The 72,089-nt window shown below is 32.8% G+C and overlaps 3 protein-coding genes across 3 annotated transcripts in view; all 3 read left to right on the plus strand.

Moving 5' to 3' along the window:
- The first annotated feature begins 8,883 nt into the window (after positions 1–8,883).
- LOC127721086 (organic cation transporter protein-like) lies at positions 8,884–29,561 on the plus strand. Its single transcript, XM_052227769.1, has 7 exons — positions 8,884–9,026; positions 15,855–16,101; positions 17,107–17,210; positions 23,022–23,234; positions 25,828–26,054; positions 27,937–28,225; positions 29,343–29,561. Exons 1-7 carry the CDS (start codon positions 8,884–8,886, stop codon positions 29,410–29,412), a joined length of 1,293 nt encoding a protein of 430 aa, XP_052083729.1. The 3' UTR covers positions 29,413–29,561.
- Positions 29,562–31,988: 2,427 nt separating this feature from the next.
- LOC127722446 (organic cation transporter protein-like) lies at positions 31,989–46,067 on the plus strand. The gene is made up of 10 exons (XM_052229307.1): positions 31,989–32,131; positions 34,642–34,888; positions 36,460–36,563; positions 37,621–37,775; positions 38,939–39,107; positions 39,802–40,014; positions 41,372–41,598; positions 42,504–42,685; positions 43,088–43,239; positions 45,951–46,067. Exons 1-10 carry the CDS (start codon positions 31,989–31,991, stop codon positions 46,012–46,014), a joined length of 1,656 nt encoding a protein of 551 aa, XP_052085267.1. The 3' UTR covers positions 46,015–46,067.
- A 15,490-nt stretch (positions 46,068–61,557) lies between these two features.
- Positions 61,558–72,089, plus strand: part of LOC127721865 (L-amino-acid oxidase-like) — a 20,583-nt gene continuing 10,051 nt past the window's right edge. The window contains exons 1-5 of the mRNA XM_052228673.1: positions 61,558–61,762; positions 64,717–64,914; positions 65,443–65,635; positions 67,600–67,704; positions 69,464–69,679. Coding sequence (XP_052084633.1) covers positions 61,636–61,762; positions 64,717–64,914; positions 65,443–65,635; positions 67,600–67,704; positions 69,464–69,679 — 839 coding nt within the window. The 5' untranslated portion in view covers positions 61,558–61,635. The remainder of the gene's footprint in view (positions 61,763–64,716; positions 64,915–65,442; positions 65,636–67,599; positions 67,705–69,463; positions 69,680–72,089) is intronic.

A 72,089-nucleotide genomic window follows, 5' to 3' on the forward strand; every position in this document is an offset into this window, starting at 1 on the left:
CAATACCTATCTCGAATGAACAATTTGTTCGCATATAGGTGAATTGTACATGTTTTTAGGCTTCTGTCCGTGTACAAATGGACATTGTCTACTCTGAAATATCCGCCAAAGGAAGTTTTTAAAGATACATTAGTTTTAGATACGTGACGGAAAAGGACGTGATTATCCGCAAATCTAAAATAAATTATATTTTCAATCTTCAGCTACGGGAGGTAATTTGATCAAAAGGGACAAAGTCACGTGGTGCAAATCATTTGAATAAAGTACCTTTGATTTTGCCATATGGGGCGCAGCCCGAAGTGAAATAACTTTTAAGGGTTGACAATTTTGGATATTCATCGCTTCTAAGGGCCACAATTGTTTTATTATACCGAACTAACAGTGGAAGGGCATTTTGAATCCTTGTAAAAGCACTTACCCTTACTTAAGTCAGTAACAAACACAAGTTGACGTTAAAAAATACATGTAATTTGTGTCTTAGAATTCTCGTATGTACAACAAAGCTAGATTCTTTTTGTAAAATATTGATGGCCCTGAAAAGGACCGTTATTAGAGATATCATCGGCACAAGATGCACGTCAAACGCCTTATTTCCTCTTCTCTCGATCAATCGGCTTCCTGTAACTTGAACGTTGCCATTTTGTTTATTTACGTCTGTGACGTCATTTTCATGAGTACAAATCAACAAACTAAAAAGGTTATTCGCCGGTGAATAATAGGGTTATTCAACGCTGGTGTAAATTTTTAGGGTTATTCGTTCTTCCTTGCGATTGAATGAAAATTAACTGAATTATTCCATGTCACGTGATAACGTTTTACTCAATAGAATTGTTTGAAATATATGTAAGGTATAATAATAGACATTATTTCCATGAAGGTCTAAATGGGTTTTACGGAATAGAGAAAAGGCTAAACAATCAGGTATAAAAGGGTGAAAAAGAAAAACAGTATATCAATGAAGATCTGGATGGGTTTTACGGAATAGAGAAAAACAGACCAAACAATAAAAAATAATAGGGTGTGAGAAAAAACATTATATATATGAAAGTTTGGATTTTACGGAATTGAGAACAATAGGCCAACCAATAAAGAATAAAAGGGTGTGAGAGAAAAAATATTACATCCATGAAGGTCTGGATGGGTTTCACGGAATAGAGAAAAATAGGGTGTGAGAGAAAAACATTATATATAAGTGAAGGTCTGGAGGAATTTTATGGAATAGAGACCAATAGGCCAACCAATAGATAATAAAAGGGTGTAAGAGAAAAACATTATATCCATGAAGTTCTGGATGGGTTTTACGGAATAGAGAAAAATAGACCAAATAATAAAAAATAATAGGGTGCGAGAAAAAATATTATATCCTTGAAGGTCTGAATGGGTTTTACGGAATAGAGAAAAATAAGTCACACAATAAAAGTACTAGGACTCGAGAGAAAAAACATTATATCTATAAAGTTCTGGATGGGTTTTACGGAATAGAGAAAAATAAACCAAATAATAAAAAATAATAGGGTGCGAGAGAAAAAACATTATATCTATAAAGGTCTGGATGGGTTTTACGGAATAGAGAAAAATAGACCAAATAATAAAAAATAATAGGGTGCGAGAAAAAATATTATATCCTTGAAGGTCTGGATGGGTTTTACGGAATAGAGAAAAATAAGTCACACAATAAAAGTACTAGGACTCGAGAGAAAAAACATTATATCTATAAATTTCTGGATGGGTTTTACGGAATAGAGAAAAATAAACCAAATAATAAAAAATAATAGGGTGCGAGAGAAAAAACATTATATCTATAAAGGTCTGGATGGGTTTTACGGAATAGAGAAAAATAAGCCACACAATAAAAGTACTAGGACTCGAGAGAAAAAACATTATATCCATAAAGGTCTGGATGGGTTTTACGGAATAGAGAAAAATAGGACAAACACTAAAGAATAATAGGTTGCGAGAGAAAAACATTATATCTATGAAGGTCTGGATTGGTTTTACGGAATAGAGAAAAATAGGACAAACACTAAAGAATAAAGTATAATAGGGTGCTAAAATATAATGAAAGAAAGTTTAACAAAAATACCGAACTCGAAGGCAAATTCTACAACGGGAAGTACATACAAAATGACAAAAGCTAACGTCATCAATCAACGAAACAAGTGAAAACAACTGCCACATTCCTGAGTTGGTACAGGTATTTTCCTTGAAAAAAATGGTGGGTTAAATGTAATTAGAGAACAATTATACAAGAAAGTGTACCAACATTACTTTTGATTATACACTGGTATATAGCTAAATGATTAAATATTTTCCTCTTCCATAAGCAAACTTCAACCGTACGAATTTCATGCACGGTAGTATTCAGCTTTATTGTACATCTTCATCGAAGTTTCTAACAAATTTGGCAAAAAAAATAGAAATTAACAAAACCTTTGTGAACATTGTATCGTATAACAGCTCTAATAGATTATAACATTCTCATTTTCGATTCAACATTATTATTGTGGTCTTATTAATATTATGAGTTTCCACATTTTTATTGAAGCTTTAGTGGTTTATTTTCAATTTACATCGATTTTGATTTCTTTTAAGTTAAATTTTAACGTTACACCTACAGTATGTATAGTGTGAGCATGGAAAGAAATATTGTTATATTTATTAAAGTCAATCTAAGCAGATTGTTAACGTGACGCATACAAGTATGCCTTGAGTAGATATGGATAGAAGTTTATCTTACCTCCTATACATTTCTAGGAATATGATTGGTTAAAAGCGTCCGCGTGGAGACCGTGTATATTCCATATTAGGTTATTAGGGAGGCGGGGCTTATTTCATACACGGTTAGTAGTGGTGTTACGTCCCTTTATAAAAAACAAAACGGTACTGAGAAAAAATCTTAAAGGTTTCAACAAACGAAGAAATTGATGATGAAGATTGAAATAAATTCATAAAACACATTTAAACCTAACAAGTTGTTATTGCTGGCATCTGTTTTTGTAGGATCAATGGAAGTAGTTTCTTAATGCTAATGGTATTGAAGACTTGCTCATTTTGATAGGTCACTACTCTAAATTTCACACGTTAAGATAGTCGGTAAGATAAATTCGTTACATAGTGTGCTAGTGACGTATTTATTACGGTATATATGGGGTCAGTAAATTCCATATGGGGATTCGAGCTTCGCTCTCACCCCATATGGAATTTACTGACCCCATATATACCGTATTAGGTCACTAGCACACTATGTAACTAATAATATACTACATTAACAGCTCGTTAACATGATGCCTATACTATTTGTTGTGTGGGCAAGAATACAAATATTGTAGTGTATTTATTTGCAATTGACATGAGAAGACCGCTAGAGCTCATGATGCATGGACTTGTAAAACAGTCATATATCGTGATGTTACACTATTACTATATTGTTTGCACATGTCCCAAGTCAGGAATCTGATGTTCAGTAGTTGTCGTTTGTTGATGTGGTTCATAAGTGTTTCTCGTTTCTTGCTTTTTATATAGATTAGACCGTTGGTTTTCCCGTTTGAATGGTTTTACACTAGTAATTTTTGGGGCCCTTTATAGCTTGCTGTTCTGTGTGAGCCAAGGCTCCGTGTTGAAGACCGTACTTTTACTATAATGGTTTACTTTTATAAATTGTGACTTGGATGGAGAGTTGTCTCATTGGCACTCATACCATATCTTCTTATATCTTTATATCACCGACTCTCTCTCTCTCTCTCTCTCTCTCTCTCTCTCTCTCTCTCTCTCTCTCACTCAGTCTTTAGTTCTCCCACTTACTCTGTCACTCTATCGTCCCCCCTCTCATTCACTGTATCTCTTTCACACCCGCACTATCTCGTTCATTTACTCTTGTACCCTTACTCGCATTCTTATAGGTCTCCCAGTGAATGCTCTGATTATACAAGAGTTCTACTCCTTCAGTGCTTTGGATTCCAGTCAATCAGGGAGGGCACCCGTGTCTACTATTGTCTGGGAAGATAGGTAATTATACCTTCAGTTACCTTCATTAGGTATGAGTAAAACATATATGTTGACGTTTTATTAAAATATAAAGTAGATATTTTGTGGTATTTTAATATTTCATATATGGCAATTTTATTTGAAAAAATTCAAAGACTCCGTTTTATTTTGTTTCCAAGTATGCACTTCGCTTGTTCAATATCCTATTACTTTTCTAATCATCGTCGTCATCGTCATCATCATCATCATTATCATCAGCAGCAGCAGCAGCATCATAAGTATATGATATACTGTTGTTCAAGCAATCTGATACACATCTATTTTAAAAGATGAAAATAAACTACATTTGTAAAGAAGTATATAAAAATATACATTTGTTAAGATGCATATAAACTGACTGAGCATCTAGATAGATATAAGAAGATGTGGTATGAGTGCCAATGAGACAACTCTCTGTTTAGATGTATATAATAAGTACATCTTTAAAGATGCATATGAACGACATTTGTAAACTTAAAACTTTAAGATATATATATTAAATGTGTACATACATTTTCATAGATGTACTGTAAAAATGGATCTCAACGCATGTTTATTTTATATACAGCATTACAGATGTACGATTTATATGCATCCTAAACGGTATACAGTTTATATGCACCTAAAACTGTATACGATTGAAATGCACCTTATTAAATTTGAATCATTATTTTTTTTTTTTTTTTATTTTATTTTAATTTTATTTATTACGACTTACAAATTGTAAGAAATACAATAACAAACATCTCTTTTTGATAGGCGATTGGTGTAAAAAGCGATGTATTGGAAGATAAAATCTATGAACATCAAAGGAAAAATGGATGTAACTTGGTTCTTTTAAACTAAAAGGATGTTGCAATTATTTTTCAAGATAGGGTGAATTATAAATGTAGAATATATATAAAATATCTAACTTTTGTTTGTAAATAACATTCTAATTTAATTACTATTGTTTACATTAGATGTACAAGGTGTACATTATGTTTATACTTGTGTAAATAAATGTTTTAGTTACCAAGATGCAATGGCGTTTTTGTACATGGAGAATTCCCTTTGACGCGTGTGTAAACAAAATAATAACATCAGCTATCTTATTAATGCGCTGTGTGTCGTAATTTTAAATTAGGTACATGTCATCTTGAAAAGTATGAATATAATTCAACCTACAAATTAATAATAAGATTAATAAAAATAACAAAAATAATTGATATTTATCAGGGTAATAATAATATTAAGATTAGTATTTACGCATTGAACATTCTTTGAAATAAATCTCCTTAAATGTAACAGCCGAGGTTGTTTTGTAGTGGCACGTTTGCTTCGAGTATGTAAGGTCCGACCGGGACATACTAAAAAACTTGAAAATTTTATATTTTTTGCTGTTTTTATTTTTAATTAAACACGCGGTATTTAGGGGTATGAAAGAAAACTGATCGGCTCATAAGAGAGTCAAGTAGCAATCAATGTATTAATCGATTGTACATAATCAATAACACGTAAAAGAAGACAATACAAAAGGGGGAGGGGAGTTAACATTCGCAGAATGGTTGAAAACGCATAGGACAAAAACGTAAATGAAAAGACAAAGGAGTAGACCCAGTAAGACCCCTTTTTGGCCCCAAAATATAGCATTTTTACAAATTGCTAAAAATGTAAACTTTTAACTATTTATAATATTAAATGAGAAGACCTCATTTTGTGTGACGCTTCTCTTCCTTCCACAATTAATTAACGATCATGCCTCTGTGTACTATGGTACCATCGCTTATGATTATTCAGTTTAGGTTATTTTGGGAGGAAAACGAAAATAAAGGCGTACGGATATTGTTTCCGTTATCGGACGGACTTTTAAGTCAAAGACAAGACTTCCGTTTAAAACTGTTTTAAAATTACAAATAATTTTCATAAGTACTTGGGGACAGGACAATTATTTTCGCGTTTGTTCCGTATACTATGATCATACATATACTATAAATAAAGTGTATTTGCTATTTACTATCAATTCCAAGTTTACTATCCACGGCGGTCACTGATATAGAGAGTCTCTATATAACATATCAGTGACCGCCGGGGATAGTAAACTTGGTTTAGCAAATACACTTTATTTATAGTATACAGAAAAGACGCGAAAATAATTGAAATTAACGGAAAACAAGAAATAACGGACTTCGGAAAAAGGGGGGAGGGCTAAAAAAAATTGGCCTGTCCCCAAGTACCTATGACTTTAAACACCTTTCCTGAAATTCTCCAGTCATAAAATCTTTTACAAAAATTCATCCTACAACAGTTTACATACTTTCAACCACGCTCTAAATGCCCGCGATTTCGCGGGTGTGTTCTAGTTTATTATAAAGTAGAATACTTCTGTTACATAAATATGGGCTGTTATTGACAATACAATGCACATTCATCAGAAACTAGCATCATTAATTCATGCAATATTACTGATATTTTCATAATTTTAGAATTTGTACTTATATTTAGACGGTTTTTGTCTAAAATGGAAGTGGCCGCACTTGTGTTCAGTTGTATGTATGTTGTATTTGATGATAATACATGACGTATATAAAGGTTGAGACTGAACACGAATGCGGTCACGTACATTTTAGACAAAAACATTTGAAAAGTGACGTTTAATGGAATATATGATAGATTTTTCATATTCAAGCTTGAATTTGAGCGACTTTAATGACCAAAATCTTTTACATAAACTAATTGAATCGACTTAAGAAATCTTTCATCAGATTTTCTTCAAATTTTAGGCCAAAATTAGCCTTTACCGGACGTTCTCCTTTATAACAATTTACACGACTATAAACAGTAGACCAAAGAGAAGAATACGAATCTCAGCATGAAAAATAGTGAAATAATCTACTAATTTCTATATTATATAACTAGTGTATAATATATCTTTCTGAACTTGTTCGGCCTTGCAGAAAATTGGAGCTTTACTTATTGTAATGACATATGTCTGTTGAAGATGGCTGTAAATATAAAATGACGTAGATGTTAGCATTTATAGGTATATGTACGGCCTTTAACAATGAGCAAATCTTATACAGGAAGTTGACTACAAAACACCTTTAACTGTATTTTCCGTCCGTCCATGCGTCAACAATTAAAAATTTCCCGATAATATTAACTTGAGTATGATCCCTAGCTTAATTGGAATGAAACGTAAACATATTGAAGAAATAGACAAGGCGAAAAAGCATAATGAATATTGGATCAACAGGTCAAAGGTCAAGTTTACTGTAACTAAAAAAGAAAATTTTGAAAAAAAGGTTATTTGATGGTATCTAGAGTTTCTCCCGATTGATTAGAATGAACTTTTGCAGATGGAAGATACATGTATAAGGAAGGGGAAGACGCTGTCAAAGGTAAATGTCGCTGTTACAAAAATATGTTTTGGTTGGTTTTTAATCATATTTTGGTTTATAATGAAACTTGTACAGATGGAAGATCAGGGAAAGAAAAAGTGTTGGTAACAGTTGTTGTTTCTGTATAGTTATCTACCTTTTTATACTCCCTGGTACATAAAGTCCTAGCTTAGTCATTTATTTTCATGACTCGAGTGCACCATATGAATTGAAACACATCAATACAGGTGAAACATTAGCAAAAATGTAGTACACATTTTACGTGTCCCTCCAATTATATTTACAGTAGTACTAGGAACCCTTGAAATAATAATAGTTTCCCTCAATTAGCGTGCAGTTCTGGGAGCATCAGTTGGCAGTTCCAGCTTTCCGTTGTTTCTTTGTGTATTTGGACTTACAAATATTGAACTGAAAAGAGTAGGAAGAGAATAGCTGAATGTGAACTTGATACCTGGTGTACCGGTATGGTAAAGATATCCTGGTTTGCATGGATCATCTCTCGTAAGGTTCTATTCTTTTAAATTACAGTAGTTGTGAAGACAACTAGCATTAACGACGCGGTAATTAATTCCGATGAACTAAAAAAATATATGTTATGTTTCTCGTGGACATGCACGTGTTCCTGCCGCGGATTGATAGTCCAACAGCAATAGTGTTCCTTCTCGTTGCTAGCCTGGAATCCCGGCCCGATCTAGCTGCGCGTCGCAAGGTTAGCCAGGACCCCAGGCTATCTCGTTGCTGGGTAGTTCATAAAGGTATAATTATTTCAATACCCTCGTACCCAAACATTTATATATGTTAGGATCTTGGACTCGTTAATATATGAAAACTCAGTGATAACGATCGCGAACAACAGGTGGTGACGTAAAACTATTTGTTCTGTACGTCATTATTTCACGCTACTCTTTTTATTTCGAAATGCGTACACCAATTTCTTAAAATAAGGTGAACATCCTTGGTATACCGAATCAGCTGAGACACATTACATCAATAGGTTTAATTTGGAAAAAGATTTGTAATATAAATTATCCTTCAATTTTAACAGTTTTCATTTCGGTTTTATTATTTGACATCAGCGATTGTATCCACTGTGACATCAAATCTCATAAATTTGGAAAAACGTTACACAAATAAAAGGAAATGATAAATGTCCTTTAAAATTATAGTCTTATCCTTAATTTATTATTCAAAAAACTTTTTTGTTCTTTGTATTCGTTTTTCCTAAGTAGACATGTGTTTCCGTTTTCGGTTATAAAACTTATAACTTACGTTATATAAGTATAAATGTTCTATATCTTTCATGTTTATATCTGATTCTGTATATTTGATGACCACTTAAAGTTGGTGTTTATACTTACAATGCATTTGTCAATCATCAAGATACTATATCCTCTTAACGGAAAGGTCGTATCAGTGTATGAGATTTGATTTGATAGCTCTTCGTTATTTTAAATACCGAGGAACAAATAAGTTAATTAATATGAAGTTTGATGCTATTTTAACACAAATTGGTTCGTTTGGACCTTATCAAAAGAGAAATTATGTTTTGTTAATGATTGGCTGGATTTTCACAGGACCATTTATGGGACTTTCAGTGTTTATCAATGGAATTCCTGATCACAGGTAATACAAAGTTAGACATGGAATTTATGTTTTTATTCTGCTTGCACCCTTACTGACCTCTAAATAATAATTTCAATTGAAAGGAAAAAAAATGTTTTGATTGATAGATTGTTGTTTGCATAACGTTCCGTGGCAAACATTTCAATCTTATTCGAGATATAAAAAAAGAAAAAAAAACTGCTTGAATAAACACCAACAAGACAACAACAAAGTTTAAAAAAAAAGGTCAATCCTCGATTTAAGTTAGGTTTTAAATAATGTGAACCGATAGAGACTGCAAAAGCACAAAAAAAAAGAATTTAATTTGATTCAAACTACCATATAATCTTTTCAAATTTTGATGATATTTATTCATTTAAAAATGTCTAAATCTTATGTTCCTACGGGTTAAACTGTAATTTACAAAGTTCACTTCAAAGTCTCACATTTAGGCCTGATTAAATTAAAAAGACATATCTAGAACACAGTTTTTAATAGATATAGAATAGCATTTACCGTTGTCCTTTGGTCTTTATGCCATAATGAATAGTTGTCTGGTTGAAAATCGTCATGAACATACATGAATTATTTGCCACTAGACGTTAAGCAAACAACATACCGCAACTCTTTTTTTTTATATATATACCACAAGAGCACATGTTGTGCGTATCATGAATGAACAACAAACTAATACTTAACTAAGTTGTCATGTAGCGGTAACGAGTACCTGTTATTTCTTGGTAATATCTGTCTTCTTTTTTACATATGGCTTGTTGTTGTCCCCTTTTTTTCTTCTCGTCCCCTCCCACCCCTCCTCCACGGATTCAATCCATAAGATTGAGAAATTAGATTATTATTTTTGGGCCCTTTATAGCTTGCTGTTCGGTGTGATGGATGGAGAATTGTCTCATTGGCACTCATACCACACCTTCTTATATCTATATGCATGTCGTTTTGTCATCATTTTGTCTCATGAAACTACAGTAACATCTTGGTTTTGACCTAGTCTATAATGTTACTTCGTTTTTTAGGCTTTCATGCAACGAAACTTGTAGTTCATCTGATACGTATGACTGTTTATTTTCCGTATTTGTTCCATTTGGATCATTTGTTAAGGCAAGAGATACATATTCTTTGAGGTGTATATCATATACAGATTCAAAAGGTATGAAATTAATCAACGATTAAACTCTAAAAACGAATGAAAAATTTGTATTAGATAAAAAATGTAATGAAATGCTAGGATTGGGAGTCAACCAAAATGAAAAAAATTGCAACTCTTTTATTAATCGCTTTTCTCTTGAGAGTTTTTAGAATATAAACATTACTCAAATATTTTTAATAACTCTCCATAAATCCAGTACTTAGCCAATCTTGGGACAATTGTTTTTGTTTACAATATTGTAAATGATAGGACCTTACTAAGATTTACTTGATAAATAATCCGTCTCATTGTCAAATTTGACCGTTATTGGAAGAATTTCCGTGATAAAACCAACAAAATCACGTATTTGTTGAAGACAGCCTCCTTCAAGCAAAATGTATTCAGTAATTTAAATATATCATGTAGTTATTTTATCACATGTATAATTAAAAAAAGTTTTTTATGCAGGATTAGACATTTGCGGAAACTGGTATACACCTGCGATTAGGATTACAATTACACTTACAGGTAGCATTTAAATCTTGGGTCGTTTCAAAGTGTAAATATAAACCGTCGGTTTAAAACAAAGACTAACTCCTATGATGTTTTTATATAGTTGAACAACGGGATTTCAACAAAATATCGGTAAAAATGGCTTCTTGGCAGCTTGAGGTGGAATCTCGGGCCAATTAAAAGACAACCCGGACCAATTTTGAAGACAGTTCGGACCAGTTTGAAACACTTGTCAGACAAGTGGCTCTTCTTGGTTTTTATGTTTGATAGGATTTTTGTTTGTTTTTGTCTTCTCAGTTTCCCCTAACTGACCATCTTAGCTTGTTGTGACAACTTGTCAGTTCGATGAATTTCAATAAGTTCTGTTACTATAAATTGTTTTATGACGGCCTAGCGAGATCAATTAAAAATATAAAACAACAAATATCTTTCAATGCAATAAAAATATAAAGCATATATATATATTCGTCTTTACACATACGGGCCCGTGTTGTAATAAGTGATCCTAGAAATCTTTCAAGATGGTTGAAATGCCTTTTACCGTCATGCGCCAAATAGTAATTTTCTACTACCGTCAACTTGATTCAATTTATATTGTGGTTTGTCAAATTATCCCTATCGGTCGTCCCTCTTTCTGTATCACTCTGCTCAGCTCTTAATAAAATTGCATATCACGGCTTTGTGACGTCAAATACGTTGACCCGGCCTTAATAACTTTGACCCGGACATATCACCGACGTCATAATATATGAACCGACGTTGATAAGTTTGACCCGAACTTATCACGTCATCTTCCGATTTGCTGGTGAAACAAAGAAAACACTCGTTTCTATCATGCAAAATACACAAATACAACCCGATAAATCGATTATCTGGTTGTCTGCATATTTATATTGTAAAATATGAGCTGCACGAAACAATATGAAGCCTTTTTGATCTCTTTCGCTGCGCTCACTCGACAAAAAACTTCATACTGTGACTCGCAGCTGATATTTTACGATATCAATATGCAGAAAACCTGATAATTGGTACTTATTTGTCAGAGTTGTCAATTATCTAACCGTTACTGTTATAATTGGAAAACATATATTTTTTTTGTGGAGTTTTTGTGGACTTTTATTTGTATTTTCGTCGTTTTAATTTTGACCATGGTGGAGTCTTTTTTCTTCGACTTATAGGTTCTAAATGCACCTTTTCGTCGTTTTCTCTTTAAAAAGAATAAAGTAACTAAATTTGCATTAAACATATACATGCATTACATTTTAAATTAAATCAAGCATTTCAAAGTATAGATCCCCAAGAATTTCGTTTAAATATTCTTGAAGCACACGGATGGCTGTGAACCCAATTTTAGATGTATTGATAGTCAAAGCGCTTACTAAGTTGTCTTTTTAAGTACACGGATGTCTGTGGACCCAATTTAAGTCAAACAATTTTGTCAAACGATGATTTTTTTTATATTTCTTTAGAAATAAATTATATTACTTCATTCTTGACTTAAATGCTATCTTCTTGTATAGATGTGTGAATGCACACGAATATTAAGTAGATCCGAATTTTAATCAAACACATGACACATCATTTATAACGAGATATTTTCATATTTCATATATAAATCTTTAAGATCTAGATATAAATGATAAGCTGATATTTAAAAAAAATCGCAAACGCGATATTTACTACATGTATCGTTAACGTCAAAAACAGTAGAAAAATACCGTTTATATTATTTGGCAAGATTTAAACGTTATTATTAAAAAAAACATACACTATTTTAGTCGTTTAGGGAGAAGTTGTTTTGTGGATACAAAAGTGTAATCGTGTAAAAGATGAAGGACTCCCTTTTACAATATACCGCCCGCTTTTGTAAAGCGAGTGGAACTATTGATAAGAATTCTTCGAATGTTTTATTAATTGTTTATATAGTCATTTCGGGGCCTTTTATAGCTGACTATGCGGTATGGGCTTTGCTCATTGTTGAAGGCCGTACGGTGACCTATAATAGTTGTTAATTTCTGTGTCATTTGCTCTTGTGAAGAGTTGTATCATTGGCAATCATACCACATCTTCTTTTTATATTAATTTTATTTTCATCGTTCTGAAGAACACAGATTAACCATGGCAACATTACCTGCCTTGATGCAGACTCTACCTGATGTTATGGTACACACAGATTAACCATGACAGCATTACCTGCCTTGATGCAGACTCTAACTGATGTTATGGTACACACAGATTAACCATGACAGCATTACCTGCCTTGATGCAGACTCTACCTGATGTTATGGTACACACAGATTAACCATGGCAACATTACCTGCCTTGATGCAGACTCTAACTGATGTTATGGTACACACAGATTAACCATGACAGCATTACCTGCCTTGATGCAGACTCTAACTGATGTTATGGTACATATTTCGTCGTCTGATTCTAACCCTGGTAGTCCTAGCTTGACCACCGACAAACCATTATTTTTCAATCAGGGAAATATTATAGGCAATGATGTACACTTTTGGAATGGGAGCGATGTGTTCACTTGTTTTGCAAGCATCCGATATTCCTTTTACAATTGAAACTCCTAGTCGTTATTTCAAATTGTAGCCGATGTTAATGGTCTCTTCAGACAGAGAACCGGTCGGGATCATACGCTTTCCCCGGAAAACATAATTTTTTTTTTATGTTATGGTTACAATCGAAACAGTCTTCTAAAATAGTTGAAGTTAGTGTTTCGACTACCAAAGATGAAACAAATAGATGTATACCTATTTCAAGAAACATATAACCGTCTTTTTTATTGACCATTTTTGGATGATTGGCAGAACTTACAAGGTGGGTGGCCAAAACTTGCGTTTGCATTAGGGCTATCGACGGAAAATTTGTGGTCGATAACGGAACCACAGGAACAGTATTTCTCAGGACACAGACATTGTCACTGCATTCACACTCAAGTTGTAATATTGAACGAAGACAGGATATGGTATATTGAGTGCGGATTTCTTTGGCATCAGCAATGTATGTTGATGAGAAATACAAGAATGACCTTTCCCGATTGATCTGTTTTTTCTAGGCGACACAATATATCCGTACAGATATCCAATATTGACACCTTACGTAAGACAAACCCAAGAAGATGCAGAGGAAATGTAGAAAATTAAATAGACATATTAGAGTAGAGGTTGACAACGCCATCGGAGAATTAAAAAAAACACACAAAGTTATGGGGACTTCGTGGAGATTCACATCTGTGGTAACCATAAGTTTCTGCATTTGTGTGTCGTCGAAAAGACTTATTTACATGATAAAAAAAAATCATTTTACTATGTATCTCTATTTGGGTTTATTTTTTTTTTTTTATTTTGAGAGGACCCCTTGTTTTTCGTCAACTGTTATCGTAAGTCTAAGTGTAATCCTAGGTATAGACCTAGTTTCCGCAAATGTCTATTAAGAACATTGTGATGAATATAGTTACATGTAGTTCTAGTTTTATCAGATAGTATAGCATTATTGCTATTATATTGATGGATCATTGTCGACAGCAGTATTTCATGTTGCTCAATATTCATGATATTCCACAATTAAAGAGCAATAACCCTTTTTATTATATGACTATAATTTTTCTATTTTCTCATTGGCGAAAATCATTCGAAAATCTCTTTGATAAAACATTATATTCACCGCGGCAAAAATCACTAGAGGTTAATATAAGATTTGGAACAGCGTCCGTGTATCTAAATATAGATATTCCAAGGCAACGTCAATGACGTACATGTACTGATGTAGATTTATGACGTTTGTAAATTCCCGTTTTTTCTTTTTCTTCTTGTTTTCGGTGTATTTTTTTTTTGTAAACTTTATGGAATATTTAAACTTATGATGAAAATTAGCAACTGTAAAAGCAGATGATATATTTAGTATAAAAAAGGAGCAGTTTTAGAAGTATCTTGAGCTAATACTAGAAAATCGGAGAAGGATGAAAAGTGATGTTATAAAACAATTGTTGACTATTGATTTCAGTTGATACAATGACTTATAAACCCCAGAGATATGACATTCACCCTTGGCCGTTGTCCTCGGTGAATATAATATCTCTGGGCTTGATAAATCAATGTATCAACCTAATCAAAAGTCAATAATTGTATATTTGTATAGTTACAAATATTTCAACATTGATGATACTTTGTCCAATTCCTGCAGTTTTGATGCTTGCTGTAAATTGGAAATGTCCATTTCCAACATCTTGCTTATCTCTGACTTGCCTGCTTAAGTATTTATGTCGTTTTACTCGGAACGTCTCTAGTGTATACCAAACTTTAGGGACTAAGTATAAATGCTTTACCGGTTCAGATGCAATAGTATCACTCATCGGAATTGGTCTACTGTTTGGGTGTTATTATATTTCTAAAGAAAGACCAGTAAAAATATCGGAAAATGTGGCATTTTATTTCTCAAGGAAGAGTGTACGCGAAATATTTTATACAAATATAAAATTATAATACAGAAAATAGTACAGGCTGTATAGTATTTCTCCATGTTTTAGGTATTTCATAGGATAACTGATGAATGTTGTCAAGAGAAAATAGTGCATTGCAGGGTATATTTTTAAAAACTTGTATTCCACAATAGAGTTATAAGAACCGAGTTAGAACTGGACAATCTACAGTCAAGAAAAATAAGTCAATCGCTGGTATTTATGTACAAAGTGGTTGAGGGTTTGGTCCCAGCTATTAATCCTAACGATTTTCTTGTTAAAAGTAAAAACAAAAGAGAAAAATTAAACCGAAAAGAATTGATAACTTTGAAAGTGCCAATATAGTGTCAAATTTAGTGAAGAACAATACGAAGGCACTAGACACTATTCTCCAACACCGTCAATAGATGTCTCTCTCCCGTTGAATAAAAGCCGAAATTGGTATCTTTGACGTATATATACAGATACATAATAAAACATTATACTGTCTCCAGCTAAAAGTCTGGAAAAAGCCATTGTATAAATGATTTTTCACAAATATATTTTGGTATTACTTGGCCCTTTTGTGATATTTTAATGCTTTTTAAAAGAATTAGAAAACATAATGATCAACTGCTAAAAGTCGATATTTTGAATCAGCATTTTAGTAGAACATTTCTTTAGAATAATGATAATACATGGATTATTACCATGCTTTACAATGTATTTCTTTATTTCTCAGATGTCAAATTCCTGGCCTGGAAAACGACACTTATGAAATTCAAGGATTTGAACATCAACGACTAATTGACACATACATTCCATTGTCAACACATGACAACAAAGTTTATGAACAGTGTAACGTATACCAGATTGACCAATCACACACAGTATTTGATAATGACAGCCACCCAATCAATACTACCAAATCCAAATGCAGTTCATGGGTTTACAGTAAAAAGCTGTTTGATAACACATTTGTTATGAAAGTAAGATTGAACTTTGTACTCGATTTTTTATTTTTATACCAAACAATGTTTCATTAATACCAAAAGACATTTTTTTTCGTTGAGGAGATTTATTGCTTTGTTTGATCCGTTGTTTTTTTTTTTGTAAATATTTTTATTGGTGGGGGAGGGGGTATGTTTCTGTCCGTAATACCGATGTTATTAAATTAAGTGCTCGTGTTTTGTTAGGCTTCTACATGCATTTACGGAGATGAGTATAAAAAAAAATAAGTAATCGATTATGTGTAGATCGGATCTTGCGTATCATGTTTGCTGTTTTAAGATTCTAGTTATATATTACAATTTTATTGAACACAATAGTAAAAACTGCAAAAAATGGTACAAATCATCATTCAAGGACACTTACAAATATACTACTAAAAGTAGTTGATCGACAATTTCGGTTTTGTTGACTTATTTCTTTATCTCATCTTCTATTATGTTTCATGGTAATTGCAAAAAAATGCAAAAACAGTATTTGGATTATCAAGGAAATGATTTGGAAAAGATTGTTTTACAGATGTTCTTACTTTCATCCAATTCGGATTTGGGTCAATATATCCGTTTCCAATGGTAGCACGTACCCTGATAGTTAAGATATAACCAAATCAAAACAATATATTTAAACGACAACGCACTGCAACGAAACTTAATGATTATTCAGGAACTTAAAACAGCAACTTAACACAAAATTATAAATTTAACATTAAATTGGTCATAGACCAAAAATTGAACAACCAAAGGAATAACGTAATTGAAAATGACGCCAATATTCAATATGTTCTTTCAACATTAAAACTACTATATTTACTCTTTCTCAATTGACACGTGCATTTTTAAATTAAACATGATTATCCCATTTACATGCTCAACGCTTTTAGTATTGACTGATATTTGTTGTTGTGTTTATATTATGTTCCTATATAGTTTTGTGTAGTTCTGTCATAAGAAGCTATTTTCAACAGATTGCACTTCTATGTATTTTAGGAAAACTTGGTATGTGATAGTAAGTACAAAGTTTCCTTGTCAAAGACAATATTCTTCGGAGGTGTTCTGTTGGGATCTTTTATGTTCGGAGTTATTTCTGATTCGTAAGTATTCTGTGTAAATATTTACTGACCCGCTTGTATTAAATGTTTCTATAGAAATGGATTTAAAAAAAATTATAGGTCAAAGTACGGCCTTTAACACGGAGCCTTGGCTCACATCGAACAGCAAGCTATATTTTACTTGCATATTTTATCTTATTTTTATTTTTATTTTTCTCAAAGAATTATATCTTTTATGTATTACTATTTAAAATTTTTCGTAAAAAATCCTTACATAATGTGATTTTTTTTACATTATTTTGCATGCTATGTAGAAAAAAAATACGATGTAAACTAAATTTTGAAAAAGTATTAAAAAAATCAGTATAATTGTTTTCATCCTCCCATACTTCCTTAAAAAATAGAGATGGTAATTTACATTTAGGAAATGTACATACATGTATTTGTCACAAATTACTTAGTGGATAAAAAATTAAACTTTTTTTGTCTTTAATATTTTCTGTCAGTATAGGGAGAAAAAAAACTTTACTGGTGGCAGGGATATTCTTGTTTGCATCCGGGATGTCTCTAGCCTTTTCGGTTAACTACACGATGTTTGTTGTTCTCCGGTTTTGTACCGGGGTTTGTGTAGTGGGAGTGTTTATGACAGTGTATGTAATTGGTAAGTACTTATATGAAAACATATTTTAGTTTAATTCTTTTACATTTGAAGAGAGGCGAAAATTACCTAAAAATTAATCAAACTCATAAGTAATAACGAACTGACAATGTCATGCCAAAAAAACGAAAAACGACCAAAAAGACTAACAACACTATATAGATCACAACATAGAAAACCAAAGACTAAGCAACACGAACACCACCAAAAACCGGGAGTGTTAGTAGGAGCTCTGGAAGGGTAAGCAGATCCTACTCCGCATGTTGCACCCGTCGTGATGCATATATAAGTACAACTCCGGTGATAAGTGTAATTCGGCTTATCATCCGTGAAACTCGTTATACTCTAACAGAACGCCTCTGCACAACGCTTAGTTTTTTTTTCAGAAAATGAATGTTTATCAATAAAATCAATGTATCAGTGATGTTTCGTAAGGGTGGGCATGTATACTATAAGATTTTAAAACAAATAAGTATGCTTAGTATATCCAAACACATTACTGTACTGTCGTTTTTTGAAAAATCTGCATATTTTGATTGTACGAGTAGGCCAAAAAAAGAAAATAAAGCTGGACATACATGTACCTCTTTAATTTAAACAATATTTTATTTTATTCAAAATTGTACAAACGACATACCTCTTTGTAAAAGGAGTATATTTTGATTACTTTTATACCAGGAATGGAATGGGTTGGACCGTCGAGAAGAACATTTGTGGGGCTCGTGATAGCATTAATTGGTCCAGTAGGAAGTTTATATTACATTTTGGTATCGTTCTATGTTAGACAATGGAGCTGGATTATTGTTGCTCTAACTATTCCTATTGGTTTTTTCCTTGCTCTTGGGTGGTATGTTTGGTTTTTTTTATTATATACACACTAGGACAAACCCGTCACATCTAGAGTCCGTGACTGTATTGAATTTTAGCAATTAATTTTATATCTATAATTCTGATGACGTCACGCAGTGCATTAGATGTATATATTTCATTTTTTTTTTGCAATGAATACCTTTTGTCTAAAAATGTCCTTGATTTCTTACTTGGTTTATTATACTCACAACGGGTATCCGAATCCGTAATCCGCGAAGGGATCTGAATCCCAATGAGCAATTAATGAACAAGATGTAACGCCAGGTAAGTAAAATCTGGATCCGTTTCCCACGCAGCATAATTCCTCCGTGGGAATCAGATCCGGATTTTACTTTCCCAGCGTTAGACATTGTTCATAATTAATTCCTCTGTGGGAATCGGATCCAGATGTTACTTTCCCAGCGTTAGACATTGTTCATTAATTCCTCCGTGGGAATCCGATCCAGATTTTACTTTCCCAGCGTTAGACATTGTTCATTAGTTGCTCTGCGGGAATCGGATCCAGATTTTACTTTCCCAGCGTTAGACATTGTTCATTAGTTGCTCTGCGGGATCGGATCCGGATTTTACTTTCCCAGCGTTGAACATTGTTCATTAATTACTCCGTGGGAATCGGATCCAGATTTTACTTTCCCAGCGTTATACATTGATCATTAGTTGCTCTGCGGGATCGGATCCGGATTTTACTTTCCCAGCGTTAAACATTGTTCATTAATTACTCCGTGGGAATCGGATCCAGATGTTACTTTCCCAGCGTTAGACATTGTTCATTAATTGCTCCGTGGGAATCGAATCCAGATTTTACTTTCCCAGCGTTAAACATTGTTCATTAATTGCTCCGTGGGAATCGAATCCAGATTTTACTTTCCCAGCGTTAGACATGTTCATTAATTGCTCCGTGGGAATCGGATCTGGATTTTACTTTCCCAGCGTTAGACATGTTCATTAATTGCTCCGTGGGAATCGAATCCAGATTTTACTTTCCCAGCGTTAGACATTGTTCATTAATTGCTCCGTGGGAATCGGATCCAGATTTTACTTTCCCAGCGTTAGACATGTTCATTAATTCCTCCGTGGGAATCGTATCCAAATTTTACTTTCTCAGCGTTAGACATTGTTCATTGATTGCTCCGTGGGAATCGGATCCAGATTTTACTTTCCCAGCGTTAGACATTATTCATTAATTCTTCCGTGGGAGTAGGATCCAGATTTTACTTTCCCAGCGTTAGACATTGTTCATTAATTGCTCTGTGGGAATCGGATCCAGATTTTACTTACTTTAGCGTTAGACATTGTTCATTAATTGCTCCTTGGGAATCGGATCTGGATTTTACTTTCCCAGCGTTAGACATTGTTCATTAATTGCTCTGTGGGAATCGGATCCAGATTTTACTTTCCTAGCGTTAGACATTGTTCATTATTCCTCTGTGAGAATCGGATCCAGATTTTACTTTCCCAGCGTTAGACATTGTTCATTAATTGTTCCGTGGGATCGGATCCAGATTTTACTTTCCCAGCGTTAGACATTGTTCATTAATTGCTCCGTGGGAATCTGATCCAGATTTTACTTTCCTAGCGTTAGACATTGTTCATTAATTCCTCCGTGAGAATCGGATCTGGATTTTATTTCCCAGCGTTAGACATTGTTCATTAATTGCTCTGTGGGAATCGGATCCAGATTTTACTTTCCCAGCGTTAGACATTGTTCATTAATTGCTTCGTGGGAATCGGATCCAGATTTTACTTTCCCAGCGTTAGATATTGTTCATTAATTGCTCTATGGGAATCGGATCCGGATTTTACTTTCCCAGCGTTGAACATTGTTCATTAATTCCTCCGTGAGAATCGGATCCAGATTTTACTTTCCCAGCGTTAGACATTGTTTCATTAATTCCTCCGTGGGAATCGAATCCAGATTTTACTTTCCCGGCGTTAGACACTGTTTATTATTTGCGCTGTGGGAATCGGATCCGGATTTTACTTTCCCAGTGTTAAACATTGTTCATTATTTGCGCTGTGGGAATCGGATCCGGATTTTACTTTCCCAGTGTTAAACATTGTTCATAAATTTCTCTGTGGGAATCGGATCCAGATTTTACTTTCCCAGCATTAGATATTGTTCATTAATTCCTCCGTGGGAATCGGATCCAGATTTTACTTTCCTAGCGTTAGACATTGTTCATTAGTTGCTCTGTGGGAATAGATCCGGATTTTACTTTCCCAGCGTTAGATATTGTTCATTAATTCCTCTGTGGGAATCGGATCCGGATTTTACTTTCCCAGCGTTAAACATTGTTCATTAATTCCTCTGTGCGAATCAGATCCAGATTTTACTTTCCCAGCGTTAGATATTGTTCATTTATTGCTCTGTAGGAATCGGATCCAGATTTTACTTTCCTAGCGTTAGACATTGTTCATTAGTTGCTCTGTGGAAATAGATCCGGATTTTACTTTCCCAGCGTTAGATATTGTTCATTAATTGCTCTTTGGGAATCGGATCCAGATTTTACTTTCCCAGCGTTAGACATTGTTCATTAATTCCTCCGTGGGAATCGGATCCAGATTTTACTTTCCCAGGGTTAGACATTGTTCATTAATTCCTCCGTGGGAATCGGATCCAGATGTTACTTTCCCAGCAATAGACATTGTTCATTAATTGCTCCGTGGTTATCGGATCCAGATTTTTTACTTTCCCAGCGTTAGACATTGTTCATTAATTCCTCTGTGGGAATCGGATCTGGATTTTACTTTCCCAGCGTTAGACATTGTTCATTACATGATTGTTCCTTGGGAATCGGATCCAGATTTTACTTTCCCAGCGTTAGACATTGTTCATTAATTCCTCCGTGGGAATCGGATCCAGATTTTACTTTCCCAGCGTTAGACATTGTTCATTAATTGCTCTGTGGGAATCGGATCAAGATTTTACTTTCCCAGCGTTAGACATTATTCATTAATTGTTCCGTGGGAATCGGATCCAGATTTTACTTTCCCAGCCTTAGACATTGTTCATTAATTGCTCTGTGGGAATCGGATCCAGATTTTACTTTCCCAGCGTTAGACACTGTTCATTAATTGCTCCTCGGGAATCGGATCCAGATTTTACTTTCATAGCGTTAGACACTGTTCATTAATTGCTCCTAGGGATTCGGATCCATCCGCGTTTTCGGATCATGATACCTGGTGTGTTTCGGTTTAACTCTTACATTTGTACTATTAGCAGCCGGAAAGATGTCAGGGGGAAAAACGTACAAAAAGGTAGTGGTATGTATATAAAAATAAGATTGCCAATGAGACAAATCTCCACAAGAGACCATATGACACAGACATTAACAGCTATTGGTCACCGTACAACAATGAGTAAAACCCATACCGCATAGTCAGCTTTAAAAGTCCCCGAGATGACAAATGTAAAACAATTCCAACGAGAAAACTAACGGCCTGATTTGTGTACAAAATAATGAACAAAAACAAATATGATATACAGCAACAAACGACAACCAATGAATTACAGGCTCCTGACTTGTATGTTCCCATTGGGGAAGTAGTTGGCATAAAATTCGAAACCAGATCAATTATTAGTAATAGTAAAACACGTGTTTATATCGCAGTATTTTGTTAATAATTATCGTACAATTTGAAAGGACTTTATTTATGTAAATACTTGTTTATTGAATTCACGCTATAATAAAGCTGTTCTAAAATATATTATATTATAATCCTGCAATCGTCCTTTGTACAATAAAAATACAAGTATACAGAATTTATATTCTCTTGGTATCCATCTTTTCCGTTAGCAAATGGTTATATTCAAGTTCTGTTTACATCACAATCGTGGTCCTCATCGCGTTCCGCGTTTAAGTCATGTTGATTTCATTAAAAAAATAAATTCAACGGTTGGGAAGTAAAGGTAAACTATACGTTTAAGCGTTAATATTAAATTGCAGGATAAAAACAGTATTCGTACATATGTAATGTGTTTGTACAGGAGAACGTATTCGTTTTTCTCTCTGTTCTAAATCAAAGCTCGTCCACATAAATTTTATATTTTCCTACAATTTACGAATATTATATAATTATTTCAAGTAGCAATAAACGGTTGAGTTTAGCCATGAAAATTGATTTCTATTTTTCGTCCTAAAATAGAAACATAAACATTTTACATGCAATGTTTGTGCTTTCCGTTTTGAGAATGAAATAAAATTTAGAAAAAATTAAAAATTATTCACACAGCCATTAATTTTACTCATCTGTTTTTAAGTAAATGAACTATAATATTGTCACTGTCAGTATTTTTAGTATACAAACGTAGAATTATTCCTTAGGTTCGTACCAGAATCTCCCAGATGGTTGAGTGGAAAAGGTAGAAAAAAGGAGGCAGCTGCTCTACTTAAACATGCCGCTTTCATCAACAAAACAGAATTTTCAGAAAAAGTTATGGAAGAATTAGCACCAGAAAAGAAAGAGGCGGGAAAAGTCTGGCTATTGTTTTCAGACAGAACTTTGGGTTGTCGCACTGTTGTCATATTTTATAATTGGTAAGATTCGGCTGCTATATTAATGAGCTGCGTCGGATAGAAATCGACCTTATGCAAGTGCACGTATACATGTACATGTATAAGACTTTGATGGATTTTGGAACATTGCAATACAAATTAAAAGATGAATTTTGGTCTGATTTGTAGGGTTGTTATATCAATTTTCAAACAGTTACACACTTTGCATATAGGGTGATTTTTACTACTCGAAAGAAGGTACAACAGATGTATTGATATTCATTTGCATAAGGTCGATTTCTATCCGACGCAGCTCAATTTTGTAAAAGTTGTTGAGTCGCTTAATGTATTTATATTTGTTTCTATATGTTCTCGTGCTTCAGGAGAGTAATATTTTCAACGGTATATTTCTGATAAATTCGGGATTGAAAACTTAAGAAACGTTTACCTTTTCATTGTTACAATCTTTCAAATTAAGTATTATATTGTATACGAATACGTGGTTTCATGTCTGTCTTCATTTAGAGAAAAAGACCGATACAGAATAGAATTAGCACACGATAACGTTCAGATTAATTTCACGACGTTAAAGAAAAAAGCTAGAGTAAAACTGTTTTTTGTATCTAAATCTTATGATTATTTACAAAATAAGTATGAACAAAACTCAAATCGATTTTTGTTTTTTTTTTTTTTTTTTTGCATAAGGTTGATTTCTATCCGAAGCGGCTCATATGTTGTTCTTTTTACTCGCCTGATTTTGCACAAGATGTGGTATGACTACCAAGGAGACAACTATTCACCAGCTATCAAGTAACGTAAACGTTAGTAAATATAAGTAGGTCACCGGCCTTCAACATTGAGAAAAATTAATACCACATAACAAGCTTTTAAAAACCCCAAAATGACAAATGTAAATCAATTCAAACGACAAAACTAACAGCCTGATTTATGTACAAAACAATAAACGAAAAAACAAATTATCATATACAGCAACAAACCACAACCACTGAATTACAGGCTCCTGACTTGGTATCAACAGGCACATACAGAATGTGGCGGGGTTTAAGATGTTTGCGGGCATCCAACCCCAACCCCCCCCCCCCCCCTAACCTGAGACAGTGGTGTTACAGCACAACATGAGAACACACTATAAAAATAAGTTGAGAAGGGTTTAACTAATCAGATCGATCAAAGCTCAAAAATAACTAACAAAAACGCAATAGACACGAAGTACAGATCTGAGAGTATTTTCAGTTAATTAAAGCTAGTTCAATATGCATGTTTACATTTTTATTTTAATTAATAAAGTATGTAAACAGATGTATCATATATACATTTAAGGGGGTCTAGAATTAGGTGGAGGGTCCACATTTCTGTAATCATTATCTCTCTTTATTGTTTTACCCATTTCTCTATATTTTTTTTAATTCTTAACCCATTATCATCTACTCAGCAAAACCCATTTAGATCCTCATTTATGAAATGCTAACAATAAAAGCAGGTGAACAAAACAGACAGTAACCAAACAACACAATAAACAAGAAAAGATCCTAATAGGTAACGCTTTAAATCGACCAAAGTAATGTAAGTGTCAAACGAATTTAACATTGACTACCAAATATATACCATTAACACTAGATTCTTTGAAGATCTAACAGAAAACACAAACACATTAGTGTTAGATTTTAACCTATTTTGTCAATAACGGAACTATAAACAACTGCAATACAAGTGGGAGCTTTGGCTAGCTATAAAACCAGGTTTAACCCACCATTGTCTTCGTACGAAGTCAAGAAGTGACATATGCTTTCCATGTGTTATGTTGGTTGGTATAGTCGAGCGTTTGATTTGGTCTGGTTTTATTGACTTCCCCCTTTTGAATTCACTTTGGAGTTCAGTATTTTTGTTATTATTTTTTTTTCTACATAGATCTGACTATTCATATTCGTAATATATACAAAAGTTGAGATATAATTGTTAGAACGTAATCGTAAGTCGTCTTGTAATCTGGTAGGTTGCCTAAGTTTCCAATATTTATAACAAGAAAATGTCAATTGTTGTAATGAGTATTAGCTTTTCTAAAAAGAAAAACAATCAGGCCAGTATATGTATGAACATTAAGTTTTATGATATGCATACCCGACCATACAAGACCCTCATGGGAAGTAAAGATTGTTAAAAATCTCCCTCGATATACATTGAAGTTTGCTATATTCCATATTCTTGCATCATTCAAAAATGACTAGAATATGAAATCATATATGCCAGAAACGGACATGGTCACGTGTTACATGTAGTATGCAAGTGTGTCTATTGGGAAACAGAATGTCTGAGGTTTTCATCTAGAAAGGTGTATCTATCTTGTACGTACATTTGCAGGATCTGCTTACACTACCGGAGCACCTGAGATCACTCCCAATTTTTGGTGGGGTTCGTGTTGCTCAGTTTTTAGTTTTCTATGTAGTGTTTTATTTACTTTTGTTTGTCTGTTTGTCTGTTGGTCTTTTTCTTGTTTAGTCATGGCGTTTTCAGTTTATTTTCGACTTAGGAGTTTGAATGTCCCTTTGGTATCTTTCGCCTCTCTTTTGTACATTATTTAAAAGAACTATGCATTTTTACTCTCCTTTGTTTCCAGGATGGTAGCTAGTATGGTGTTTTATGGTTTGTCACTCAATACTGGAATGCTGTATGGAGATTACTACATTAATTTTCTGCTCAGTGTTCTTATGGAATTCCCAGGACGTGCATTACCTATTTTCATGATTGATAGAATAGGACGAAAAAAGAGTCATATTATTTATATGACTGTTGGAGGGTTATCTTGTCTGAGCACAATATTCACTGTTAATTATGGCGGGAAAGGTAAGACGGTTAATACTTCAGTCCCAGGATGTCCGTTTTCCTGTGTTTGATTCCATTTTACACAATAAAGTCACGTGATAACGTCAGAAATATATGCGGTGTTGGGATCATATAAAAACGCCACAGCTGCCTCATGTGGAACCTTGATATTGGGTGATGTGATTGTAATACTACTTGATGATATTTTGTCTTTCCATAGAAAATAAACTGACAACGCCATGGCTCAAAAAGAAACAGACAAACAACAGTACACAAAACACAACATAGAAAACCAAAGACTGAGCAACAAGAACCCCACCACAAATTGGAGGTGATCATAGGTGCTCCTGCAATTAACTTTTAAAATCTTTCCATTTAGTAAGTTCGTCTTTGTGAAAGACTAGGGGGACTGGTTATAGAAATGTCACGTAAACAACGTTTCCATCTTCTCATTAAAACAATAATTATCCACCTTTTCAAAAAAAGCGTGTCGACTAAATGATGAATATCCAAACAGAATAGATATGGTAAATTTCTTAGATTGCAACACAAACCGGATACATGCAAACACCGACTTCTTAAAGATACGAATAAAATACCATAATCGAAGATACATTTTATAAAATAGCCAGTTTTTTTAAGCATAGTTTATTTTCAATTCCAGAACTGCAACCATTGACAACAGCATTAGCTATGATAGGCAAACTGTTTTCAACTGCAGCTTTTGCAACTATATACGTCATTTCTGCTGAAGTATTTCCAACAGCTATACGTAACGCAGGAATGGGATCAAGCTCTTGCTGGGCACGTCTTGGTGGAATGATTTCACCTTTCATAGCCGATACTGTACGTATAAAAATAAGCAGATGTGGTATAATTGCCAATGAGACAACTCTTCACCAGAGACCAAATGACACAGAAGTTAACAACTATAGGTCACCGTACTACCTTCAACAATGAGCAAAACCCATACCACATAGTCAGCTGTAAAAAGTCACTTTAGACTCTTTAAATGAAAATCGACACATAAATTTAGCCCGTATAGAAGATAACTGATACTTATGTAATGTATCGATTCCGGGAGAAACTTTAACAAAAATATGTTTTCACAAACCTCCAATATTTGATAGATATTTTTTGTTTTTTTTTATTTATTGTGCTGTTTTCGAAATCGGTATCATTGTAATAGTCCAGATTTTCATGACAAAAGCAATTTAATTGTGTATTATATATTAGACACTTACAATAACAACCAACACATACATTGCTCCAGTATGAAACTTTATGGTATGATATTATGTAGTTTTATTTTAGCACGTAATTGCCTTGCACTTTGTATTGCGCGTATGTCAAATGAGTGACGAGATTTTTTTTAATATAGGCGAAGCTTTTGTGTTGCGTTTTTGTCATGCGTTTTTGCCATGCGTTTTTTTTTTTTTTTTTTTTTTGTTGTTGCAGTTTTTTGTTTGTTATTGTATTGTTTGAAATGATTGAGAAAGGTTGTGTTTTTAGAAAAAACAAGTTTATCCTGTCACATCCTAAAGTGCCTAATCAAAAATAGGAATGTCGTTAATGGTGGCAGTAATTTTTCAAGATTTTAATTCTATATGTATGGTTGTTTATTTTAAATATATGCATTACTTTCTAAAACAAGATGATAACAAGGTGGCAATAAACAAAAACAACAAAATGGCCAAAAGTAATCGGAAACTGCGGAAATATGCATTACGCTATGCTCGACTAAAAAGACGGTGTTACTACTGTTTCGGAGAATTCTGAGTTGCTTATCTCGAAAAAAAAACACTCACTGGAGGGAACTTGTGTGCATAAGGAGAGGGATAAGCTCTTTACTTTATAGAGGCATCCCTCGTGTTGCTAATGGAAAGTTAACATCCGGTGACATTTTACCCAGGAACTGCAAATCAGAACAAAGTTCGTGTGTTCATGCTTTACAGTATGATACGTCTTCACATTAATCGTTCATCAGTTAGCCGAATATTCAATTTCACAATCTTTTTAAAATGCACTTTTCAATTTAAGGCTAATTTAGTAGGAGGCACTACTGGCACTGCCATACCATTAGTTATATTTGGAGGGGCTTGTTTGATTGCTGCAGGTTTGACATTACTTCTTCCGGAAACACTGAATCAACATTTACCTGAAAGTATAGAAGACGGAAAGAATTTTGGGAAGTGAGTTAAGTCAACTACGGTATTACACAAATGTTTTCATTTATATTTTTATAGTATATTTTAGCAACTCAAAGATGTGAAAATGGTTCAGTACAATCACATGGGAGCATGTTTCCATTCTAAAATGGATTTATTTACATTTTTTGCAGCAACTATCTTTTTAGTTTCATGCAAATAGCGTATATATCTCTATAAAATGAATTTTGATACAATTCATAATATCTTGTGCACTATTTTTATTCTATAATTAAAAATGTGTATTTCAGATCCAAGACATTGTTGGTATAATCGATAGAAATTTTATTTTTGAATGTTCAGTACCAACATTTTAAAATTGTAGTTTAATAAGCGATACTTGTGGATACAATTTAGCTTCGGTGTTTTGTCATCTAAAACGCTTTACAGCCACAATCAGTTGAGAACTACACTATTTATGTGTCTCTATAGTGACATTTCCTTTATATTAACTGTCGCGTTGATCTCCAGGGAGCGTGCGGGAGGTCGTAGGTAATATACCCGGCAGCACAGTACTTGAAAATTGTTATTTGCCGCGTCAAATGTAATCATGCGGCATTAAGAAGTAACTTGCACGTTAAAAATCCAGCTCAGTGTGTCGAACTAGTACAACGCAGGTTTCATATTAAAACCACATCAACATGTTTTCGTCCTGATACGCATGTAATATTTGTCACTGCACGTTTAGAATCAATCCATATATCCATACAACAAAACTGAATTTTATAGTGTCCAAAAAAGAAGATATCGTAATATGGACTGTGTTTTCAAATGCATACATCTTTTCAAAACTTATTTATTTACAAGCCGAACTGTATATGTAATTCATGCAAACTCCGTATACTAATGTATTCCTTTCCGGAACTATTTTTTCTTTATTACATAGTGTAGTCTAATACGGATTGGAGCTAGAACTGCCTGAAATTTTATTAATCCATGTGCATAAAATGTCGAATAAAGCACTTTGTTTTGATATTTTTGTTCGCTAATTTTCGTAGCCAGGGCAATTTATTGTGTTTGTACAAAAAGTATGTAATAGATCAGTTTGGTTTAAATGTCTCGGTCGAAGGACAATCACTGATCAAATTTCATTTGTTTTCAGAAAATCAAATAAAAAGATTCCGGAAGAATTTACAGTAAAAAATGGCATTGACTCAATGACAAAGTTTTAAGCAGTTATACAATGTATGCATAAAATTCATATAGTAGTAAATTGTACAGTTTATAGGTTAGTAATGAAGAAGCTATTAGCTGTGTGTTTTGCTTGAATAAGAACTATGAATGTATTTCTATGTATAAACTATACTTATTCAAACACATATTGAATGAGAATAATGTTATAATGTATTTTGAGTAATAAAATATATGAAAGTAGTGCATCGCCGGTTATAACATTGAAACGCAAATCCATATACAAGTTGTGGAGTAAAACTAACGCCACAGTGAAAAATATCTTGATGTCCCAAAACCACCTTTCAATTAAAAACCAATTAAAACATTATAAATGAAAATAACACTTCAAAAAATACTTTATACATTTCGTGCGTCAGAAGCGATTTTCTGGATTTACCTTCATCAGGAACGTCTAAATCTAAACATTAAAAACCATTTATAAATAACTGTTTCTTTTTGATATTAATTGATCGATCAATTGTTAGCTAAGGGCCCACTGGCAAATAGTTCATGCATATCAAGGTCCAGAACAATAGGTTCTGGGAAGCGGGCCAAGAGGAAATAGGGCTAGAAGATTAACTACCGCTGGATAAAGAAGGTATGTCTGTTTTATTCTGACTCCGCGGCTGTCGTATTGTTTGGATACATAATTGATATTAGCTATTTTATTATAGTTGAGGCAATACCGAAATGTTTCTTTTCTTCCTGTGTAGTTCAATTTGAGCATTTCACAAGATCATATTTTAGTTCCAAGACTATTTAAACCGTTGTTGTAAGAAATTTTCGATTAAGTCAGCAATCGATTATATTAAGATTTATGATCAGCAGGTTAAGTATTTTAAGCTTGCATTCTTTAACTGCGAGCATTCTTTAATAATCATCTGCTATTTATCTCGTGTTTTCAATTTTGTTACCTTATTAAGCCGTTGCTTTAGATTAAAGTGATTTTCTTGTACTGTTTTTTATTGTATGTAGTTTCATATACGCTTTGCGCATTTTTATGGTCCCACCGACTGAAGTCGAGGCCATATAGTTTTACCCTTATCCGTCATTCATTCATTCCGAAACCAATAATTATACGGACTTTTTTTCTAAACGCTTTCACATATTGAGCTGATTTTTAGTATGTGAGTCTACTATGATGAGTTACAGATCGAGTTTACGTTTGGTTACGTTCCGCTGATTTTTGCCGAGATTACGGGCTTTGGACTTTAAAAATTTCCAGTCCAAAAAAGGGATTCAAGCTTTGTTTTGCTAGCGGGGCCATTCATGCCGTTCCGACACATATAGTTATGTTTCTGTCCCAAGTGAAAAACCTCGCCAGTAGTTTTCGTATGTCATTTCTTAATGTTTTTCGTTATTTTGGAGAAATGGGTTTAATGGCAGATCTTTAATCATTTCTGATTAATGTATTTTACTTTCATAGAGCCTGACATATTTTATAGACGGACACCTGTCTACCGTGTCAACTAGTTTTTTTGACGTATAGATGTCTATTGGCTATTCTGGTCGTTGGCTTGCTGTCTAACTGATGAACATTCCATATCTCCATTTTAGCTTTACTAATTCAGTAGCTGTGTTTGTACAAAAAGTTTGAGCAACAAAAATTTATATTTGATAAATATTTGTTTTACTTGAGAATAGCATTATTTCCAATTTTCAATGAACATCTTCAACATACCGTAGATAGAATTTAACAATCATGGAAACTTAGAATGGATTGTTTTACATAAAAAGTAAGTTGCAATGGACTTGGTGTACAATTGCAATCTTTACGATAATTTTTAGCATTAATTTAGGTAAGACTATTACAAATTGTGACTTGGAAGGAGAGTTGTTTCATTAGCACTCGTACCACATCTTCTTATATCTAAGAATTATCTCCCCTTTCATCAGAAATTATGTACCTGAATAGTAAAATAAGCAATCTCGGAGCCACAGAATGGTGTTGTTTTAATGAAATGTTAGAAACTTTATTGCTTGTTATCTACAATTTTTTTTCGGCATTTATTCTGGGTTTTAATATTATTTCATGTGTTTCTCAACAAATCGGTTATTTTAGATGTGTTGTTTTATATAAAATGAGAGCTGCTTTAGTGTACAGTTGTCAGCATATTGATCATAGAGGGTGTGGATTGGGGTTTACAGAATAGAGAATAATGAGCAAAAATATAAAGAATAGAGAAAAATGGACCAAAAAAATAAAGAATGGAGAATAATAGGCAAAAAGTATAAAGAATAGAGAAAAATGGCATAAAAATTAACGAATGCAGAAATGAAGGACCCCCTTCGAGACCCTCATCAAAGTGCAACAACAAATCAATTGACATGGACTTTACTAATCAGATACAAATTTGAGAATAAAGGGGAAAAAATGCATACTGTTTAAATTTAAGTTTAATCAAATTATTTGTTATACTAGGATATCATTCAATATATCTCCTATTTATATCACAAATGTAATTATTTATCATTAAAATAAAATTGACATTTCACTATTAGGTCAATGTAACAAATGTGTGATTAAGATTATATGTGTTGGTGTATTTATCATGCTAAATAGTTAATACACAATATGAAATTTGATGACATTTTAACACAAATTGGAGCATTTGGGCCCTACCAAAAGAGAAATTATATTCTTTTACTAATTGGCTGGACTCTTACAGGACCGTTTATTACGCTTTCTGTTTTTGTAAGTGGAGTTCCTGATCATAGGTAAACATTGCTTTATATTTGATTCACACTGCATACTTAACTAAATTTATTTTAATGATATCTATCAATCTTAACATCATGTTCTAATTGACAATGATTTGAGATAACATGTTTTAAACAATGATATCATCTCTTTAATCAAAAATTTATCTTAATTTATTATGAGGTGTCAAATTTTGAATTTATGTTCATTGATTTGACCCAAATTTTCGTATTTGATTAACAACATACTAAAACGTATATATATCCATATTTAAAAAAAAAAAACAATGACTATTATAATACATGAACTCGCTTTAATGTATCAACATTTCGTGCGTATTTTAGAAAAGACGCAATGAGATGACTTCCCCTTTTTCACACATCGTTGTCAATATAATGGAATTTTATGCAATTGTCATACAAGTGAGAAGTTTAGGTAGTCATAAAACCAGGTTTAATCCACCATTTTCTACGTAAGGAAATGCCTGTACCAAGTCAGGAATATGACAGTTGTTTTCCATTCGTTTGATGTGTTTGAGCTTTTGGTTTTGCCATTTGATGAGGGACTTTCCGTTTTGAATTTTCCTTGGAGTTCGGTATTTTTTGTTGTTTTACTTTTCACCACATCTCAAATAATTCATAAGGAAAGTGTCGAAAATGTAATCGTTAAGTTGCGGAATACAGAATTAAAGTTGAACATTAAATTGATGAAATAAAAGCAATATAGTAACAAGTACAGTACGACGGCATCCGAGGGAAATCAAAACAGACATTATAGAGACATATGGTGTCCTTGTCAATAGACGTAGACATATGGTGTCCTTGTCAATAGACGTAGACATATGGTGTCCTTGTCAATAGACGTAGACATATGGTGTCCTTGTCAATAGACGTAGACATATGGTGTCCTTGTCAATAGACGTAGACATATGGTGTCCTTGTCAATAGACGTAGACATATGGTTCCTTGTCAATAGACGTAGACATATGGTGTCCTTGTCAATAGACGTAGACATATGGTGTCCTTGTCAATAGACGTAGACATATGGTGTGCTTGTCAATAGACGTAGACATATGGTGTGCTTGTCAATAGACGTAGACATATGGTGTCCTTGTCAATAGACGTAAAACATTGTTTACGTACACCTTAGCTTCTGAAATAAAGTTTTTTTTTTAATTTTCAAATTTCATCACGTCGAATAAAATGCAAGAAATTTAGACCATTCCTTTTCTTCATACGTAATTGATAATAAAATACAGTTTTAACTGATAACGTGCTGTACAACAAAAACAAGAAAAACCTAGTTGCGGTAAGTATACATGTAACAGACATATTGTTTGTTCAAGTATTTATATAATTATATAATTCATTTCTGTTTTTGATTACATCTTTTCTAACGTTGTCGTTGTCAACTTGCTATTGAGAAGAAAAAAAAACATCTCTTTTTACATCAACAGGCGGTCGTACAAGGATATAAGTACGATCTTATTACCCCTCGCATAATTTTAAAATGTTAACTTTGAGGTCAAACATAACTTGTTAACATTGTTTTTAAAACAGTTTGGAAAATAAGAAAGGCTCTTTATAATTATAAGTCGGTTAGAATGTAACCCAACTTGAACACAACTATGAAACCAAAAAAAAGATTAAATACACATATAGTTACTGCAACAATATTCAATAAACAATAGACAGATGTGGTAGCGTTGCAAATCAGGATGGCATTGTGATAACTACTATAAAAAATAGCTGTACTACTGTAACAAATAGCTGTACTACTGTAACAAATAGCCGTACTACTGTCACAAATAGCCGTACTACTGTAACAAATAGCCGTACTACTGTAACAAATAGCCGTACTACTGTCACAAATAGCTGTACTACTGTAACAAATAGCCGTACTACTAAAACAAATAGCCGTACGGCCTTCTACAAGCAGCAAAACGTAAACCGTATAGCAACTTTATTTAAGGACACAGGCTGCAAAGTTGTGAAACAAGATCAAACGGTTACTAACTTCATGAAGAAATAAATACTGCAAATTATCTGTAGTGTGTGGTAAATTTAGAACCTGCATAATTTAATGGTAAATTCACAAGTTTTGGGTTCTCTAATAGTCATATTCAAACCATACCAAATGCTGTGTTAAAAAAATCACAGTTAAACTTTATTTGGAATGCCCAAAGTAGCGAGAACTGGAATGTCAGTATATATAAAGACAGTCAAACCGTTCTGAGGTCGACATTTTGTCATCTCTGGAGCTTTATATATTGTTGAAGGCCAAACGGAGACCTACAGTTGTTTAAAATGACGTCATTTGAACTGTGGTGGATAATTATTATACTTCATTTGTAAATCTCCATATTTTTAAATTGATATAAAATACGGAATGGTACTCATCTTCACTGTATTACAAACAAGTACTGGACAAGTTATTATAGAATTTCAATAGAGTCACGGTCACTGTAGCTGCTGCTAAAATAACCTTAATAAATAATTGTAAAACATATTTCTATCTTTATTCTTAGATGTAGAATTCCCGGCTTCGAAAACGATACCTATGCGATCCAAGGACCCGAACATCAACGACTTGTTGATGAATTCATTCCACCATCAACAAACGACAACCAGGTGTATGAACAGTGTCACGTGTACAACATTAACCAATCAGACACAGTATTTGATAACTATAGTCATCCAATCAATGCTACCATATCGAAATGTAGATCGTGGGTTTACAGTAAACAAGTGTTTAATAACACATTCGTTATGAAAGTAAGATTTTTTATTAACCTTATTTAAATATTTAATTTAAGCAAAAATTCCAATATAGCCAAAGGATAACATTCCTGACTTTTGACATGCAGATATATAGATTGCGCGGTTAGCCTCAAGACAGTAAATTATCATTTGTGTTTGCCTATTCTTATTAAGGAATCTTGTGGTTGTCTGTTTATGTGTGGTCCTTTTCAAATTATTATATCGATCAACCTTATAATCAGTAGGTCTAATACTCCAACTTTCAAAAAAAGTGGAAGAAGTTTTGCGGGTGGTCAAAAACATACCGATAAGTTGAAAAAAAGACTGGCTACATAATGTCTGTTATGAAATGCCATACCATACCGATTAATCATAATGGCAAGACTTGAATTAATCGTCTGATTAAAAAGAAAGACTAAATTAATGAAAATTCATAAGGGTAAATATTAAGTAATGATAAAAATATGACATGAATGAATGATCTTTATTCTCATAAACCAAATACATAGTTACAGAGAAAATATTACAATAATAACAAATATTAAATATAGCATGTGTGAAATACAAATTAATGTGATAAATATTTACACAAAAGATAAATAAACATATAGTTGTTTTTAACCAGGAGGATAGACTTTCACAGAAATAGATTTAATAAATCTACAAAGTTTCTCAAGCTCATCAATATTTTGGGTTGAACATACTTGTTTGAATTTAATAACATTTATATTTTTATTACACTATTGTGGTAAGTATTTGCTTCTCTCATCTTTCAAAAAATTACATGACATGATATAATGGTATTCATCACCAATGTCAGCTGAGTCGCAAAGGTGACACAATCTTTCAGATCTTGGAATGTTGCGCCACCTTCCCGTCTCAATGGGCAAACGGTTATTCCCACATCTAAATTTACATAAGGTTATTAATAAATTAAATGGTAGTACTGATAAATAGTGCTCAAATTTAAAAACATTTTTGTACAATCTATAACACAGCCCCTTGGGCGAATTGTTCATTTCTGTTGACCATTCTTGAATGAACTGATCTCTTAATCTTTGCTGAACACTTAATACGACCCAACGTTTCTGAAATAAGTTGTGACTTTGCCATATATTTGACATTCCACAGTCATCAAAAATTTTCTTTATATATGATAACCATTTACTATCATAACCATAGTTATTGAGATTTACATATAACAGCTTATATAATAAACATGATATTTTGCTCTCTTTTCCTTCTTGTAAGCGACACCAGAAACTAATCATACGTGACTTGACGGTAACTGAAATAGGGTATCTTCCCAATACCCCATAGATCATACAATTGGGGGTTGAATATTTTAACCGTAATATATGCTTGCAAAAACGCAAATGAACTCTCTCAAGAATATCTAAATTTTCGAATCCCCATATCTCACACCCATATGTTAAACTTAACTTTTTCTCTTATGTTTTGATTTTAACTTATAGAATAAATGAGTTGCTGATTCTGAATAGAATATGCCTTATCATCTTACATGTATCAAAATAAACTAACAATACCTTTAATAACTCCTGACACCTTGTATTATATTATTCTAGGAAAATTTAGTATGTGATAACAAATACAAAGTTGCCTTGTCAAAAACAATTTTCTTTGGTGGAATTCTGTTAGGATCTATTATGTTTGGAGTTATTTCTGATACGTAAGTAAACTATTACTAAACACTCAAGATTTTAACCAACTTCTATTTCTTTTCTTTTTTAAAATCACTAACACCGTGAATACCTTTCCTAGTGGGATTTAATATCCTGAATTCGTGATAAACTTTACAATAATACATAAAAAAGGATACTAAGTAACAAGATTGAAACTAATTACCGAACCATGCAACAGGCTGCACCAATCCCCAACACGTTTATTGATTTGATGGTTGGACATATTTTTGTCAATTCAAAGTTTAGTTACATTTGCGATCTTGTATATTTTCTTTGAACATTTTCCTTTTCTAAACTTAATTTTTTTTTCACCACGAATATGCCGCTTACTGGAAAATTATTGGCGTTTACTTTTTGACCAATAAACATTTGAAGTCTTTACAAAAAAAATTATTTCACCAAGCTACCAAGTTATCTGTTAGTTTAGAGACAAAAAATTACACAAAAAACAATGACGCACAATTCGACGCCAACAACGGTCTGTATTTTGCTCTAGTAAACACATAGTACATTAGCTTCTATACAAACGACATCTTTCACCAGGAACAGTCATAACCAGAAAGTTAAAAAGCGCTTATATTTTAGACAGACCTTATAAGGTCAAGATTTGCTTCAGGTAAAAAACTAATTAAAAAATTTAAAACTTAGATTTATGTTAAATTAATGACCTCTTAACATTAGAACGGAATTCGGGGTATACGTAAACGTAACAGCAACCAAACTAGACAACAAATCAGAACTAATATGTAGAGATCAATAAATGGTCCAAACAACAAACCACAGTCTGCATAATTAGCTGCAAACAGTCCAGAGTCCAGGCAATCTATACAAATAAAACGAATTTAAAAAACAATCCACAGACACGACACCATCGCCATAAAAATCAAAACATTTGAAAATAATCAAAACAAACAATAAGAAGCTTGCCAACATAAGGCAAATACATTATTATCATTGAGTTTTCCCCGAATGAAAAGATAAAGAACGGTGAAAAGTACATATTTCTTATCTGCATCCATTTTGTTTATTTTTTGTTTTTGTCAGTTTAGGCAGGAAGAAAACGTTAGTGATGTCTGTGATATTTATGTTTGTGTCTGGGATGACTTTAGCATGGTCTGTTAACTACCTTATGTTTGTCATTCTACGATTTTGTAATGGAATGTCTTCTGTTGGAATTTTTATCACAGTTTATGTTATTGGTAAGTCTACCAAACAGTAAGAAGGGTCTGGATGGGAGTTTTTCATTTTTCTGTCCTTTAATGTTTAGGTAATTTTTCTCTATTCTTTATATTTAAGCACCCCATGATTCTCTATTCTTTATTTTTTTTTATCATTTTTTCTCTAGATTTGGTCAATTATTTTCTTTTCTATAAGCCCCATCAAGACCCTCATTAATGGGATAGATCTAGGTTCAGGGAGATAACTCTTTGAATCAGGCTACGCGTTTGTACTTTAATAGTTCGTAAATGGAAGTAAATTAATCTTTGCAACTTAAAAGCTTGGAATATATTTATGGAAATGCTTGACACAAACATGCCAGTAATTTTAAAGAGTTATGTTTTTACCCTAAATCAACCTCTTTTAACTTATTCCGCTCCTCAATTTGAATGTTTAATATTTACGGTATATCAGTACATATAACAAGATATCAGGTACATTTTGCGTGAGGGGGTTGCAACTTTGGTTATAGTACAATTAAAAATAATAAACTAATACTGAAAAGTTAAAACTTTTTAACTTAATGATACATTATAATTATGATATATAGCAAGTTCGTAACATGAATACGAAATGTGGGGTAAGCATCAACAATAAAGCAATAATTAAGGTGGTACATAACACTACAGGGAGATAACTCTGTATAAATCAGCTGAACGTTTTAATCACATTCTATTGTTTTGGAAATATTAAGCTTCTCAATGATCAAAATTAGTGTTTGTCAAACTGCTATATATCCAATGATTTTTTTCCGATGAAGTGTGTGGTTCAAGTTTTTTGAAATTTTTATATTGTTGTCAAAGGGTCAAAGTAAATATTTTGTCAATATTTTATGAAAATTAAGCGAGCCAAATTAATTTTAGTCATGCAAGGTGTTTGGTACCACCTTAAGACGCCTTTTTGGTTACTTTTGTCGTTGGGTTGCTATCTCATTGGTGCATACTCCACATCTCCTTTTATGCACATAGCCAAATATGCTTACCCTGTCGATGCAACCAGTCTTGCTTCGGAGGGAATTCATGCAATTCCCTCGAGTTTTTCTTTCACTTGATTGCCAAATTGAAAATTCATTTACGATGTTTGAGTTTTTTTTTTATCTACCAAAAAAAATTAATTATAACACTGGAAAGGTTTTCTTTAACAGCTATGGAATGGGTTGGACCTTCTAAAAGAACGTTTGCTGGACTAATGATGGGCTTTCTTGGAACAGTAGGGACTCTGATATTTATCCTGGTTTCGTATTACGTTAGACAATGGAACTGGATCATTATTGCATTTGCGGCCCCTGTTGGTGTCTTCCTTGCTCTATGTTGGTATGTTGGTTTTTTTTCAAATAGAGAACGAAGTCTTCGTAATACATGTACTCAAAAAGTCAATATGGAAATCAACATACGATTTATTACAAAATCGTTAACTTTCTGTTTTCAGTCTAAGTCATATGCGCAGTAATCCTATCCGGTTTAATCGTCATAGGGGCAACCATATTGTTGCTATGACAACAGAGTTATGCATCTGTCGTATAGACGTAAGTAAATTCGTACCATTTCCCGATCAATTTTTTTGGTCAATGTTAGAGCACTCTACTCTTTTGATTGTGACATTGATAATCGTATTTTTTTCTGCAATAACTTTCGAGATGCTTGCAGCTTTAAATCGTACGAATTGTTGAAATATTCTGATTTTCTTTCTGTTCCTTTACATAATAAAATGAATTTCTACTTCTTATTCAGCATACCATTTTAAAATATAAGATACAAAATAAAACTACCTGAACATACCTGATAAATTATACAAATGTTTGTAAAACCAGATAATTAATAACTTTCAAGGACACAAACACGTTAATTTTATTTTACATAATTCATAACTGCGATATTCTCACTGTGTAGTTGTTAATTGTGTAGATTTAGGTCTCCAAAAATTTTAGTACATGTAAATGAAAGATGGAATAAACTAATTATCGTGATATCTCGAACCATGCAGTACATTTTTATTTATCTTTGATAGGTTTATACCCGAATCTCCAAGATGGTTATGTGGAAAAGGTAGAAAAAAGGAGGCAACAGCTCTTCTAAAGCATGCTGCTGTCATAAACAGGACAGAATTTTCAGAAAAACATATGGAAGAAATATCATTAGAAAAGAAAGAAGCAGGAAAACCGTGGCTCCTGTTCTCGAATAAAACTTTGGGTTGTCGTACTGTTGTGATATTTTATAATTGGTAAGATATGTTGAAATGAACATGCATATTTTTATTTCTTATTTTGTTTACATTCGGCTCTTTTTATGTTCTATTCAAAACTATTCTTGTTGATATGAAAAAAAACGGATGTGGTTTATATTTCAATGAAATTACAATCAAAATTCATCTAGATGTCAACATACAGTCTTCAATGAGTGTGTGGATTGGGGTTTACAGTATAAAGAATAATGGGCAAAAAATATAAGGAATAGAGAAAAATGAACCAAAGAAATAAAGAATAGAGAATAATGAGGTGCTAAAATATAAAGAATAGAGAATAATGGTCTAAAGAATACAGAATTGAAAGAACCCATCATCTAGACCCACTTATATGTCAATGAAACTACAATCAAAATGCATCTATAGATCGTCAACATACAGTCTTCAACAATGGACAGGTGTCTGTTCAATAATGTTACCTTCAACAATGGACAGGTGTCTGTTCAATAATGTTACCTTCAGCAATGGACAGGTGTCTGTTCAATAATGTTACCTTCAACAATGGACAGGTGTCTGTTCAATAATGTTAAACAAACAATATTCCCAAATCTAGAGGTCAACTTTCAGATTATTTCCAAAATAAACATCAGTATAACTTGTCCAAAGTTATAAAAAAAATATCCATTTGATATAAATAAGAAGATGTGGTATGAGTGCCAATGAGACAACTCTCCATGCAAGTCAAAATGTATAAAAAGTTAACAATTATAGGTCAAAGTACGGCCTTGAACACGGAGCCTTGGTTCACACCGAACAGTAAGCTATAAAGGGCCCCAAAATGACTAGCGTAAAACAATTTAAACAGGAAGCATGTTTTGTCATCTTGCAGCAGAATATCTTGATTGAACTAAATTGGTGAACTTGCTAACATATATATATATGTAACGTTAAATGGTATGACTAAAAATTAAAAAAAAAAACCTAATCAAATATAATTTTACTGAAATGTTATTGAATTCATTCTTCAAATATCGCAATAATAAATGCACGCTATAATTTCTGAATATACAGTTGGCTTACATTCGTCTTTACTTCTGATTTTTAATATTTTCACAGAAAGCTGTAATGTTATCATAGAATGTTATATATTTCAAAACAACCTTCCTTTCCTCTTATTTATAAGGTACCATTTCGTGTTAATTCATGTTTCATAAACAGATTTTAAACAATAGAATATAAAAAATTCTACACGCAAAAGTCTTTTATCATGTTGATATATGATTGCTTTCTTCTAATCTGTGTCTCTCGTACATTATTACATTTGTTGTATTTCTTATTAAACCAAAGTTTATGTAAATTAAGTTTTGTTTCTGTTTATGCATAATTTTCTTTAAAGGATGGTAGTCAGCATGGTATTTTTTGGTTTGTCTCTCAATACTGGAATATTGTATGGAAATTACTACATCAATTTTCTGTTGGCCACTCTAATGGAATTCCCAGGATGTGCATTACCTATTTTCATGATAGACAAAATAGGAAGAAAAAAGAGTTACATTATCTATATGACTATTGGTGGTTTTTCCTGCCTCAGTACAATATTCACAGTTAATTATGGCGGGAAAGGTAAATGACAATTATATAATAGGGAATATTATATAACAGTATCAAATCTAAACGAAAAATGTTATGGTTCATATTAATATTTATTATTAGCTCTAACTGAGGTTGACAGGAGGATGTTTGTTTACTCAATAAAATGTATACGGTAAATATTTCTTCTCCGCTACAAAAAAAGCACCTTCCTGTCTTCTTTTCGACCAATTTGATATCATCAAATAAGATTAATAATCGAACCTGTACTTATATGGACAACACGACGGTTGCCACATGTGAAACAAGTTCAGTTTGACCTTCTGGAGCACACGAGGATACCCCCGAGGTTTGATTGGGTTCGTGCTGTTCAGTCATAATTAGGGTTTCTATGTTGTGTTTTGTAAACTCTAGTTTGTCTTTTCGTCATTTTTCGTACCATGCTAAGTTGTCAGTTTGCTGCGACTTATGAGTTAAAATATTCTTTTGATATCTTCCGCATATCCCGCCTCTAATTGATGTATAAAAGTAGCAGTTTGATAGAAAGGTTACTATTTAACGTGTCCAAAATATTTAAATGTTTAAAATATTTTCACACAGTCAGGTGGCCAGTACTGAGGTATGGAGAGATACAGAATATTTGATATCATTTTAGATTAAGGAATGTATTTCCTTCGTCATGTCTCTGATTTATTATCTGGGATTGACTTAGCTTCTTGTCATTTTTTTATGAACTCTTCAAAGTTTAAACTAGATTTAGGATTTTTAAATATTTTGATCTCGTAAATCACTGAGAAGACATTGGTTATCAAAATATGCATCTGGTGCAGTGAAATTGGTACCGTTAGTGTTATAAACACATTTGTGTATTATATGCAATATTTGTTGCTATTTAACATTACGAACATTTCAAAATATCAAAAACAAATTTCTTTCAGAACTGCAATCATTGACAACAGCATTAGCTTTGGCGGGAAAATTGTTTTCAACTGCAGCTTTTGCAACAATATACGTCATTTCCGCTGAGGTATTTCCTACTGCCATACGTAACACAGGAATGGGATTAAGCTCGTGCTGGGCACGTGTTGGAGGAATGATCTCACCTTTTATAGCCGATACTGTATGTATTGCATATCATCTTTTTTTTGCTTGACTGTACTATGTAATCGAATGCTTCGTTTTGAAAATTTATTGAAGAATTGAAAGCTGTATTTTTTATATAAATATACCACATTTTGCATGAATTGCGATTACAAAGAAAGATTCAATCAATTCTTCCAGTTTTGATTTTAAATCGTTCGTATCAATTGAGTAATTGTTATTTTCATTAGGTCCAGTAGCAAATATTGTGTGCATTTAATAATAATGATGGATTAATGTTGAATGTTCAGTGGAAAATTTAAAGCATATTCCGGACGAGAACATGTGGATCTAGAAGTCTCAAGATCATGACCGAGTCGATATTAAAAAGCAATACACTAATCTTTATTTATTCACAACCCGGCAAATTTACATTATTCAGGCTGACCTTATAGGAGGTACCACGGGAACAGCTATACCACTAGTTATATTTGGAGGTTCATGTTTAATAGCTGCAGGTATGACGTTACTTCTTCCGGAAACACTAAATCAACATCTGCCAGAAAGCATAGAAGACGGAAAGAATTTTGGAAAGTAAGTTCGAGTAATAAAACCATGACATGTAAAACATGAGGGATGTATCTGGAGGCAATGGCGGTGACTTTTCTTAATAAAGATATATAAGACTAACGATTTGCAAGTCTGAAGCTTTTTTTTTAAGAAAAATGAAAGAAAAAATTGTTTATATATCATCACAAAGTCATTTTGTTAAAATATTTAGTATTGGAATATGGTTAAAAATATGAGGTTGAGTTCTTTTTAACCAAAACATTGTGAAAGTGGAGATTCGACATCAATATATTAGCGTAACATATTTGTTTGTAAAATGTACAACTCCAAAGGTTCTGTAACTAGTTATTTCTCTATAAAACGATAATGTTTTATAGTGTAATAGCTTTCCAGTGCTTTTAAACATGTGTGAGCAGAAGACATATCATGACATTTATAATGCATTATAATGAATTCTGCCAGTATTTATTTCAGTGAAAACATTTATTACCATATTTTTTAAATATATTTAAATTAAATACTTGTTTCTATTATCATTCGTGGGATACCAATTTTCATGGATTTCTTGGGTATAGGAAAAACACGAATTTGAATTTGAATGTGAAAAGAAGCACAGTATTAAGACAACGAAATAAAGTATCCACGAAAAAAACAGTTTTGCTTAATCACGAAAACTGGTAGCCATGAAAATGAATAAATCCACAGTAGCCTTCAGCAGGTACTCAGGAAATAAAACTATAAACACGCGGCAAAACCAAGATGAGGCTTAGCATAACAGCCAATCATAGGTCAACTGAGAGAGTTGCAAGCCCTGATTTATCAACTAGTACTATTGCACGATTTATGCGACGGGAGCCACTTGTGGAGCAGAAATTGCTAACCGTTCTGATGCACCTGAGTTCAACATCGGGTTTTGGTGGGGTTTGAGTTGCTAAATCTTTTCCTCATAGTGGCGTATTTGTCTATTTGTAATTTTTCTTATTGGCCATAGTTATGTCTGTTTAATGAACACGTGATTTTTTATTTCTCCCTTGGTATCTTCTCCATAGTGTTATAGACTAACGGTTTACATTCTACATTATGCTTGTATTGCCGTATTTGCTAATTGGAGGATGGTGAATCACACTAGTATACAGGGTTGAAATGTTTAAACAACCCGAACTGATTTCTGAGACAGGTCTTTTTTATTTGCAAAGCATAAAACCGAAAGTAACTTTTTACTCTTTCACACACAATAAGACAACTACATCATGATTGAATATATCAAAATATGTTTCTGCCAGTTGATCGGAGCTAAATTATAAATTATAGCATGTCCTTTTCCATATCGGCCCTGGTATCATCCCGAATTCCAATATGAGCCAAAGGCGCTAGCCGATGACTCATATGGGTCGAGGGCTGATACCAGGGCCCAAATGCAAAAGGACATGCTTTAATCTCTTTATCACAAATTATACAAATGCTTAAAAAAGTAGAAAAATTTTATCATTCCTTCTGGCAAGGTCCGCCACTGAAAAACATCTTTCTAAAGAAGCTTCCAAACCGTTCAAAACTGTAGCTCTTGAATATTATTATGTCAAATTTAGTATTAGTGTTCTTTATTTCTTTAACAAATTCCGCTGTCATTTTTGTCGACGTTTCTCATCCGTCATTGTTGTTAGGAGGAACGTTATCACATATTTGTAGCATTCAAGTCATATTCCTGCCCGGGGCAATTAACCAAATAGTGTGCCCTGGCGTGACGTCATAAGTGTTTCTAACAACAATAACGTCATAACAGGGCACAATAACCGGTTATTTGCCCCAGGTAGAAATATGATTAGGGTAAATCTGCGGTTATTGCATATGCAAAATCAAAGGTTTTCGTAACAAATATGTGATAATATCCTTAATTACCCTTTGTTTGGCTTAATACTAGTGAACGTAACATAGTTTCAGTGACAGGCGATTCGTCGTATACTGCATGAGAATCAGTATAATTAGTATAATTTACCAAATATGGTTTCTTTTGACAAAGAAAAGATTTTCTTTTATCACCTGTAACAATTTCCCATACTATATACAATTTATATGATTTCGACCACCGCTGATGATTTTTTTTTAAAAGAGAGATGGAAAATACCAGAGGGATATCCAAACTCATAAGTCGATAGCATACTGAAAACACCATGTCAAAAATACGACGAACGACCCAAAAGACAAAGAACAGTATACATAAACACAACATATAGAAATAAAGACTTGGTAACATGAACCCTACCAAAACCCACAGTATTGCACATCAAATGAAAAAAATATTATGTTGTTTTTGGTATTTCATTCCCGGACACTTATAACACTAACTGATTTATACATTTTTTTTAATGCGTGTGTGTTTTTTATTTTGTATATGGTTATAGTAGGGTGTTGTTATAATCTTGCACTGACCAAACGTCTATCCTTATATTCCACAAAGACATGTTTAAACTACTTTAACGGCTTTTATCAACGATATATTTCTGAGACCAAGCACTAATATACAAGAGAACGATGGAGTATCTGTCATTTCCTAATCAATATGTATTGTTAAGAAGTAAAGTCGTTGTCAATTGAATTATCTACTCTTTTCTCATCCACTGTCTCAAAACGATCTTAATGTAGCTGTGCACGTCTTCCGGTCAGAAAGGGGACGTTAACTTCTTAGCACTGAAATTTAATTTTTGTATCTGTATTTTTTTCAATGGATTTTTTTTCAGGGAGTCAAACAAGAAGATTCAAGAAGAAATTATAGTGAAAACAGAAGATACTATGACACAGTAAATGTACACGTACATGTAGTCAGCCTATACGTCATATTAAAGAGGTTTATATCTTTTGGTCGTTGGTGTTCACAGATTTGTTTAGTGAAGGGTATAAAAAAAAATAAAAATTACATGAAATTAAAGCTACTCCGCTTTAAGGTGTATCATCGACATATATTTCCTCAGATAGAATTTTCTTATACATTGCCAAAATGTAGATTTTTACATGCTTTTTTCAAAAATATAATAAAAAGTATGGATCACCGTGCTTTTTTTCAAGCTACAAGTAGTGCAAATTGCTCTATTTTGCATAGATTATTCATGAAAAAACACTTTTTGTTCATAAAAAGAAATCTATGAGATAGCATTTTGAAAAAAAATATATGAGAAGATAGGTATTTTAATATGCTTTGAGAAATTAAAAAGAAAAAAGTTGTCACCACTATGTTTTCTTGCTACAAGTTTAGAATGGAAATTCTTTAACATTCCTTTTAAAAAGTTTACTATTAGAGTTATCGCCCATAAATGGCTAAGTTGAAAATTAATTCGCAAAAAAACAAATATTTGGTATTTTTTAAAACAGTCTGAATAATGCAATGAAACACTTATTTATTTTTATTTAAATAAACAGTCTGACACATTAGTTGTCAATCTGTCCCCAAAATTTGCAGATTTAAGCAAACAACGAGAGCGTTTGTGTACTGCTACTTTACAATCTTAGATGGTGGTATACGGTTAATCTACTTTAAATAATCTTACAGGAGTGCACACATACCTGTTACTTCAATACGTCACAGCAGTTAAACGTTGATGTTGAATGAAATAAGCATTGTTTTGTAATTTAGGGAGCTACCATTTGATTTTTATGGGGGGGGGGGGGGCTAGGATGAAAAATTTTGTCCTGCATTTTTTTTTAGTTGTAATCTCTGTCCTGCCCTTTTTATTTTTCCCCTCTATTCGGTCCTGCCTTTTTTTTAAAGTTTATCCCTGACTTTTTTTTACCTAAATTGTCATCCTGCCTCCTTTTTTTTTTTGCAAGTGTCTCATCCTGCCTTTTTTTTTACTCAAAACTCCTGTCCCTGCCTATTTTTTTCAAATTTCATCCTAGCCCCCCCCCCCCCCCCCCCCCCCCCCCCCCCCCCCCCCCCATAAAAATCAAATGGTAGCTCCCTTAATACATCAAGCTTTATTAAATACCAGTGTATGAATTGTATTAAAATCATTTCTGTCGACATTTGATATGTTTCGTTTATATTAAACACATTTTTGTCTCGGAGTCTGTTATTTTCTTGATTATATAGAACAATGATTTCAAGCTTCAGTGTATTATAAAAACAGTTTCAATTCGCCGTTTCAAAATATAAACGACGCTGGATAATTACATTCTTTACACCCCAAAATGAAAATGACGTCGCGTCATTGGTTAAACTTCCATTGTTTAGGACGTCCTGAAACAATCACAAGGTTTTGGTGTTTGCTTTGAAAATATTTCCCAGAAAGCATAAGATTCTGAAACGGCGATTCATCGATCTGTCATTTATTAACAAAGTGTTCCCAAAATATGCACTATCAAGGAAAAGATGCGACAGAAAAATGATTGAAAATTTAATGTATGGAAATTATTTATTAGATAGGTATATATGTATGGTGTCTAAATAAGTATGAACAAAAATACTGAACATCAAGGTAAATTAAAAGGGGAAAGTCCATGGAAAACAACTGTCACATTCATCTCTCATTATTATCTGTATTTATTTACATACACTTTTAAAGAAAATGGTCTGACAAATAAAAAGGTAAAAAGGTATAAAAAAAAAAAGGAAAAAGATCCTTAAATATTAAAACTTTATTGTGTAGAAAAGGTATTATTCAACTGCATGTTTATATTGATAGCGAAATCAAAATTTGATTGGTTTAGAGACTATCCAACGTGACGTTGAACAAACTCGCATATTCCACCTTGACTATCATATTCCCCCTTTGAACGTCGGGACTTCCATGTGCGACGTTACGCGCAGTTACTGTTTATAACGTTTTGAACTGGTTTATTTTAGAGATATGATAGTAATTTCGTTTTCAAAATTATTTTCAGAATTAAAAACATAACAAAAAATGATTAAATTTTGATCGATACTGATTATCATTGTAAATGTCGTGTTCAGTTATAAAAACAAGCGAATAAGAAAAAGAAAAATGTAATTTAATATTTTATGTCCAGGAAGTAAAAAATGTATAAGTAATGAAATAAAATATTCATTCCCCTTGCATGGCTAAGGGAGATTTGAAGATTTTTTCACCAAAGAAAAAGTCATATTTCCCTCGGGCGATGCTCTCGTGAAATATGTATTTCTTGGGTGAACAAATCTTCATATCTCCCTCAGTCACGGGAAATAAAAGTATCGTTGGGCAAATGAACAAAAATATAGAAAAGAAATAAAAATATATAGAAATGAAATAAAAAATATATAAAAAAGAAATAAAAATATATGGAAAAGAAATAGAAATGTATAGAAAAGAAATAAAAATATAAAAAAAGAAATAAACATATTTCAAATTAACATTTAAATATCATTAAGTCTAAGAATTACATATAAACATGTAAAGAGAAAAAAAAATACACACAATTGGGGTATATTTAAAACTAAATATTGAACGAAATGAACCCTATTTACCGGAATGACAAATAATGCATCTTAAAGGTAAACAGTTATCAGTGACACCAGTCATGTTGCACGTAACAAAAAAAAAAACGATCTTGTGACATCAGACGTGTTGCACATAACAACAAAGTAAACGACCATGTGACACCAGTCGTGCTGCTCTTAACAACAAATAATGATCATGTGACACAAGTCATGTTTGAATTGGCCTTCTACTTAAGTAGACGAAACGAACATCTGGTATATCATATTGTATGCCTGGTATCGTTGATAAGTTGTTTTAAACATTATGATCGGTTTTTGGTTGCTATGTACTATTAGACTGAGCCCAAAAGAAGACAGAACACCGAAGAGTGCAAATATATGCAACGTTACAAGAATTCTTGAAAGGAATAACGTCATATTTCTTTATTTATCCTCTATATCAATATGTGGTTTTGACTAAGATGTAAATATTGTCAGATCAGGTGTACATTTAGGCCTAAAAGTTTTCCATAGAGACATTAGGAGTTATGATACAATTGGTTATGAATCTACCATCCAACACAAATAAAAAATAGTCAATGTGAATATCTCCACATCAATCCTTGAAGACATTTAGAAACAAAAATCGATAGTTTTCAATCCACTCTTTTCACGAACATTTTTTTAAATCTGAAATTAACAAATGAATGCATTACTATTCCAAGATAATGCAACGTTTTTCCCGTGTAATCAAATATAAGAGTTGAGCTGTGAAAGTGTTATAGTTAAATTATCTATGGTATACACTATCAAATGCATATTCTTGTTAAATTCACATTGGAAATATTTTGGGTTTTTTTTTTGGGGGGGGGGGGGGTGGGGGGAGGGATATTATTGAATTGATATTTTGAAAAAAAGGTGCATAATTGTATAGAATCCAGGTAAAATAGGGGAAAACGTTCCTAAAATTAACTCTGGTAAACGTATCCTTAGATTTGTTTTAAACTTGATGTGATACCGCTAGAAAAAAACTTCCCTTTAAATACTGCAAATGCTTATAATATTGCCGAATGTGTTTGGTACAATTTTATAAGGGTGATCAGAGTGGAAAAAAGTCGACCTTGTTCAACAATGTTCAAATGTACATTCAATTACTGAACAACGTTACAAATTACGCTGATTTAAAAAATTTTGGGTACTTTTTGTCCTAAAACCTAAATTTAAATTATATACATAGACATTGACCTTATGGTTATTCTTCAAATGTAAATACATAATATATAAGCTGGGTTTATTGGATTAAGTAATAGTTATACACCGAGGGATAGGTGTGTCTGGATAAGAAACCCCGTCGGCCGGAGGCCGGAGGGGTTTCTTATCCAGACACACCGTATCTCGATGTGTATAACTAACTTACACCCCATTCTAAACCCTATATTTGTTAACATTTATTATTAAATGAAAAAAAAAAAAAAAACGATAGCATATTTATTGACAATATCAAACCATGATTTATAAGAATTTGTTTTTATTACATGAAACCCCACTAGTAACCTTTCTTAGGGTATCTTTGTTCAAACTTTGACAAGTGATTATATTTTACAAATGTCAAAGTTGTTTTGCATATTCCCGTTAAATCCATGTGCTCAAATGGATCAGCGGGTCAAGGTTGACCGTTTCGTGTATTCTTATTACAAACAAAAAATACATCATGCTCCTTGTATGCAGTTGTCAATATGGACGGGTATAAGACGGACGACATTTTGTGGCGAGCGTTGGATTTGGTAGAAGAGACTTAAGATAAAGGCAATATTATAACCCAAAGTACTTACCTGTATCAGTGTAATAAAGGTAATCATAACTGTATTTTATATCTTACGGTTTTGTAAACTCCCCTCTTCTCGAGAATAAACAAACATTTATATTCGGACATACTAAGGGATAGGTGTGACCCAACTACCAGACACGCTCAACATACAAAGATACAGATTTAATATTTAGGAACTCCCTTCTTGAGGGCAAACAGGGGCTGATCCAGCTGGGGGTTCCCAATTCAAAAGAAAAAGGGGGAGGGGACCAACCATTCAAATGCATTGATCTTTTAAATAAAAGTCGGGTCCAAACCGCGGAACCCCCATCCCCCAGATCGGCCAATGGGTAACCGAGGTGGGGGGGGGGGGGGGGTCCCGGGAGTTAGAATCCCCATTTTTTAAAAACCAACGCTTTAGAATAGAGACATATGACTGGGATAAAAAAAATTACCTTCAAGCAAAGGAGTATTTAATGGATTATTTTTGTATTCAAAATAGATGCTTAATTTTTTTTCGCTATTGGAATTTCCTAAAATGTGTTTTTTTAATATCTTGAAACAATTTGTAGTGAACACTATTAGTAATTTCTTATGTTCATGCTATTTAAAAAATAATCAATTTCTATTGTTACGAATAACAATGGACTTTGTTTGCGGGATCTAGAAGCAGGGGTTTCCAGAAACCCCGCTCGTCACACCCTGTGGTCAAAATCCTTTGTTATTCGTAACAATAGATCTATTCAATTTACATTTGTTTCAGAAATAGAAACTATGAAGTATAACAATAGAACTGGGGTGTAAGGTGTACTAATCACCTTGACAAAAATTTATTTGGACCGTTTAATTTTTATAAAATTTTGACAAAATATTTACTTTGACCCTTTGACAAAAATATAGAAATTTCAAAAAACTTAAACCCCACGCTTTATCGGAAAAAATCCATTGGATACATAGCAGTTTGACAAACACTAACTTTGATCATTGAGAATCTTAATATTTCCTTAACAATAGAAAGTGATTAAAACGTTCAGCTGATTTTTTCAGAGTTATATCCCTGTAGTGTTATGTACCATCTTAAAGAATTGAAAATTATTTTGAAGCTGTCTTTTACATTCACGTTTTAATAAGTCATCTTTTTTTTTTTTTTTTTATTTATTTTTAGTTTTAATTAATACATCAAATTTGATGTGGTTCATGTCAATATGCACGCTATTACATAACCATAAATGAAATTGTTTATTAATACCAAATGTCATTTTGTCAGTAGGGAAACCAATACATAAATGTTTCAGTAAAACATTATTTGTGCATGTGTAAGCATATTTGACATTTAGTTAAAGGCTATCGAGTCTATTGGCGATTGGAGATGAGACTTTGATAAAATATTGAATTGAATTGTTTTACAGTAAAAAGGCACAAATTCAATTAAGTATCCACAAGAAAAATAAGTAAACCAGATTGAAATGTACGGGAAAAACTTGATCTGTGAAGTTATTTTACGGATGGGGCCCGTGCCATTGACTTGAGGAGTAAATTGTATCCCTTACATGAAAAAATTAAACATAAACTTGAAAGACCGAATTTGATAACAATAAAATATGTACACGAAAAGCAGCAGCTGTGTAATCTGAGTGACATTCTTATATAATCAATTCTTTAAAATGGATGGAAATACTTTTTAAAAACAAGAACTAGTTGATGTTCGTAGTCAATGTATAGGGAAACAATGAACCTAGTTCCAAACAAATCGATTAGAATTCCACAGAATTTCGCATATTGATGATATTAGTGTGATATCGAACAAAGTCAATGTAATGTTTTAGAGGACTTTTGTTTTCGCCGATAAAGGAGATGGTTAATCATTTACAGTAAATATCTTAAGGTAAAAGTCAAATAAATTTGTCAAATTGGCGCAAATGTAAACCAGTTTAATTGGCGCAAATGAAACCTATAAATTTTAAAACGAAGTGGCGTAAAAATAGTATTGGCGCAAAAAGATTGTGGTGCAAATGAATGTTTTTTTTTTGCGCAAACGAATATCAATCGGAGAAACAAGGTAACACATGTTTGCAATGGGTTTCCTTCTGGGTTTAAGTCGTGCAAAAATCTAGCACTGACAAAGGATTTTATATTAGAATGAAAGAGCACACTCTGCTTGATATAAATTGAGCATCCCCAGACGAACAATGCGATCAGAAGAAAATGATAAAGATTTGAAGGGACCACCATGCTTATCTCCTTCTTGATATTGCCCTCCAATGTACCAAGATGTTACCGCGAACAGTTCGGTAATTAGGAGAATAGCAAATTGTTACGTTAGTGTGTGAATGCAATATGTTACCTGATCTTTAAATATAGGTGTATTTATTGTAACTATTCCGTTTACAGGTGTTTATACTGTGTAATACCATATAAAAATTTGACTCGAAATTCGAAAGTGTATCGTCTAACCAAGATGGAAAACGACTAAGAAATGACAAAGTTAAGAGGGTTTAGAGAAATCGAAGAATGCTATTTGTATTTAACATGTTCAACCCCAATTTGCTTTAAACAAAAATTTCCGCTACCCCTGTCTTTTTACAGCTGATATCATAAAAAGTAGAGGAATGTGCAAGGTACTTCGTTAAGGTCACCGGTTGCGAGCGGAGCAAATATTTGTAATTGAAACATATAGAAATTTAACGATAACCACCGAACAGTTTGTTTCTCATGGCCTAAGGCTGTTAATACATGAGCATAGGCGTTATGATGCTATCGCTCCATGTTGTTTCATATTGTTTATATCCTCGAAAGTAGAGGAATATGTGAGGTTCCACTGTTAGGAAGACCGATTGAGAAAAGAGTGTTTGATGATTTTAAACAGACAGGAATCAATCCAAGAACTACAAAAACGTTTCAGTCTTTCTTAGAGTGTAATGCTGTATACATCAGGATAAAGGCGGCTTTCATTATACCTTTTTTGTGCAAAATTTTAATATTTCTTTATCATTTCATTTTTTTCCATTATTTTCCATTTTTTGGTTCCCTTTAAATTGACGTGGAATCACTGAATTCAAAGGAATAAAAAAAAAATTAAAAATTAATAACATGTTTTTTTTTCAAGCCTTCACTGTGGCTACGTGAAATCAATGCTTCGTTATACTAGGAGTATAATATGTATTTTTTAAAAGCCAATACTCAATTGGCTTGATAGCACGATCATGGGTTAGAAATTTACACATACAGGTTGCACATGAACATTGATATTAGGATTGGCAGGTATTGGTACATAATGAGATGTTTGTAAAACAAACATTGTATGTGTAGATCCATTATTTCTTTTCAATAAAGAGACGTCTTCTTCGTCAATACTATTTTAATGCTACGATGGAAATATTCTTTTAAAAAAGAAAATACGTCGAATTGTTGACAAATATACCACGACAAAAAAAACGTGTCCATTCTTTATTTACATGTATTATTTCTGCACAGTTTTACAAAAGATTTATGATGTAAATTTTAGTTCCATAATCATCAGTTACGCAGCAAATCAGGTCGGTTGGGTCTTTTGTCTTGCAGTTGCAGATTATTTTTACATCAAATTCGTTTTCAAACTCAAACGCTTCGGAATCGCTAATAACCAGATCGTCGACCATGATCAGATGATGACTGAAAAACTTCAACAGTAAACATCCGGTGTGTATAAAAACCTGGTATCCTGGCCAAACCCGTAGGTCGTGTTACTGTCGAGCGGTAAGCAAGGATCCCAGGCATAATGTGTAAAATCTCGGTCGGTTTATAACACTTCGGGTGTTTCCATTCTAACTCGGATATACGAATTTATCGTTCTGTACTGTATCGTTAAAACCCATTTATCGAAAAGGCGGTAGTTTTTTAATGTGTAATTAACATCTATCGTTCACTCTTTTTCTAATATAGTCTACTTGCACTGTCCAAGTAAAATATGTGAACAAGAATATCTGCACAGTATGCATTCATTGTAATATAAATCATTAACAAGTAAAAACATATAGTAGACAAACCAAAAACTGACATGTTAATTAAGTTTATATATAACATCATCATCTATCAAACAATACAATGATATTATTTTCATTTTTTGTGTACTATATTTGCAGTAAGTTTTCATGGAAAAGGTAAAATATCTAAAACAAATATAAATTCATCATACCGTTTACATCAAAATCTTTTCATACATTTCAATATATTTTAAGTTAAAAGACATTTTAAGTCAGCTGGTCTCAGTTCACACAGGTTTCCCTTGGCAGTTCATGCGATCCCCTAAGTTTTCGTTTGTTACCTTGATTCGTTCATTCTTTGACGATTTACTATATTTGAACATCGGATTTGTCTACTTTCGCCTTATTCCATCGCCCCGTTATTGCTTGGTTTGCTGCTGAGGTGTAATGTTATCATCGCCAATTGATTAGTCGGCATATGCTTAGTCTTAATTTTTATTTTTGCATTAATACTTCTTGAACAGAGTAGTTTTATTCTAACGTTTCATAAGCGCGTTAGGGCAGGCAATGGGTTCTGATTAAATGACATTTATCAATAATTTGTGGGTTCAAAAACACATACAGAAAATAAAAATTATTTTATTGTATGATTACTTCTAAAGTTGTTATTTACCATTGTTAAGTGTTAGCCTTGTCCGTCCATACGTCCGTACGTAAGTACGTACGTCTCACAATTGGTTTCCATTCTCTAACTTACGTTTGCCTCAACCAAATGTTATGAACCTTATACACAATGCTTATTACCACAAAACCCAGATCAAGTTCGAATTTGGGTGGCCTCACTTTTACCGTTCTTGAGTTATGTCCCTTTATGACGTTATATGCAAGCGGGGCCAATATCTGTGTCCCAAGGACACATTTTCCATTTATTTTTACTTGTTTCAATTGAAATCAAAGATAGCTTACGCTAAAAATATTTAACAAAAAAACATTATAAAAATATGCATTAACATCTTTTCTTCTACGAAACCAGATTGACCGAGTGTTCGCAAATGTGGATATGCATTGTCAGGACGGTAAGAAAATTACAAAATCAATTAACTAGGTAGATTCTCAAATGAGGTTGATTAATTTGGACCGCTATTGAGAAAATATGTTCGGTAATGACACAAAGTTTACTTTTCAATGCTGACCCTTAACAATGTATTTCGAAGGTTCTTTGCGATGAGAGATTGTGGCACTGTGACTGTCAGTTTGTTTGTATTTGGCAAAATCTTTAGGAATTTTGGGTCCTCAATGCTCCTCAACTTCGTACTTCATTTGGCCTTTTCACAATTTTTTAATCGAGTGTCACCGATGAGTCTTTAGTGGACGAAACGCGCATATAACGTACAAAATCATTAGCCTGATATCTTTGATTGGATGTTTTGCATCGGATTTTTCGACCACATTTTAACCAGAAGGGGCTGTGTATCTCATATACAGTCAATTAAAAAAATCCCCAAATTTGATTTAACTACCAGACTATGCTTAAGTGACTATATTTCTATACCTCAGTCATAACTCTTAGACGTTAGAAGACAAAATAATTTTGATGTGAAATGAGAATAAAAACTTTACATCAAATCTGTTAGTTTAATACGATTCGAAAACTAACATGACAATTGTATTTTATAATTTTGAAGACGGTAAAAACTATCATTTTAATATAAAACTGACTTAAATATCATACTTTGAAGATCATATGATACTATGTCTTAAGATTTGTTACCTAATTATTCAAGTAGCTGCTACAAAGTAACACATTTTATCAATGAAAACTATTGGGAATACATACATGTATTATAATTTCTTCTATAAAACCACTTCCAATTTTTTTTATTCGCCACTGCACTGGACCACATCCAATATTTGCTACGTATTCATACATTAATATGATTTGATAGTATGTCTTCAGATTTTTTTATCTTATCATTCAAGTTAGCTGCTACAAATCAATACATTTTATCAAAGAAAACTATTGAAATTACATGCTACGTATTCATACATTAATATCGAATATAAACGGACCTGAACTTATTTCATATTCATCCTGAATCGGACCAGTTTCAGTTTTTTGTTGACACCTCATTTTTCGAGTTTTCCAAGTACATGGTGGACAAGTTGTAAGGATTTCTGTGGCAGAACATATATACACCTTATGTGGACCATTTGTAAATATGTAATCAACTTTATCATCATTGTCGTTCGGATAACATTGACATGATCAATGAATGGAGGGCCTAAATAGGCGAGTGGTCTAAGTAGTTCAAGCACTGTAACACTTACCTTTCCGCACTGAGGTTGTGAGTTCGAACCTCGCACGTAGCAGGTGTGTTCGATTTCAATCTTAGTTGTCTAGGATTTCAGTTTTCCTGAAAGTCTGTTGTCTTAACAGGGCACTCCGACTTTCTCCAACTATAAAAACTGGCCGCGACAAAATAGCCATTGTGTTGAAAGTGGCGTTATGCACATAAAATTAGCCAATCAATCAAGGATTCTTAATTTTCCTTCTGTCATGATTGTAAATCCAAGATGTCTGTCTCCTAAACGACATTAGATTCAAAGACAACTTTTTATCTTTAAATGTTCTAATAATGTAAAAGCAGTGAATTTTAGCAGAAATATGATTAAATTTCATCTCTTTCTTCATTATGTTCCTTCATTGTCACTGATTTTTAGGAATATATGAAAATAATGTGTACCTCAATAATTATATAAGTATTATTCATAAATTGTTACTTCCTTTTTTAGGTCAGTGGCAAAACATTCATGTTAATCCAGACGTGAACATTAGAAAAATGTGTAAAATTTCCGCAAATTATGGTTTCCAATTTTTTTGTTGTCGCGATCCAAATAAGGGAAGGTCATTTAACACAATGTTGACTGCTGTACCCCTATTTTTGACATTTTGACAAATTATGTTTGATTTGTCAACACATCGTTGTCAATATAATGGAATTTTATGCGACTGTCATACAAGTAAGAGGTTTACATAGCTATAAAACCAGGTTTAATCCACGATTTTCTACATAAGAAAATGCATGTACCAAGTCAGGAATATGACAGTTGTTATCCATTCGTTTGATGTGTTTCAGGTTTTGATTTTGCCATTTGATTACGGACTTTCCGTTTTGAATTTTCCTCGGAGTTCAGTATTTTCGTTATTTTACTTTTTCCTATGGATGTGATACTGGGTATGCGAAACAGGTTATTTGTTACAATGTATGTGATACAGGTTATTTGTTACAAGGTATGTGATACAGGTTATTTGTTACAAGGTATGTGATACAGTTTATATAGTACAAGATATCGTAAACGGAGAATTATATGTCAATATATCAGGCCTTGCACGTGTATCCTCTGGCTGATATTAGTCTCTTGTAGTTGATACATGCAGCATTTGATATAAATTGTTCCATGTATACACATGTATATATATATTTATTTATACAGAGAGAGTACTTATTTATTTGATTTTTTTTTTGTGAACGCCACTTTTTTTTTTCTTTTTCTTTTAGACTTCTATAAAGGTCAATAGGTAACCAATTTTTCCAAAGAATTGGAATAGTTGTGATTATGTATCCGTTTTGGAATATTTTCACAAGTGTAAACAAGAAATGCAATTGCATGCTCATTTGTGTACATCACATAAAACAATTTGTTATCATGTAAATTAAAGTTTAGCCGAAGAACAACGACCGAACAATGCTAAAATGGGTAACATGATGTCATTTACAAATCATGAAAATCCAGTAAAATCGAGACAAAGATAATTATGTTGAAATGAAGAGATTTTTATTTTCAGCATTATCCTGGGTTAGTTTTAAATAAATAAGAAATGACACAGTTCCATGTTTGAAACGAAAATTTTCTTCTCTCCTCCTTACGTATAGTTCAATGGGTGTTATTAAATACCCCAATGGAGCGTTCTTTATTTTTGAAGGTTCAGTTCCAATTATTAATGATCCTTAACATCTTAACAACTTACTTAATTCTATTTTACAAATTCCGAGAATAAAGTATAAGCTTCGAAGTGAAGACACATAATATTAGTTAGATTTGAAAAGGTCAAATACTTAAAATGCTAATTTTAATCAACAATTGTTTGGAACTTATGTCATGCCTAGGGAAATGTTTACTAATTAATATGCACTTTGTACTAACAATAACTATAATGATATTAAATAAGAGTATGGATGGGGTTTACAGAATAGAGAGAGAAATATTGGAATGGGACAAAAAGCAAAGACTAGAGACAAATAGGCAAACAAATAAAGAATACAAATAATGAGATGCTGTAATATACAGAAAAGAGAAATAAGAGCAAAGGATATCAAGAATAAAGAAAGATGACAATACAAAAATTAAAGACCCCCCTCCCCCATCCCCTGCCATCCAGACCCTCTTGTATCGTTATGTTCAAATTGTGAAGTATACGATGTACAGATTCACACGTGAGGTTAGATCAATTTTTCACGTATTAGGAAAAACTTGTATCAGTTAACAAAAGATATCATGACAGTACCTTAATTGATGACACACAAGGTTAATATTAACACATTAAAAGTTGAAAGAGTGTGAAAAATAATGAAACTTGAAGAAATTCCAGCAAGTTTAATTTAAAAGAAATAATATCTTTCATTGGAAAGTTGGACCATATGAACAGAGGAATTATGGATGAGAGTTTGGATGGGGTTTATAGAATAGAGAATAATGGGCAAACAGTGCAGAATAAAGGGCACAATAGATAAAGAATAAAGCAGAATAGGGCAAACAAAATAGAGAACAGAAAATAACGGGGTGCTAAAATATACATGATATAAATAATAGAGAATGATTGGCAAAAAAAAAGAATTGAGACAAATGACATAAGAATAAAGAAATGAAGGACCTCCCACATCGAGACCTTCATGTATTACTAGTCATATGTTATGATATTGGCCCCATCTGTGTTTATTCTTGGTTATTAATTTGCAAAGTTCTGTAAGACATGATACATCTCAACTTATTTTAATGTGCAAAAATAATCAATATTGTCCATAGTATGACAACGCAGACGCATATTTAAACATTATATGAAATATTCGTATTAAATTATTTTCCCCACTTTTGACGATATTATCCTAAGTTTACCTTGGTTGTGATAAAAATTTTGTATTGACATATTTTGTTCAGTGGCAAACATGCCATGAAACTAAGGATGCAATTTTTTAAAAGAACGTTTCTGTGAAGAATCTGTTGAATTGTTAAGCTTCCTTGTGTTCTTTTTATTTATCTCGTTCTTGTTTTTATCTTGTTTTTTGCCATGGAGTTGTCTGTTTTTCTTCGAGTTTTGAATGTCCCTTTGGTGTCTTCCGCCCTTTTTTGCCTATTCATTTAATATAATTTATCGGTTTACGAACAAAGCCGGTTGAATAAATGTTTAAATCACGTATTTATTCTCGAGTCCCTCTTTTTCTCTCTGTATTTTGATCCTTGACGTGTCTGACGTTTCCACTTTTATAATTTAATAACGTTCGAGAGGTAAGATTGCTTGAAGTTGTCGAGTAATCCAGTTCAATACTCAACACAGATGATTCCTAAAAAGAAGAAATAGACAACCGCCTTATAATTTACGGTCTGATCTAGGGAAAGCGAACTCCAAGACAAAAACGTTTAATGTTCATTATGATAGACCTGTTCAGTGTGATCCAGCAAGACATGTGGCACCTTCGTAGACATGTGGCATCTTCGTAGACATGTGCCGAGGCACCATCGTGTAAATAAAAAAAAACTGATGTTGTCGATCCTTCCTTTACCAAATTTAGTATGATTGCAAGCGGAGACGAGTGTATTACTCCCAACAAAAACCAAATTCATCATGTAGATTTGGACACAGTGACAGTAGCTATCCCTGGGCATGCGCCACTGTAAGATCCGATGTCGACGACAGATTTTCAGCGCACAGAATTCCAAGATGTCACCACAGTGTAACAGTCGAAAAGCTGATAGCGATGAAAGAATAGTCATTCAAGAGGAGTAGTTGCGTCGATACAGCAACAACACCCTTAAATCAAAGTAAGTGATCCGAGTTGCCAAATACAGTCTCGTACTTGGTCAGTGAGGAACCTTCCTTAATAAAAAGGTATAACAAAAATATCGAACTCTAAGGCAAATTCAAAAAGGGGAAGTCCATAAAAATAAAATCAAACTTTATCAATAAACGAACAAGTGAAAAACAACTTCCATATTCTCGAACTAGTACAGTCATTTATAGTCATGTACTGAAAATGATCCCTAGTAAATTTGATCCAAATTGGGCTCATATTCCGGTAAAGATTAATGAAAAAAATTGTACATTTGTGTACTGCATGGTGCAGCACTTCCAAGAATATTTTGCCTTATTTGGATGATCATATGTTCGACGGTGAAGCACGCATTAACCAGTGTGCCGATTGATTAAAACATTTACAAATGTATGCTATAAAAAGGGGTCCAATTAACAAAAGAGAAACCCGTTTCACAAGTTGCGATTTTAACGATTTTGGTCATATAATTCGATAGTATCGCCGTCGAGCTAAGATTATCGAAAGATTAGCTAAGCGGATCGTTTTTATTCTTGGTTTTTAAGTAGTAAAGTGACTTAAATTCACTCATTTATTGGACTATTGAACTTCATCGTTACAATGCAGGACTTTTTGTCGTCGGTTAATTAATGCAACTTGCAATGTGAAACAAGCTTGGCATAGTATCCGCGTTTTAGCTGAGAAAAGGGGATATTTATTTATTTAAGTTCTAGTCTATTTAGTAAAAAAGTCGACCAAGAGTTACTCTTCATATACGTAAATTCAATTCCTTAATAACTTTTTATTTCTTAGTCAAATATATGATATTGCGCTTTGAAACTTCATATTCAATTTCATAGAGTTAGAAAAATCGGAAATAATCATTATAAGATTCAAATGACGATTTATTGCAAGGAATAGTCCTTTTTTTCTACATGTTAAACACCTGCGGCTAAATATAATGTATTACATAATGTCATTTTTGAATATTCATTTATGAGCAATGATACAAAAAAAAATCTGTATGTCAAATCAATCTCCAACGTAGTTAATTAAATAATATATTATAAGCAAGAGGTACAGGCAAAACGCATTTAGAATACTAATTGAATTCATTTTGTCTATAGAGATTTGTAAAATGTGATGTAAACTACAGTCAAAATGAGCCAAGAGAGTAGGAAAATAATATCTGTTTTGGTAGTTTTGCAGTATTTTACCACTTCTGTTCTGACATATCACATTAAAAATCAGCCCATTGATGGAAGCGCAATTAGCGAACCAACTGAAAGTGAGTATTATATATGTTATAGAAATAATAAGTTCGATTTAAGTCCCTCCTTTAAGGGTTTAGAGATATTTTTTTTCTTTTAATGGTTTAGTAATAATAAGAATCATTTACCTTTATATTTTAGGAAAAAATAGAACTATTTTTCTAATTGATGTTACTGTCAAAGTAACATTTATAACGAGTGTCAGGTTTTTATTAGATATTTTCATTCTTTTTTTATAATATCACTATATCAAAATTATAGACCGTTTTTATATAATTTCAATTGAGTGCGGGAAACAAATATAAAATTATAATTTACGCTCAAATAACATTTCATTTGATCGACGTTTAGGATTGGTTGCTTGACTGTTGGTATTTAACGCCATTTTAAGCACATTTGGGTATGTCATCATGGCAAAAAAAAAAACGAAAAAAGATCAAAAGATAAGTAAATCAGCAAAACCTAACACCGATTTTCCAATTGAAACCAAACTTATCATTCAGCATTTTAGGACGGGGTTTTCAGTCAAGGTATTTCTTATGACTGACTAAGTTCCGTGGTTGTCGTTGTTTCATGTCACTCTGTTATATTTGTTTTTCGTAAATTGATTTGTTATAAACTAGGCCGTTAGTTTTCTCAATTGAATTGTTTCATATTTTTTATGGCGGAGTCTTTTAAGGCCATCTATACTGTATGGGTTTTCTCATTGCTGAAGGCTGTACGTACGATTGCCTATAATTGCTTACATTCACTTCATTTGAACTTTGGTTGATATTTGTGGTGATTTAACGGTCGTTCAAGATTACAGCAAGATTTTAATGATACTCTAGACATGATACAACCTAGACAACCTATTCATGAATCATGAAACGAAAAAAGCATTTGGATACTATCTATTTGATTTTTTGAAAGACACCGAGTGTTGTATGTTAAATGGTAGAGGTAACTTTATATATGTATCACCACACGAAAGGTCTGTAGTAGGCTCTATGCTAGTACCTTAAGACGCGCTTTTCAAAGTGTCAAGTTTTGAAGTAAAACTTGTATCTGATGTAGTGATTATTTACAATATTCAGTTATCGCCAAACGCCCGACTTCGAGATCACTTAATTTTTACATGTGGTTTACATTTTTCGGAATATGCGGAATTCAATCAACCGAATTTTTATATGATTTCGGGAAATATAAGTAAGCGCAAATATAATATATCAACGACTCCACGTACTGTATTCAATAGTGCTAGATGTGTACAATCACTTCATAGTATCATTGACTCGATGCAACACAGGAATAATAATAAAAAGATAGAATTAACACAATATATAAACGACTGGTACAAACGTTACACGATGAAATGGACTAAGATTTGGAATACAAAGATTTCAATGAAAATACAAAAAAAAGGGAAACTCAACATCGGAAACCTGTATTGGAATAACGATTGACAGCAAATATTGTTAGAAACAAATAAAACCGAAAAAGATTTTTGTAATTTCAAAAGTGATAGAAGATTAGGAAACATTTGCTAAAACAATTATAAAATAATTGTTTGAGACAAGAGGAACGATAATACTCGGCGGAACGACTGAACAGAATGTAAAAAATGAATACATCAAACAAACAAAAATTCTGGTGGGAACTTAATAATCTTGCACTTGGAAAGGAACAGCTAAAATTGATTGCGTTGTTTTGGACGGTGGTGGTTACTCTAATGATTGAAATATAATCCTTGAAAGATGGAAAAAAGATTTTTCTGTAAATAACCAGCTTATAACATACTTCGGTTGAATTATATATTCATGATTCTAATACAAATACGTAAACATAAATAAATGAAAAAAAAAATTCTGAATGAAAAATAAATTCCCTGTATACTTCAAGTTATTTTTTGTTTTCTTTTTACATTTATCATAATAACATATACTAAAGAGGATATACGCATTACACAAATTATCTAGAAAAGACATAAAAGAATTAAAGGGTACCGAGTTTGTATTTTTTAAATAACACGGGCCTACATGCTTGTTTTACTTATGGCTAACCGTTTGAGGAAATCATAAACATTACTCTTTATTGATTAAATGTATTCGTGCTTATTCAAATGACCTATTCTTAATTAATACTCGAATTATGTTGTTTTATAAGTTCAGTTATCAATAATAAGCCTAACTATACAACTAAGAGAACTCCATGTATCGGCTCATATCCCCTGTTAGACATTTTATATATTTTGATTGATTGATTGATAAGTGGTTGCTTAAATTCCAGTGACAAATAATTCGTGCATATTCAAACGAGAAAAAATTACCAATACATACAATAATAGGTCCTATATTAGAGGCCGTCCTGGGTGAAGGTCTGGGAAATGTTGACTGCCACTGAAAAAATGAGGGTATAATAGTCTATTGGATAGGAACAGAAATTTGCCTTGCAACAGACCAACTATAGAAACCCTCAAAGGGGTTTTGCAAGGGTTATTCACGTGCAAATAGCATGGAACTATCTCTACACGAGGCATCAGATTTAGCGTCCCGATTCTGACCGGACGTGGTTGTGTACTTGTAAATACCATACAGCCAAATTCACGTCCAACTTTAGCAAGTCAGGAATATGACAGTTGTTTTCCATTCGTTTAATGTGTTTGAGCTTTTGATTTTGCCATTTGATTAGGGACTTTCCGTTTTGAATTTTCCTCGAAGTTCGGTATTTTTGTTATTTTACTTTTTACTGCCGTTTGGAAAAAGACCGATGGTGATTATATTTCTATTCCCCAGTTACCATGGTAATCCTTGTGGGCTGTTATATTTTGAACCTGATCAATTATATCCCATAACTTTTTTTCTACATTCTTATATGTATGATAATTAGTTCTGGCTAATGTGTTGACATATATATCCAAATAATATCTCGACAAAGAGACAATCCCATTGCATACAATTTATTATCATGCTATCTCATATTAATATTTAAGAGGCCCAATGTGACGACATAGCCATAATTGGTGCAGGAATTGCCGGTACGTATGCAGCATGGAGATTAAGACAACAAAATAAACAAATATCTATCTACGAATTCTCAAACCGAGTTGGAGGAAGAATGTATACAGTACAGTTCCCAAATGCTCCGGATATAAATGTGGAGTTGGGTGCTATGAGGTATTACCGTAGATGTAAGTCTATGTCATGTGATATGTGGACAATTATTTGTAAAATTTACAGAATAAAGTTATAAAAATTCAAGTAATAATGGTGATGTCCCAATGTTTTTTTTATACAATCACCCTCTTCAGATAGCAATATTTTAATATTCAGAAATAAATGTGAACATGTATATGATGATCGTTTATTTTGTCATCTATCTTTATAAACCTTAGGCCACTGGTGCATTAGGTCTTTAATCATGCAGTGAATACAAAAAAAAAGATTCTGAAAAATTTCATTTTCACCAGTATGTATAATTATTTCATATTTTTCTTCACCTTATTCATCCCTCAGCTTGGAAAATATGTTCAGAATATGCTGTATTTTTTTGTCCGATCACAGCTTTCAAATAAATTGACAAAAGTAGGGTACACGAAAGAGCAACCTAGTTCCTGGAAAGTAAATACTACCGTGTAAACTTCAGTCACTATTCGTTTCATTTTTTTAAATATTATTTTTTTATATTTTTCTCTGTCTATAAGTCATTTCTTTTTCAGCCCATGCTTTACTGCATAACACCATACAACAGTTAGGGCTTCGAATCAAAAGATTTGATTTAGGATCTGGACCATCACCTGACACTACTTTCAATGTACGAGGAGTCCACTTGCGTTATGACGAATTAGGTGGTAATAAAACACCCTACAGACTTCTACCGAATGAGAGAAAACCCGTTGATCAACTATTATGGTATATAAATAGAACAAAAAAGAAAAACAGTATATACTGTAATCCTGTTTAATTCATATATAAAAAATTTTAAAATGCGAGTATAAATTATTGCGATTATAACCCTGTCGCATTTTTCGCAATAATAAAAACATCGCAATAATTTCTAAATTTACAGTATATAGATCGATGCAATGACAGAAACTCGCTTCTCATCCGGTATTTTCTGTTGTATCATTTTAAAAAGCGGAACATTTGTTTTTATTGTCAATTCTACCTGTCACGTTAAACAATTGCACGTACTAAAACAGTAAGTTAACCATAAAGATATAGTAACTTTGGGTACAAACGAAAACAAAATTTCAAATTATAATCTTATAAATTTTACTTAGAGTAAAAGATAAACACTTTTCATTCAAATAAGGTTTGGCAACATTATTATATAGATAAAGATGAATATGTAAATAGCTCGTTTGCAGCGTTCTCTGAAACAGTATTTATTCATTTTAATGTGCTTACGTCAATTTAAATTGTTCCGTTAAGTGAACACACTTAGCTGGGTATGCTCCAACGTTGGAGATATTTACATTAAGCGGAAACAGAAGAAGGGTTCCCATTGTGAAAAATTCCGATAATCTAACATGTGAAATATCGCGTTTATTTTCACTCTCTAAATTATCCCCGCCTTTTACCGGGCGTTCACTTGAGAATGCCCTCTGAAGGTATTGGCTTTGACACTTTGACACTTGATACTTTAACATAATTAATTTATTGTGTTACATATAACAATGGATCATAGTTCACATGGTCCAGGTGCATTAAACATAACTTCAGGCTTCCCGATAATTTTAAAAGGTGCATCAATCTTCTCGAAGTGACGATCTGCCATTTTGACAACTGTGTGTAATACAAATATATATTCATACGCCAAACAAGTACAGTGAAATCGACAAAATACAAAGTTAATCTAATTAACGCCAATTACACAGAAATTGGTTTTAATAGTCTGTTCGTATATACTAAAATGTATAAGTAATCGTCATATTTAAATATCAAGAATAAGACCATAAGTGACCGAACTCCACATTTGTATAATAAATGCGTTGTTCGGTCACACGCAGTGTTATTTTGAATATTCAAATACGGCGATAGATTATAGTATAATTGATGTAAACAATATCAATGATCAAGTTAAAGAAAATCAGTAGGTTAGGATAGAAAAAGGCAATTATGACTTGAGAAAAGTTAGAGTTAGTTATAAAGACAAGAGTAAAGATGTGAGAACATCACTTTGGTGGAAATCCAATGGACACGATCTGAGTAGAAATCCTGAAAAAAGGTTTAATAGAGATATTCCTGGGGGTTGTTTCGATACAACTCCAAGGAGAAAATTTAGGAGATTAAAAGGTCTAAGAGAACACTCGGGGAAAAGATCTAAACGAAAATCTAGTGATTAGTTCACAAAAAAGGAAAAAAATAAGATTGTCGAAAAACTTTAAATTAAGAAAAGCAGCGCTGTTTTTGATTTATTTATCAACATTTTAATATCCTATCAACAATAATTGAGTACATGGCATGCGACTTATATTTTTCTTAATTCACAAGAGTATGGAGAAAGGAAGATACACGCTACCAAAGGGACATTCAGAAACATTAGTTCAAGAAGAACTGATAATAACACTAAAAACGACCAAAAGACAAACAACAGTATACAAAAACACAACATGGATAACCAAAGACTGAACAACCCCCCACCCCCTCTTTCCAGAAAAAAAAGACCGGGTGATCTCAGTTGCTCCGGAAGGGTAGGCAAATCATGCTCCACATATAGCATTTGTTGTGTTGCTCATGTAAGTACAAACCCGGGAGGTACGTACAATTACTTGCATTTAAATACAATCTGATGTCTCATTTACAATTAATTTACAACATTTGAATAAGTATAACAGTAATGTTTGTGTTCTACATTTTATCGTTCTTTTAAGGGAGGTAACTAGGAATAACACCGATGTGCTAACAACAAATGTTCCAGACGATGATAAAATGTTTTACGTGAAAGATAGAAGTGGAGTATCAATGTATGAACAAAGGTATGTTAAAATATAGATTAAATACCGTTTTTTGATATTGATTTTAAAACAAGCAAGTGACAAATCTTTGAAATAAAATATGTATCTTGTTTAGATTTTTAATCCGATATGATAACATTTACAGAATTCTGCAGACATGAAAACAGTATGATCAAACGTGAAATCATTTGTTCGCCATGTAGATGAAAATTACATAATACAGATGTTGATTTCAAGTACTTCTATAAAAACAAAACAAATTTACTGTTATTTGAAAACCTTATTTTGTTCATGAAAATTTCTATATGAATACAAGTCGGACAAACTGGAAAACTGACAGTCCTAGTCAATTAATATTGGAGTCGAACGCACTTGCCAAGTGCGGGACACGAACTCGCAACTTAAGTGCTTACAGACTAGTGATGCAGTAATAAGACTACTTAGACCACTCAGCCACTGAGGCCATGGTAATGATATGAGATCGGTATCGTGGACATGTTGGATCTATGATGGAATTTGAATCCACAATTGTGTAAAACATTTCCGGCCCATAACGACTAGTAGATTGTTACTTCCATTGACTACAAGATTAAGAATATGTTGGCACTTATGTACGGTAAATAGATCTAAAGAAACAAAAATTGAAATCTGTATATTGTAGTTGTACATATTTTCTATCATTTCGTAATTGGATAATCTGTATTCAGGGAATTTCAAACGAAACGGCATTTTTATATTAAAACATTAAGTCAAGCTTTAAATATTTAACATATTTTTCATTACTGAATTCGATGGCTCTTTGTGTTGTTATGCTATAACTGCAATATTTTATGACATAAATATTGGAACTAGTAGTAGACGTTTTTGTATGTCGTGTTTTAACTTGATTTTTTTTTCGATTGGTGTAAATTGATTTGATTTTAATTAAACAGTTCATTTTTTTCATGTTTATAAAAGTAGCCAGAATTTTTGCAGATGAGATCTTTGTTCAATGTTTTACAGAGTGGTGGTTCCTTTATCTTTCTGAAAATCCCTTCACTGATCCGTCTTATTTTTAAGTACTGTCTTACAAAACCGAAATCCATATTCTATTAATGTACAGTGGATAATTGATAATTTTTAAGCACATATAGACTACCTTTCATTCATTGCTGCTTTTGCGCTTCGAACGCACGAGATGTATTACGTGTTATTGTGTTATTCGCATTTATTAAAACTTGGTCAATACCGCTGGTGATGGATAATAAGTCTCCGAGGGTATCATCAGCTTAGGAGTTAATGCTTCCTTGCTGACATAATTTTTAAAATACTTTTTCTAAAATTCCTCCTTTATGAATTAGGAAATGTTAAGGGAAACTGAGGCCTCCATCATGCAAGGTTGATCTTTATTAATTTATAAAGTTAAACCAATAAAAAAAAATGGTTTAGACACATTTCATTTATAAAGTGTAATTCTCAATTGCAGTTAATAATATTTTAATAATATTTTAATGGTTTTTTTTTTGGCTGTCTGCACTAGTACTATTGTATACAATGAAAGATAATGTTCAGAAAAAAATAATAAGATTTTGTATGATTACCATTAGACAACTCTTCTCTCAAGATCAACAATGACTATAATCCATACCGCATAGCAAGCTATAGAGGTATACCTATTATGGTTAAAATGTTTTGAACGTTTGGGTAAGCGAACATGTTAAATCCAAGCCAAAACTATATGTCTGTTATGTCTACTCCAAATACTGTATTCGATCTGAACTTAGGTCTTAATTTTTTTCAGTGTTCAGTCTTATTATCATAAATATCTAAGCGCTGAGGCACAGCATTACATCAGAGAAACTGATGGCTTTGATTCAATACACAGGGAAGCCGTTGCATCATTTGCTGTTCGAACCTCTCCGCCATCTAATTCAAGTAATGACGTTTTAACTGTGGCGACAGGATTTTCCTCAATACCTAATAAATTACTTCAGCAATTTCTACGTGCTAGTATAAGGTGAGTTTGAGTAGATTCACATTTGTTTTTGTGTACAAAGCCGTTTATGATTATAGGTGCATCTACTACGTAGATAGATTCATTAAGATAAAGAATTTTGTATTGATCATGTTGCCAACATACGATAAAATATATTTGTTTCAAGTGAAAACAGATATAATACGCCGCTTGTAACAACACAAATGAAGATTAGTTATCAAACTTAAGATTGACGTAGCTAGCTTTAACATTTTGTTTTATCAATTCTTATGGTAGAATGAACGAGTTCTTTTGGTACATACTGTGGATTCATTTATTTTCGTGGGTATCAATTTTCGTGGATTGAGGAAAACTTGCATTTTCGTGGATATTTGATTTCGTGGTTTTGCCAATCTCTGCATACAAAGCCTATAGAAAATTTGTAATTCGTTGAACATTTGAATTCGTGGTTCACTTGTACCCACGAAACCCACGAAAATTGGTATCCAACGAATAATAATGAATCCACAGTAATTTATTCGTCGTTTCAAAAATTATTTGTTGCATGCTGTATAATATTCACAATAACGTTGCGAATCGTTAACCAATGAAAGTATGTTATTCTAATTTTGCGGACCGGACAATCAATTTTCAAATCTTTAGATTTAACAAAAATGGACTATGTATATACCACGCGGACTTTCAAAATCATTTGTAGAGGAGGAACTGAAAACGCCAAAGGAATAAAAGAAAGACGTCGAAAAGACAAACAATTCCGCGAAACACTTACAAAGAAAACTAGACTAAGACACACTAATCCTACCAAAGCTGGGATTGACTTCAGGTACTCCTGGTACTCGTGTAAGCAAATCCTGCCCAACTGATGACACCCGTCATGTTGCTCATTGTAAATAAAATTTTTATTAATAAACTAAAGTTCATCAGTATCGAAATAGTATGAGGCACACCAGAAAAAAAAAACAAAAATACCGAACTCCAAGGAAATTCAAAACGAAAAGGTTCCTAATCAAATGGCAAAATCAGAACACATCAAACAAATAGAAAATATCTGTCATAGACTGTCAAGGCGACGCTCGTGCTCTATGACAAAAAATGTTCCTAAAATAAATCTACCATTGTTTTTTAAACCTGACAAATCTCACTTATGACGTTGTGTCATTAAGGCTAGGTGGATATTAATTGTGAAAAAATGGTGAATGGTAAATCTACACATTCAAATTGTGTTGCTGTCTTGTTGAGGCATATTTTATATTTCCTCTAAATTACACCCTTGGCTGAAAGGAATTGAAGAACTGTAAGTGGTAATTATAAACAAAATGAGTTTTTAAAGATAGTCGCTGATTTGGTTTTTTACTTTTAGTCAGATATTCGGAACCCACTGGTTTTATAAATGAAATACCAGTAACAGGTTTGCACGTTAGCCCCACTGTTCTTTTCATTATTTTTTAACATATAATTAAAAAAAGCAATTTTTTTAAATTTTATAAAATTATTGTTATTTGTTTTTAATGTTTGATAGAAAAAGGTCTGGTGTTAAATGTATGCAAATCTAGGGAAATCATTTCCCTCAAAATTTTCAATTGTTAATATATCCAAAAACAAGGACACGGACCTTTCATTTTTTCAGTTCCGTTATTTATATACTGCCAATTGATAACAGGTTTTTAATAGCTTATTATTTTCAAATAGAGCAGAGAATATCATTAAGTTACAGTATTTCTTTTGTAAATTATAATTCATTTGTGATGAAATTTTAACGACCCTTGTCTAGCATCACGAAGCTAACATACTGTGTGTGAATATTTGATTGTATTAACACGAGGTATAGGATCAACCTTGGTAGCAGGCCTATTAATAACTCTCACTGGTAATTGTGAAACAGTAATAGTAACTTGCAAATAGCTTTGTAGCTAAAATGAGTCTAGACAATGGTTTATATAGTGAACAAAAAGGTAAAACAATGAACACACAGGACCAAGTGATCAGTATGCTGGAGTTTCTTATTGACAACATATTTGTTGAATTTGGAGGTAGACTTTTTCAACAAATTGTCCGCATTCCTATCAGAACGAACTATGCGCCTCTCCTTACGGACCTCTTTTTATTTTCATAAAGTCGGAGTTCCTTCAGAAACTTGTCAAAAACAAAAAGATCAAAGATGCCAGATCATTTAATTTTACATTCAGATATATTGATGATGTTCTTTCCATTAGCAATCCAAATTGTCTGATTTGGTTCCATTAATATATCCATCAGAACTAAAAATTAAAGAAACAACAGACACGGCTTCCTCCACTTCATTTATAGGCTTATACCTCGAATTTGACATAAGCGGTCATCTCAGTACCAGAATCTATGACAAACGAGACGATTTTAATTTTGAAATGATTAATTTCTCCACCTTAGTAGCAATATACCAACTTCACCTGCA

The sequence above is a fragment of the Mytilus californianus genome, unplaced genomic scaffold, assembly GCF_021869535.1.
Source record: "Mytilus californianus isolate M0D057914Y unplaced genomic scaffold, xbMytCali1.0.p SCAF_12, whole genome shotgun sequence".
Classification (NCBI taxonomy): Eukaryota; Metazoa; Mollusca; class Bivalvia; order Mytilida; family Mytilidae; genus Mytilus; species Mytilus californianus.

Excerpts from the sequence above, each read along its gene's own strand:
- LOC127721086 (XM_052227769.1), top strand. The coding sequence starts at position 8,884 with ATGAAGTTTGATGCTATTTTAACACAAATTGGTTCGTTTGGACCTTAT. Across the intron at positions 9,027-15,854 it reads AATGGAATTCCTGATCACAG|ATGTCAAATTCCTGGCCTGG; the intron begins GTAATACAAAGT and ends TTTATTTCTCAG. Across the intron at positions 26,055-27,936 it reads TGTTAATTATGGCGGGAAAG|TTTACCCAGGAACTGCAAAT; the intron begins GTAAGACGGTTA and ends ATCCGGTGACAT.
- LOC127722446 (XM_052229307.1), top strand. The coding sequence starts at position 31,989 with ATGAAATTTGATGACATTTTAACACAAATTGGAGCATTTGGGCCCTAC. Across the intron at positions 37,776-38,938 it reads TATCACAGTTTATGTTATTG|CTATGGAATGGGTTGGACCT; the intron begins GTAAGTCTACCA and ends TTTCTTTAACAG. Across the intron at positions 39,108-39,801 it reads GTCTTCCTTGCTCTATGTTG|GTTTATACCCGAATCTCCAA; the intron begins GTATGTTGGTTT and ends TATCTTTGATAG.